The sequence below is a fragment of the Salmo trutta genome, chromosome 19 (genome assembly GCF_901001165.1).
Source record: "Salmo trutta chromosome 19, fSalTru1.1, whole genome shotgun sequence".
In the NCBI taxonomy this organism is placed as follows: Eukaryota; Metazoa; Chordata; class Actinopteri; order Salmoniformes; family Salmonidae; genus Salmo; species Salmo trutta.
This window is the reverse complement of record NC_042975.1, coordinates 48438787-48510875: the sequence shown is the minus strand read 5'-3', so window position 1 is coordinate 48510875 and position 72089 is coordinate 48438787. Positions and strand designations below refer to the sequence as shown.

The 72089-nt window shown below is 42.0% G+C and overlaps 2 protein-coding genes across 6 annotated transcripts; one reads left to right on the top strand and one right to left on the bottom strand.

The window, feature by feature from the left end:
• Positions 1-25885: 25885 nt before the first annotated feature.
• Positions 25886-34255, top strand: alg13 (ALG13 UDP-N-acetylglucosaminyltransferase subunit). Of its 4 annotated transcripts, none has more exons than XM_029701550.1 (24): positions 25886-26312; positions 26628-26711; positions 26914-26964; positions 27076-27122; positions 27279-27351; positions 27728-27809; positions 27983-28151; positions 28337-28406; positions 28525-28633; positions 28886-28950; positions 29058-29158; positions 29402-29517; positions 29650-29881; positions 30116-30199; positions 30310-30448; positions 30551-30695; positions 30789-30824; positions 31085-31140; positions 31376-31447; positions 31693-31870; positions 31943-32062; positions 32170-32210; positions 33329-33482; positions 33680-34255. In XM_029701550.1, exons 1-24 carry the CDS (start codon positions 26193-26195, stop codon positions 33943-33945), a joined length of 2610 nt encoding a protein of 869 aa, XP_029557410.1. In that variant the 5' UTR covers positions 25886-26192; the 3' UTR covers positions 33946-34255. The 4 variants fall into 4 exon arrangements, with proteins under 4 accessions (XP_029557410.1, XP_029557409.1, XP_029557408.1 ...); XM_029701549.1 differs by having other exon boundaries at positions 30301-30448; XM_029701548.1 differs by having other exon boundaries at positions 25887-26312; positions 30116-30205; positions 30301-30448.
• Positions 34256-36491: 2236 nt separating this feature from the next.
• trpc5b (transient receptor potential cation channel, subfamily C, member 5b) lies at positions 36492-68163 on the bottom strand. 2 transcript variants are annotated; one of them, XM_029701545.1, is made up of 13 exons: positions 67975-68163; positions 67712-67841; positions 56177-56611; positions 55639-55956; positions 55350-55553; positions 46950-47286; positions 46479-46618; positions 46002-46324; positions 45242-45437; positions 44303-44512; positions 42938-42979; positions 38797-38886; positions 36492-38651 (listed from the first exon to the last, which is right to left on the bottom strand). In XM_029701545.1, exons 3-13 carry the CDS (start codon positions 56564-56566, stop codon positions 37782-37784), a joined length of 3120 nt encoding a protein of 1039 aa, XP_029557405.1. In that variant the 5' UTR covers positions 56567-56611; positions 67712-67841; positions 67975-68163; the 3' UTR covers positions 36492-37781. The 2 variants fall into 2 exon arrangements, with proteins under 2 accessions (XP_029557405.1, XP_029557406.1); XM_029701546.1 differs by having other exon boundaries at positions 46950-47028; positions 67712-68163.
• Positions 68164-72089: the final 3926 nt, after the last annotated feature.

Here is a 72089-nt window from a genome sequence, read left to right as displayed (position 1 = left end):
AGGGGAATCAAACAAGGAGTTGCGACCTTGACTTGTGGGGCAGGTGCATTTTTTTTTCTTCCACGCTCACTCTTTTTCTTCGAGCGTAATCAATAACAGCAGATCCATGTCAATTAAGAATATTGGTCTCTGGGATGAAATATGAGCGGAATCCTGGATCGATGTCACTTAACCTCTCTGCAGAGGAATTGTTTGGACAGATCTTGCCACTGTAGCCCTGAACGATTGCCTGTCATCAATACACGGTGTTGGAACACAGCCTGGTTTCTACCTGCACAAGGCTCTCCTCGGGTTAGCGCTCTACTCCAGTATTGACAAGTAAACCAATGCTGTTTTCGCATGTTCCCCATCTCTCAGATATCTTCCTCAGGGTCACCGGCCCGTGTGTGAAGAGATGGCGATGATGCTGTGACGGAAACATAAACTGGGAGAAATACAAAGTCTGTTCCCACCTGACAGCTTCAAATCAATACAGTAGAAATCAATAATCAAATGCATTGAAATTAGCTGAGATACACGGTGTGCGCGCCAAAGTTGTCAGCAGCGGCGACTGACGATACGGGAATTGACAAGCACTCCCCACTTGGTACACCCAGTCATTTCAACATGGACATTTGGGTAATATTTTTGTTTGAGATTTTGATCAACGAGATTTCAACCTTTATTTACACACTCAAAAAGATAGCCAGAAGTTTTTGGGAATTCCCAATGTGTTATCACTGAGCTTTAAAACGATTTAATAGCACAACAAAGTTCAAATGGGAACACAATGTCAGATATTCTGCATTTTATACAACAGCTTAATGTGTTATCAGTTTGCTTCATCTAATAGCACATCCAAATGGCCTGGATTGTGGTTGAGATTACATTAAAAGTACAAAAATGCTGTTCATGATTCTGGCAATTGTGACGATCTCCACAGACCTTTGCATGCTATCTTGAACATCAACACTTTCTATAATTTCATAAGAAGACATACATAGTTACAGTACACTCAAAATGTGGCCATGGAAGTGTTTACAGTATTTATTCAACCTTAAAATGTGTAACATTAGTTAGTAAGATAGCCTTAACTGTATTGCAAAAGTGATGTTGAATTGTGTTTGGTTGTCAATGCAACCAAATATCCACATTTGAAGGAGATATATATTTTGTGCCACTGATTTAGGGGTCAGTAGCACAGAAAATCCACTTTATAGCACGATTGACAGTTACAGGCAATATTCCCGCAGTTGCGGAGACTGCATTCATGGTAAACGCTGCATATATATCGGCTAAATCGGAAATGACCTCTAAATTTGAACGTGTATCTTCCGCGATACGGATTTAAATGAAGTTTGATGTGATACATTTTTTTACTTCGATTTTTTGGTTGAGATGGAGACGTAACTAAAGTTTGAAACCTTATAGCCCTATATGTATTGTCTATTTTAAGTTGAACCCTGGATTGAATTGTTGATGACTTCACAAATGCTACATATACAGTTGAAGTCGGAAGTTTACATACACCTTAGCCAAATACATTTCAACTCAGTTTCTCACAATTCCTGACATTTAATCCTAGTAAAAATGCCCTGTCTTAGGTCAGTTAGGATCACCACTTTATTTTAAGAATGTGAAATGTCAGAATAATAGTAGAGAGAATGATTTATTTCAGCTTTTATTTCTTTCATCACATTCCCAGTGGGTCAGAAGTTTACATACACTCAATTAGTATTTGGTAGTATTGCCTTTAAATTGTTTAACTTGAGTCAAATGTTTAGGGTAGCCTTCCACAAGCTTCCCACAAAAGAAGTTGGGTGAATTTTGGCCCATTCCTCCTGACAGAGCTGGTGTAACTGAGTCAGATTTGTAGGCCTCCTTGCGCGCACACGCTTTTTCAGTTCTGCCCACAAATTTTCTATGGGATTGAGGTCAGGGGTTTGTGATGGCCACTCCAATACCTTGACTTTGTTGTCCTTAAGCCATTTTGCCACAACTTTGGAAGTATGCTTGGGGTCATTGTCCATTTGGAAGACCCATTTGCGACCAAGCTTTAACTTCCTGACTGATGTCTTGAGATGTTGCTTCAATATATCCACATTATTTTCCATTCTCATGATGCCATTTATTTTGTGAAGTGCACCAGTCCCTCCTGCAGCAAAGCATCCCTACAACATGATGCTGCCACCCCCGTGCTTCACAGTTGGGATGGTGTTCTTTGGCTTGCAAGCCTCCTCCTTTTTCCTCCAAACATAACGATGGTCATTATGGCCAAACAGTTCTATTTTTGTTTCATCAGACCAGAGGACATTTCTCCAAAAAGTAGGATCTTTGTCCCCATGTGCAGTTGCAAACCGTAGTCTGGCTTTTTTATGGCGGTTTTGGAGCAGGGGCTTCTTCCTTGTTGAGCGGTTATGTCGATATAGGACTCGTTTTACTGTGGATATAGATACTTTGGTACCTGTTTCCTCCAGCATCTTCACAAGGTCCTTTGCTGTTGTTTTGGGATTGATTTGCACTTTTCGCACCATGGTGTTTATACTTCTGTACTATTGTTTGTACAGATGAATGTGGTACCTTCAGGCGTTTGGAAAATGAACCATTTTTTTATGAGGTCTTGGCTGATTTCTTTTGATTTTCCCATGATGTCAAGCAAAGAGGCACTGAGTGTGAAGGTAGGCCTTGAAATACATCCAAAGGTACACCTCCAATTGACTCAAATGATGTCAATTAGCCTATCAGAAGCTTCTAAAGCCATGACATAATTTTCTGGAATTTTCAACTAAATGTATGTAAACTTCTGACCCACTGGAATTGTGATGGTGAATTATAAGTGAAATAATCTGTCTGTAAACAATTGCTGGAAAAATGACTTGTGTCATGCGCAAAGTAGATGTCCTAACCCACTTGCCAAAACTATAGTTTGTTAACAAGAAATTTGTGGAGTGGTTGAAAAACAAGTTTTAATGACTCCAACCTAAGTGTATGTAAACTTCTGACTTCAACTGTAGGCCTAAATAGTATCATTGATAATATAGGACTTATAAAGTATGGTTACATTTCATTTGCTCTGTTAAACCTACCCTTTGGAATGTCTTCGATGGCAACAGTGAATCTATTTAGTTATTAAGAGATCTCTCAATAATCGTTATCACATTGGTAGAAGTCAGTGGCAAATATCAAAGCTGGGCATGGTTAAAACCTTGGAAGGGAGACCAAATGGATAGTTGTGAATAGATCAACTCTCCAGTAGGAGGTGCTACCCAGCCTATAGTTTTTTTATGATAGTGGATATAATGTTGAAGATCTGATGTTGTTTCAAAAGGTATAAATCCAACATATTTTATACGAGGTTTGTGTATGTTGAAAATTGGTTACCATGATGACATAAACCTGTGGTTGAAATGTCACCCCCAAAACAACAGTTGATGACTTCTTGCAAATCCAATGTATTTTCCGCATAGATTCCACGTCACAATACCTTGACAAATTACACTGAATAAATATATAAACGCAACATGCAACAATTTCAAAGATTTTACTGAGTTACAGTTCATATAAGGGAATCAGTCAATTGAAATAAATGAATTAGGCCCTTATCTATGGATTTCACATGACTAGGAATACAGATTTCTCTGTTTGTCACAGATACCTTAAAAACAAGGTAGGGCGTGGATCAGAAAACCAGTCAGTATCTGGTGTGACCACCATATGCCTCATGCAGCGCAACACATCTCTTTCACATAGAGTTTATCAGGCTGTTGATCGTGGCCTGTGGAATGTTGTCCCGCTTCTCTTCAATAACTGTGCAAAGTTTCTGGATATTGGTGGGAACTGAAACACGCTGTCGTATACGACGATCCAGAGCATCCCAAACATGTTCAATGGGTGGCACGTCTGGTGAGTATGCAGGCCTTGGAAGAACTGGGACATGTTCAGCTTCCAGGAATTGTGTACAGACCCTGGAGACATGGGGCCGTGCACTATCATGCTGAAACATGAGGTGATGGCAGGGGATGAATGGTACGACAATGGGCCTCAGGATCTCGTCACGGTATCTCTGTGCATTCAAATTGCCATAGATAAAATGCAATTGTGTTCGTTGTCCGTAGCTTATGCCTGCCCATACCATAACCCCACCTCCACCATGGGGCACTCTGTTCACAACGTTGACATCAGCAAAATGCTCGCCCACACGACGCCATACACGCTGTCTGCCATCTGCCCGGTACAGCTGAAACCGGGATTCATCCGTGAAGGGCACACTTCTCCATCATGCCAGTGGCCAACGAAGGTGAGCATTTGCCCACTGAACTCAGTTACGAAGCCAAACTGCAGTCAGGTCAAGACCCTGGTGAGGACAACGAGCATGCAGATAAGCTTCCATTAGACGATTTCTGACAGAAATTCTTTGGTTGTGTAAATCCACAGTTTCTTCAGCTGTCTGGGTGGCTGGTCTCAGCCGATCCCGCAGGTGAAGTGGCCAGATGTGGAGGTCCTGGGCTGGTGTGGTTACACATGGTCTGCGATAGTGAGGCTGATTGGACGAACTGCCAAATACTCTAAAACAACATTGTAGGTGGCTTATGGTAGAGATAGGAACATAAAATTATCTGGCAACAGCTCTGGTGGACATTCCTGCAGTCAGCCCTGCCAATTGCACGATCCCTTAAAACTTGAGACATCTATGGCATTGTGTTGTGTGACAAAACTGCACATTTTAGAGTGCCGTTTTGTGGTCCGCAACACAAGGTGCATCTGTGTAATGATCATGCTGTTTAATCAGCTTCTTGATATGCCACACATGTCAGGTTGATGGATTATCTTAGCAAAGGAGAAATGCTCACTAACTGGCATGTAAAGAAATTTGTGCACAAAATTTGAGAGAAATAAGCTTTTGGTGTGTATGGAAAATTTCTGGGATCTTTTATTTCAGCTCATGAAACATGGGACCAACACTTTACATGTTGCGTTTATATTTTTGTTCAGTGTACATTGAAACAACGTTGATTCAACCAGTTTGTGCCCAGTGGGTCATATATACTTTATTGTTGACAAAAATCCCAGCCTTATTGACAAGTTCTGAAATTAGATTGGAATTATGGCAGAGGCAGCATTGGAATTTCAATTTAATTATATAACTTGTCAATCCGTCCTCAAAACAAGATAAAGCATGCGTAAATAATGATCAAGAACATGTTTTGCCTCACTAATTCTCCTCCCATTGGTGCCATGCCTACCCAGTCCCCACCATGAGATAATGGTTCATAGTGGAATGAGAGAGATGGACTTTGGCAAAGGGAAATGGTTTAATTGGATGCATTGGCACATGTTATATCCTCCAACCAGCCAGCGCCACACCACAGCTGTCTCAGCTGTCTCCCTGCTGGTCTGGTGTGGGGCTGGGGGACGGAGGAGGGATCAGATGGTCTTCAGTCATTGCTGGGGAGAAATAAGTCCCATGAGACTTCACCATTCAGAGACTGTACAACAATTCAGCACAAGTGTCCGTGGCTGGTTTGTGGTGCGAAATTTGCAGCGGGCGGATTGTTTTCCCACACCTACAATGTCATGTGTTCCTTGTATTTTTTGCTCACACACACACACACACACACACACACACACACACACACACACACACTATAGACATAAAGGTAAAACAATACCAAACCACCCATTTTTAGCACTAAATTGAGGCCATTTAACTTGAAATAAACACAAGCAGATAAAGCTTTGAAAAGCAGCCCACTGAAGGGCCTGTCTACAGGGTGTCTTTGGAACTGATGATTACCTTCAGGCACCATTAAAAAACAGCCAGTAAATTTCATTACTAGACGGAATAGTGAATAATAGGTGTGTGGGTTTTGAAGAGAAAGCAGTCTAGAAATGTTTCCTCTCCTAGTTACCCCCCCCCCCCCACCCCACCCTTCCCCCTCCCCCCCAAGAAGTGAGTAGATGAGGTAATGGAGGAACTGTTTACTGTAGTTTGTTTATCCATTTGGAGCAGACAAACATCCCCACGTTAATGATTTACAGATTAGATCTCAACTACAAAACGGGAGGGTGACTGCATTATAATAACGCTGTTGATAGAAATGTCTCTCCCACATTAGAGACTGTCAAAATGGTTGGATGGGAATTTGTAAAATAATGACATGTTCAGGTCATTCCTTAGTGTGTGTCTTTGCCTGTACATGTTGTGCGTTGAGAATGACTGAATTCAAGTTTCAGTTAGGAGAGGTGAGGTCGAGGATGGCAAAGGGCACCTGAAGTGTGCTAATGTTAACTTTTTTTCTCACTTGAACCAGTCCAGGCTATTTTTACTGGGTCGGCCCTCGTATGGGGAACGCCATGTAATGAAGCATGGAGCCAGAATTGGGCTACACCACAGCAGGAAAATGTCAAGTCGCGTCTCGCTGCTCTCAGAAGCATGAATCACACACTGCAGACCTACTATTTCCCAGAGAACACACACGCACACACACCTTTACACACCGAGTTGGAAAAGGGACAGGGGAGAAGAGTTTGACCTTTCTCGTTTCTTTTTTTTTACCTTTGCTTGCAAAAAAAAGAGATTACACTCCAGACATGGGCCTATGACAGTACATCTACAGTATGTATGATGTTGCCCTCTTGTTTTAGTCAGTGTGTGTGTGTGTGTGTGTGTGTGTGTGTGTGTGTGCGTGTGTGTGTGTGTGTGTGTGTGTGTGTGTGTGTGTGTGTGCGTGTGCGTGTGTGAAGTGTCCAAGTCAAATATTTCTCTTCGCAAGTTTATGTTGCACATTTTATTTGTGTTCTATAGTGTGTGTGCGTGCAGGTGTGTGTACGTGCGTGTAGGTCTCTGCACGCTGGAGCGATCTGGGAGCGTGAAGAACGACTTGGCCTGCACTTCTCTGTTATACATTCTCACAAAGAGCTGATATGGCGGGACAGTGGGGTGGAACGGCCCCTGGTTCCCAGTGCGTTGTATGCGGCTGTCACCCTGTGATAAATGACATCATCACCACGAAACCAAACAGCACCAACACTCTCCAACCAGCCTTCCCACCATATTAACACGTGTTTATGGGAATGGTTCGAACAAGCCTGCTGGCCCGGCGGAGACGTCTGCAGGCGATAACGCTCTGGTCAGCAGCTCTGGAGAAGAGAGGGCTTTCCTCTCTCCGCTCTGTTCACTCCTCTAAGGCCTGGCTGGATATCCTGCCTGGAGTGTTTTTACTGGGAGAGAGGCAGCGCTAGACCCTTGAGATTTAGCCAGTGAGGGACTCTTCTTCAGATGGCCAACTATTTAGCCGTCACACCTAAACGCCTTGGTTATGGACTACACTTGTTTTCTTGATATCATCAGCATATTGTAAACGTCCGAGCGGGTAACTGATGAGGATTCAACATTGGCCACCATGCTGTACGGTTCAGGTACATAGCTACTGTAAGTGTGTGTGTTCAAGATGATGTTAACCGGTTCACCACATTTTGACTATCTTTTGTCTCCGTGGACCTTTCCTGCTTCATCTAAACGTCTTTCCAGACATCCTGCAACTTTTTCTTCCAGGCGAGGTTTTTTTTTGGCAGGAAGTATGATCATTACGAGGAGAGAGCTGTCTGTCTTTCTGTCAGTCTGTCTGTCAGTCAGTCCAGCGGGAGACAGTGAATTTCGCCCTCCGACATGCACGAAAGCCCAAAGAGATATATTACAAATCGAAACTGATTTGCATGATCGCACCATCAGACGAAATCACAATCAACTGTGGAACATGAGACGTAGCGTCATTCGAAATATGGTGCCAAAGGGGACACTAATCCTGCCCAGTCCACACGTTTTTCCCAGAACTGATTCAGTCCTGACAATTGATGGATTGTCTTGGTTTGCATTCACTGTGGAGACGAACTGGTTGGCTCGAAGAGATTAAGCAGCGGACAATAAGGAGATAGCTGACACTTTCACGAGCAAAGCCCACATAGCCTTGCAGTGTTGCCTTCCTCTCCATGTCATGTAATAAACTCATCACCTATCCACATCGCAGCCATCAATTATTACTGTATCAATACTGATCAGCGTCCATACCTTTAGGGAGGCTGTGCGAGATCAATTAAAACACCGTTTTTCTTTAAGTTAGATTTATCGCACCAAAGAAAAGAAAATATATGGTTAAAAAAAAGTGTGCAGGTGTGGTTGGAAGCCAAAGGGCCTATATGAAAACCACACCACAGAAAAACGACATACAATACATAAGTGCACAAATTAAAAAAGGTTTGTTAAAACAGATAACAAAACCTACTAACTGTAAACGTATAAATTAATTGATCGGTAATCACAAAAAGATATATATTTGTTTTGTTTAAATGTGTGTGTGAGAGTTAGTCCATATGGAGGAGATTACTGAGTAGTTTGGTTCATCAGGCTATTGAGGGAGGATGATGAAATAGGACTACTTGGATCATGCATTGGAATACATTGGCTCCTATTTGATCAGTGGTGGAATTGCAGTCTGTCTCTACTTAGTGAGGGAGCTTCATGGGGAAGCAGCTTGACGGTGGGTCCCACTCTGGATGTGGAATGGGGGTTGGCGTCTGCACATCTGTCTCCCCGGCAACCCAGCATTGTGCTTTCCCCCCCATCTGCTGATGCTGTGTGTCTGGCAGACTTCATCTATTATTGATCAGCTCCTGAGGAGGCTGCTTGCCCAGTGGAACAGGCCTCAACTAGAATGGCCACAGAGGCCCATGTCCGCTTCTCCCCTGCTATTGGACCTCTCCCTCGCCTCCGCCTTACACATCGCTCATTGAGACTCCTCAGTTTGCAGGACCGAGAGAGAGCGGCCATCAACTACAACGTGTACAATACAGAGGAGACATCCCAATACGGACCACCTAACCACAACCTCCCTCTCTCTCCCTCTTCCTCCGTCCCCTCAGAGTCAAATGAAAGGAGGACAGGGGTATGAGCAAGGTTCTGATCTCATTGCTCTGTCCTGTGATCTCGGAGATGAAAACATGCGATGGCATGTCCACAGAACATACAGAAGTCAATGAGTGATGAGTAAACAGCATGTGGGGGTGGGAACCCCCATAATTAGCGGGTGGCATATGCCAGGGCTGTCAGGCAGTGTTTCAGCAGCGCATTAACGCCTATCTGCCATCTGTCCCTGAGGAGCGGTGGACAGCGTCTGCCCCGCCCGGCCGTAGCCCCCACCACAACTTGGCTGAGGGCCCCCCTCCATGTCCCTTAACTAATGCCTGTGACGAGCTGTACACTTCAAATATTGCTTGTTTAACGCCAAGGGACTTTAGAAACGGACAAAGATGGTCCCAAATCATTTCCCATAGTCTGCTTTTGCACCGTTGATCTGCCGTAAAGGTCTATCAGACCGGAAGGTGATGCTTTCTCTTACTTTCTCACCACAGTTCATCTACATTTGGGGTTTACGAAAAACAACAAAAGGATAAAAAACACAATATGGTTCCTTGATAATAGTTCGGGAGCCATGTATTTGGCTTGCTAATGACACAGACAACGCATTAGCCCACCGTTACATTTCCATGAACTCCACTCCACCTTCCCGATCGACTCCAACGCAGGACTGTTTCCAAAGACTTTCCCGCCCTCAAACTAATCATGGAAAATGCATTAAGAGCTCTCATGCAGCTTTCTCACGAGATGTATAAAAATACACGTATCAGAGACGGGGGAGGAGGACGATGCTGAGCGCACTGATTTGGCCCAAGAACACTTCCTCTCCGGAGGCACACGAGATGATTTCATGTGCAGCCATTCCAAATATATAAAAATATATTTGGAGAGGTTATTTGAAGGGGGGGAAAATCTTCAGTAAACAACGTGATGTCTGAGAGAAGGACATGTGACAGCTGTCCCTTGAGAGAACCAGCGGCAAAGTAGCAGGGGACAGTTTGTGTTCTGTCCAAGGTAACGGCATTACTACTAATATCCGCATCATCCTCTCACCTTTCTCATATGGGCCATGAGTATGGAAGGATGATGATGGTTGAACGGCACATCCGTCTCTATTTCTGATTCTTGGACGATATTACAACTTGGACGATATTACAACTCAGCCAGTCATCTTTGTGACCGGTGCTCAAGAAAACAGTGCAGGGCACCCTATGCAATGACATGTTATCTTTAGGGCCATTTGAGGAGGTGTACATATTCCAGGCTATTGTTCTTGGACGCTCAGTTTCTGCTTTGACTACGTCCACACCATCCGTTTGACTGGAGTATGGGAGGGGATGGGGTGGGGCTTTCCAAAACAAGCGTTTGATGACAAAGCGAGGAGCAGACGCTGTGCCTCCAATAAGTGCCTCTGTCTCCTTCTATTTTTCGCACGGTGCCAAACCCATGACAAAATATTATCCTTAGTTTATTCAGAGGACTTCCTTCTTCTAGATAACAGAAGAAGAAAGTGGATTTAAAAGGGCATGCCAGGAGTGACTCAGATGTTACAGTTTTAGCGTAATACATGATCATAAGTCAAAAAGCAGGGATTTTACATATTCTGTCCCAGTTGGAGAGTGGGAATCAAGGTGAGTCTATTTTCATCACAGGAGGTTGGTGGCACCTTAATTGGGGAGGACGGGCTCATAGTAATGGCTGGAATGGAATCAATGGAATGGTATCGAACTCATAAAACACCTGGTTTACATGTGTTTGATACCATTCTCTCGGTGGACCTGAGCCCTAGGACCATGCCTCAGGACTACCTGAGGCATGATGACTCCTTGTTGTCCCCAGTCCACCTGGCCGTGCTGCTGCTCCAGTTTCAACTGTTCTGCCTGCGGCTATGGAACCCTGACCTGTTCACTGTGATTACTATTATTTGACCATGCTGGTCATTTATGAACATTTGAACATCTTGGCAATGTTCTGTTATAATCTCCACCCGGCACAGCCAGAAGAGGACTGGCCACCCCACATAGCCTGGTTCCTCTCTAGGTTTCTTCCTGGGTTTTGGCCTTTCTAGGGAGTTTTTCCTAGCCACCGTGCTTCTACACCTGCATTGCTTGCTGTTTGGGGTTTTAGGCTGGGTTTCTGTACAGCACTTTGATATATCAGCTGATGTAAGAAGGGCTATATAAATAAATTTGATTCGATTTTTTGGATTTGATTCCATTGACTCCATTCCAGCCATTATTATGAGCCGTCCTCCCCTCAGCAGCCTCTACAGTAGAGCTGTACCACAGAAGTCCAAGTGTAGCCAGTAAGTAAAGGAATTGAGTGCTAAACTACACTGCATGAGCGTTTAACAGGGAACAATTTGGCAGGTTTCTTGACGAGACTGCCCCTTGTGATCTTGTTTAGCTTTTTCTTCTTTTTTTTATCATCAGACTAATTAAGATTTAGTGAGGTGCGCTGAGGATTAATAACCTACAACAGGGCAGTAAAACGCAAAACAATCCTGCCGCTTTCAAGACAGTCAGCAGTGGTGCCCCTTTGAAGTGCCATTTTACTGTACACATTCCCTTAACAAGACTCTGTAGTAAAACCACGTGGAGGGAATTTTTTTTGTTGTTCAGCCTTTTGAAGTGGATGTGAGCAAATGGTGTCTGGCCAGTTCTGGAGACAATCCGTAGCTATGAACAATTTGTTTATACAGCCAGAGTCATTTACTCTCCATAAACAACACAACAACATCAACAACAACAATAACAGAGGAGTCGCTAGGCAGGGCCAACGAACTGGAGTTTATTTTGCCATTGCCTTCACCTGTAGGCTACACTACTCTCCTATAGGACAGCGCCAGCACAAGTGGCAAATCTAGGAAGTAAAACAACACATTTAGTTCTACTTTTCTTTCCATTCGATAAAGGCTCTCGTAAAAAAAATGAATATTCCAACTTTATCAACCAGCTCAATTATTTTTGGGGAAATGACACCAACAAATGGAGATATTAATTTTGCTTGGCAACCACTAAATATCTGCAAAGGTCATCCATTAATAATGGGATAGGACTGTGGGGCACATGCCTGTCCCAGACCCAACAATATATTACACCATGTCTCACTGACCTGCTCCTTTGTTATCTCTGCTAATTACCCACGATGCCCTGCTCTCCACAGCCTACTCCACGGGCTCTGGCTTAGCTCTGGAAATGCTGACATCCTCACCATGCTGATCTTCCTCTTGAGTGGATATAGAACAAGTACATTTGTGTTTTCATTATATGTACAGTATATTACATGTATTTTCTGTGTAATAATGTCTTTCAACATTGTCAACACTGTCTGCTTGGATAGTGCAATGGTTATTTTATGTAGGGCAAGTGCAGCGTGTATTTGAAATGAAAATGAATGCAATGTAAAACACATGATGAAGTCCTTGTTTTCTTTTCATCTCAGAACAAATGTGAATGTATCTTTTTACGGTACTATTGAAGCTTGCGTCTCTATGTCTGTCTAGATTCACACTTCTTTCTCTAAAATCAAAGTGGCTTCAGAATGATGTTGAGACTCAGACTTTTCACTTTAAAATGTACATGTCAAACAAAAACCAATGATTGCGAAGTCAAACACAAGGACAACTTTTAACAATTTCCACTGAACATTTTACAAAAACACATTTACTTGAAGAACAGTGCGGATGCAAAGTTTGGTAACAGAATGACGGCAGCGACAGCACGAACCGTCATTCTCTTACCAAACTTTGCACTGCACTGTTCTTCAAGTAAATTTATCTTAGTAACATTTTACGTGGAAATTCTTAAAAGTAGTGCTTGTTTAACTTTGCAATCATTGGTTGTTGTTGGACATACATTTCAAGTGAAAAGTCTAAGAATCATTCTGTGGCTGTGTAAATGCCCACATACAATTCTGTCAAACCACGCGTTTGTAAAGGAGAATGCAACTGGTGTCTGTTAAAAAATTCACTAGCCAGAGAGGGAACGTGTCTGTTCAGCAAAGAGTTGGGGACAGGATAAAAGCAATATGAACACGTCACCAGTGTACATTGAAAGGCTGCTAAATTGTGTTGGCAATGATGAATTTGCCTTAAATAAGTTATTTGTACATTCTGTGAGAAAATGCCAAGCGAACAACATTTCCTGAAATGGACAAACATGGGTACTGCAAGTTAGAGCTATTACTGTAAAAAGAATGAACACATTGAGTGTGATATAAAATCAGAACACTCAGTGGGTATGTGTGTGAGAAGACAGAGAGAGGGAGGGGATAGCTGTGAGAATGTCAGCTCGGTGAACTGTGCCTGGGATTATAGTGTGTGTGTGTGTGTGTGTGTGTGTGTGTGTGTGTGTGTGTGTGTGTGTGTGTGCGTGTGTGTACGTGTGTGTGTGTGTGTGTGTGTGTGTGTGTGTGTGTGTGTGTGTGTGTGTGTGTGTGTGTGTGTGTGTGTGTGTGTGTGTGTGTGTGTGTGTGTGTGTGTGTGTACGTGTGTGTGTGTACGTGTGTACGTGTGTGTGTGTGCGCGTGCTTGTGGATGTGAATAATTCAAAAAAGCTAAAAACATCCTTTTGTTTTGTCAAGAATGTATTTTTAATATAGGTACAATTTATTCTCTTCACTGCCTGTGACACCATCTAAAACCAACAAACCGGCACACTCGGTGCCACCCCCAGAACTATGCATGCATGGGAAAACCTGTTAGAAAAAGTCTTTTTTAAACTTCCTGCCGTACTTCACCGAATGTGAATATTTCATGCTGATTAAAACTGCCCATCAAAAACCGAGTGTTCTTTTTATGCCATACTTTCTTTTCTTTCAGCAATATTCCTCTTTTCTTTTATGCAATGAAAACTATTTCAAATACAATACAACCCCTCACTGTCATTTTATTTACTTCTGAGGAGGAAATAAAGGTTTTCACTTTGGCTAAGAGATGTTTGTTCTCTAAATTATTAATTCCCCTCCATTGGAGAGCATGGAGTGGTTCTAGTGTGTCTGATGTCAAAAGGGGAAATAAACGCAGAGTGCTTGAAAGACCGCTGTCTAGAGTGATTCTGAGCAGAGAGAGCGTTGGATTGCCGGTCTGGCTACGCTCTCTCCACAGCACCCTTTAGGCTCAAGTCAACCAGCTTACAGCACAGTGGTTCAATTAGGCCTATCATATCCAATAGAATGATTTGTGTAACAATCTCACATATCACCTGTACAATTCACTCTAAGTTTCTTTAGGAACACGAGACCTCTGGACTGAGAATAGGAGCACTACAGAACGCGCATGCTCTGCCTACAGTATAAGTCAAAATATTGGCATTGTCAGTGATCAATGATCAGACACGGGGCCCCAATGATGCAGTGATTTTGAGGTGTTTCTTTTTCACTGTGGGAGATGCACTGCCTATATAGCCGAGAGACGTTCATTCCTTCAAATCAAGTGTGCTCAATTTTCTTTCCCCTTTTACAGGCGGTGTATCATAATGTTTAACAAGGTTGGAGTGTAGGCCTACCAGCCTAAAATGTATACTGTAATTAAAGACAAACTAGAAAAACGATATTGCGACTAAAGACAACTTAATGATGTATCTTCAAATACTCTCCTTCCTATTTTAAACAGTGTACTTTACTGTAGGCCTATTCAATAAAGGGAGCAGTTGACTGAGAGAAAAAGATGGGCGGTTGCCAAACATTTTTTAGATGGTTTGTTGTACGGAGGCAATCTGAAGATTAAAAACATCTCTTGAATTACAATGAAACGCCACAAAATAAAATTAATGCAGTATTTTCATTAAAAGAATTGAGTCTTGGAGTGTTTCACTATCCATTAGATAAGGGGGAAGGGGAACATGAGAAAGTACCATGATGCTTGTGTCGGGTATGGCTTTTAGGCAAATACACAGCATCACACCGCGGCCCCGTGCAATTCAATCACACTTCCCTCGCCGAGGGGATGGTGAAGCTGCATACCAATGTGGGGATCTGGGGAAAAGTGTTGGAGCTGCCGAAAGAATAATTTAGTTATCCAACTAATATGCTACAATTGACTTGAGTTCACAAATACAGTAAGATTAATGTAATCTGTAAATTTGCCACAGGAAAAAGAAACAACCGCATAATGTAGACATATTTTATGGAAGATTCTAGGGTAAGTTTTTATATAGGCTACAGTTCAGGATATCATTTGGAATATTGTAACCTCAATTTGGATTTTATTTTGTTGTCAAAGTGAGCTACTTTTCAAAGGGCACAGGTAGCAGATCAAATCAAATCAAATCGTATTTGTCACATGCGCCAAATACAACAGGTGTCACCTTACAGTGAAATGTTTACTTACAAGCCCTTAACCAACAATGCAGTTTTAAGAAAAATACCTAAAAACATTTTTTTTTAAAAAGCTACAAATAATTAAAGAGCAGCAGTAAAATAACAACAGCGAGGCGATATACCGGGGGTACTGGTACAGAGTCAATGTGCAGGGGCACCGGTTAGTCGAGGTAATTGAGTAAATATGTACATGTAGGTAGAGTTATTAAATTGACTATGCATAGATAATAACAGAGATAATAACAGAAAGGGGGGGGCAATGCAAATAGTCTGGGTAGCCATTTGATTAGATGTTCAGGAGTCTTATGGCTTGGGGGTAGCTGTTTAGAAGCCTCTTGGACCTAGACTTGGCGCTCCGGTACCGCTTGCCGTGCGGTAGCAGAGAGAACAGTCTATGACTAGGGTGGCTGGAGTCTTTGACACTTTTTAGGACCTTCCTCTGACACCGCCTGGTATAGAGGTCCTGGTTGGCAGGAAGCTTGGCTCCAGTGATGTACTGGGCCGTATCCCTCCCAACTTCTCCAAAACTAACAGTGCATTTCCACACAACTCAATGAGGGCGATGAAACAACGGAGCCCCATTCATTTCCAATGGATGAAAGTGAATTTCCACACAACTCAATGAGGGCGATGAAACAACGGAGCCCCATTCATTTCCAATGGATGAAAGTGAAGTGGAGAGACCATTGGGCGTTAAGAGCATGGACGAGGGAGGGTGGGACCAAAGGAACAGGGTGGGACCAAAGTTGGGGAAAGCGGAACTTTATTCAAATCCCCTATTTGCGACGCTATTGACCAATGGAAGCTCACTATAGCTTCCATCCCCTACTGGATTGGCTGTTGATACCTAGCACTACCTAGCCTGCTTGCTAGCACCCACATGAGGGTGAAGCTAGCGTGGCTATCCGAATGATCGTGTTACGTGGAAATGCACTGGAAGGCTGCTGTTCACCTAAAGTATATCAGAAACACAGTTGCATCTGAAAAGCTTTGATTTGAAACGTCTTCAATAGAGAACAGCCGGCTCCATTAACATAGTCTACGATGAAGTAGTTTTAATAAATACAGTCACAAGCACCTCTCATTGCAGTACCAGATAAAGGGCTGGAAAAAGCTTTAATTTGTGAATGGTTTTTAATCAACCTCTTTCAGATGGTAAAATATTTTCCAACAATTATTTTGCTCTTTATTATATTTAGTCTTTATTTTGCTCTTTATTATATTTAACAAGTGTGCATAAGGGAACCAAACCATCTTGATACTCCTACAATTGAATTCACAAACAAACCATTTAACCTCATAAGCAGACTGATTAAACCTTTTACCTCGACATCAAAGCATGAGTTTTAATTAAGCAAAATAATTATTTGATAAAAGGAAACGCACCGGTCTATACCACAGTTTAACTGTGCTTCATCATGAGATCCATTTTTTTTATTTGATGAATATGAAGCGCTATAGGCTATATTCAAATAGAACGGCTCAATATTAAAGTCATAAAAAATAAGGGGCATAAGTTTTATTGAGCTTTTTTTTCTTCCTCATTTTCTTTTCTCTTTCAATTTGAGCACCTTGTTGCCAGATGTTCATTATCATGGCACAGAAAAAAAGATTAGGCAATTCACTCTCAACAAGGCCTGTTTTTGGAATCGAGAGATGAGGAGAGACGGATGTATGCATAGACCAATGCCTAACCTAATGCTTAATAAGAGACCCCGTTTATGAAAGAAATACGTCGTAGAAGTACAGAAAACTACCATTAAGCGAACTTCTTGGACCACATGCTCCTTTGACCAGTAGGCCAGGCTACAAGATTTGTGTTATTAAGGTCCTCACAATTTTGGGGGGCAAATAGTCACCAATGACTGCTACATTTGAATATAAAGTATAGTACTAATAATATAGTTTTTCTAAAATGTAGGCTATACATTAATTTCCTCAACGATTTGTACAGCAGTAGGTCAAACAAATCAGTTATCTGGCAATAGGCCTACATTGTCTATAATTAGGGCTATAGACACAAATGCAATATATACCTACGTTGTACATTTAGATTTGGTTTTCATTGCATTTGAGTAACAATTGATTTCTGGGTTACATTTACGACTGCAAAATGTTGCACCTTTCTCAAAATGTCAGTTTTTTTAAAACCGTATGGCGTTCCCTTAGAAAAAAACGGACGAGCCCGCGAAAAGGATGCTGAACACTCACGAGACGCACTTCGAGGTTGTCTTGAGCTTTCCCGCCACCGTGTGGAAATTTCAAGCAACTACCACATTTTATTATTCTAATCTTCACGGTCTCTTTCGAATAAAATATTATTTAACACAAACTTACAAAAAGCGTTACTTCAACTCAAAATCAAACATATTGACAGTGATTCCAATGTTCTGTTAAATTAACATCAAACTATATTTACTGGCAACACAATCTTCACACAGCAATCCAATATGCTTTGGATGGACCTAATGAACCAGCAAAAACAAAACTGTCACAGACTGGCCACGGTAGACGTTATAACATTGTTTAAAAAGTGATTATTTTTTATGAAAGTTCAAACATAATGTATATCCAAAGTATTTTGGTTGTGATAAAAGGGAGCCATGTTCTAAAAAATCACTTGAGCAACACAGGATTTAAGCCTGAACATTTTTAAGCTGAATTTATGTGTATGGAGGCCACATAAAGTTTGTGAGGTATTCAGAAGTTGCAGTTCAAAGGACTGTACAAAACACAATATTTTGCCTTTCATTCTCATCAGCTTGTTGCCTTTAATTAGCTAGTAGTTGTTAATAAGCCAGACTTTGAGCCCTTTAACTCATGTAAAACAAATTCATGCAGCACAGTAAATTGGTCTGCAATGTAGGTCCCATAATAAACACAATAATTACAAACTATATTTTGTAAGAACCTTTAAAATAAAAATGTTTGATCTTTAATGAGCCTTCTCAGCTCCCTTTTAATATTGCTAAGTATGATGAAGCACACAAATTAGTACTTGATATATGGTACACAAACAAGTTTAATTAATGGCTCTGCTTTTAACTACAGGCACCAACCTAAATATTCTGCAGATCATCTTACCCTCTCATTCTCTTTGTGTGTATTCGTTCTCTGTTCTTATCTAATGCAGCTTCCGTCCCCTAAGGTAGCCCCTTGCAAAAACAAAAGCCTATGTTATAAGCTAATTCCAAAAACTTTTAGTAAGTCCCTTTTAGATGCATGGTGATGTTTGTTGGCTAAATTTATAGGCCTTAATTTGCCTTAATCGTCTCTAGACGGTGTTGTAAAGACACTGCTTTCTTTTCAATGTTCAATGATCTCCCATCTTAAGGTGAAGGAAATTCATGAAAACGAAAAAGGCATACAATTTGAGTTTAGTAACCATAGTACACTTGTTGTATCCTTATAATAATCCAAAATATGAGGTTGTATTACTCAATTGCTTGTTTTTATTGTCATTTCAGTCTTTGTAAACAATCAATGTATAGCTTCAAAATACCTGTACTGTCCGTCCTTGCACCCAGAGCACTGTGAAGAATTTCAGTAATTTGATTTGTCCAGTGATTTGTCCATGAATTTGAGTGACACCTTAACTCTTTTAGAATCTGAGAGTGAAATAATTACACATTAGTTTCTAACATATAGGCTCAGCATTCCAGAACATTCCCATTACAAGTCAGAATGTCGAACAAACTTAATTTCAACTTACTTTACCTGTTGTTCGCTGATTTTGTCCCTATGTCAGAGGTAATCTGATACAAAATATCCACAGGGAAGTGTTATCAACCCGACATTCAGTATGCTGGTTTGTATATCGGTTTGTATTTCCGTTTTTATTTTCAATACTGATGCAATTCGCACGTGACAAACACTTGCACAATATGGCCGAACCCAACCGAACCACAGACCGAATGTAACGCCCTGGCAATAGAGAGGGTTTTTTGTTCTCTATTTTTGGTTAGGCCAGGGTGTGACATGGGTGGGAGTTCTAGGTTTCTTTTTCTATGTTGGTGGTTTTCTTTGTTTCGGCCGTGTATGGCTCTCAATCAGGAACAGGTGTAGATCGTTGCTGCTGATTGAGAGTCATACATAGGCAGCCTGTTTTTCCTTTGGGGTTTGTGGGTGAATGTTTTCTGTCTAGGTTTGTTAATCCTGACAGAACTGTTTGGCTGTCATTCCTTGTCGTGTTTTCTTTTTGTATAGTGTTCATTCGTTTATTAAAATCCTTAATATGAACACATCCTCCGCTGCACCTTGGTCTCAATCTGACGATGGCCGTTACACCGAACAGCAAACACTTCCAGCTGATTGCTAGGAAACGTGCATCGGTCGACTACTTTTGGTTACATTCAGCTATTGTTAACATATTATGAATCCTATGCAATGCATTAAGACACTGAAAATACAGGCAACAGAACCTACCGGAGCCACAAAAATTTGGGTAAACAACACTTTCCTGTGGATAACCTACAGTGCCTTCAGTTGAGTTTTTCCCCCAAAAAATTGTGTTACAAAGTGGTATTAAAATGGATTTAATTGTAATTTTTGGTCAACAATCTACACAAAATACTCTGGAATGTAAAAGTGGGGGAAAAAATCAAACATTTAAAAAAGAAAATATGAAAAATGAAACACTAATACATCTTGATTAGGTAAGTATTCACTCCCCCGAGATAATACATGTTAGAAACACCTTTGGTGGCGATTACAGCTGTGAGTCTTTCTGGGTAAGTCTCTAAGAGCTTTGCACACCTGAATTGTATAATATGTGCACATTATTGTTTTTTAAATACTTCAAGCTCTGTCAAGTTGGTTGTTGATCATTGCTAGAAAGCCTTTTTCAAGTAAATTTAAGTCAAAACTGTAACTAGGCCACTCACGAACATTCAATGTCGTGTTGGTAAGTAACTCCAGTGTAGATTTGGCCTTGTGTTTTACATTTTTGTCCTGCTGAAAGGTGAATTTGTCTCCCAGTGACTGTTGTTAAGAAGACTGAACTTGGTTTTCCTCTATGATTGTGCCTGAGCTTAGCAAAATTTAGTAAATGTTTCTCCTAAAAAAATAATCTTTAGTCCTTGCTGATGACAAGCATACCAATAACATTATGCATGAGGCCAATTTGCCACATTTGTTCTTTGCAACAAATGTGGTAAAGAAATAACTTTATGTCCTGTACAAAGAGTTATGTTTGTGGCAAATCCAACACAACACATAACTGAGTACCACTCTTCATATTTTCAAGCATGGTGGTGACTGCATAGTGAAATCCCTGAGCGGTTTCCTTCAGTGCCTGTATCTTTGTAGTGACTGGGTGTATTGATACACTATCCAAAATGTAATTTCTAACTGCACCATGCTCAAAGGGATATTCAATGTCTGCTACTTTTTTTGCCCATCTACCAATGGGTGCCCTTCTTTGCGAACCATCATAAAACCTCCCTGGTCTTTGTGGTTGAATCTGTACTTGACATTCACTGCTGGACTGAGGGACCTTACAGATAAGTGTATGTGTGGGGCACAGAGATGAGGTAGTCATTTAAAAATCATGTTAAAGAATGTTATTGCACACAGAGTCCATGGAACAACATTTTTACTCCTTAACAGATTTAGGCTTGTCATAATAAAGCAGTTACATACTTATTGACTTTTCATTTTTAATTAATTCCACTTTGACATTATGGGTATTGTAATGTTCGTCGTATGTGGTAGTTGAAGTGGACCAAGGCACAGCGTGGTAAGTGTTCATGATTTCTTTATTCATAAACACACTCAAACAAAATAACAAAAGCCAAAACGCACAGTTCCGTCAGGTACAGACACTAAACAGAAAACAACCTCCCACGAACACAGGAAGAAAACAGGCTGCCTAAGTATGATTCCCAATCAGAGACAACGATAAACAGCTGCCTCTGACTGGGAACCACACTCGGTCCAAAAACATAGAAACAGAAAACATAGAGTTTCCCACCCGAGTCACACCCTGACCTAACCAAACATAGAGAATAAATAAGGATCTCTACGGACAGGGCGTGACAGGTATTGTGTGTAGATGAGTGAAACAAAATCTCAATTTAATCCATTTTAAATTAGGCTGTAACACAACAAAATGTGGAAAAAGTCAAGGGGTGTGAATACTTGCTGAAGACACCGTATCTCCACCTCCTACCGCCAAAAGGACCAACAGCATGTGCAACCGGTGAAGTAAGTGTAAATATCATTTTAGTCATTTTTTTTAGGGCGACTTCGGTCGGACTGAAAATCCATGGAATAACCATGGTAACAGTCTGATGTTTAGGCTAAGTGATACCCAGCCCCATCCCTCGGCTTTAGGTTACCAAATGAAGTGGTGGGGCTGCCATTGGGTTGACACACAAACTCAGGATTGTGGCTTTAACCCCGAGTTAAACACGCAATCTAAGGCCTACACACTGGTAGGCTACAATGAGCTGCTAATATTTTCTACATACAGTACATTCGTAAAGTACTCAGAACCCTTTACTTTTTCCACATTTTGTTATGTTACAGCCTTATTCCAAAATTGATTAAATAAAACATTTTCCTCATCAATCTACACACAATAACCCATAATGACAGAACAGAAATACCTTATTTACATACAGAAGTTTACATACACCTTAGCCAAATACATTTAAACTCAGTTTTTCACAATTCCTGACATTTAATCCTAGTAAAAAGTCCCTGTCTTAGGTCAGTTAGGATCACCACTTTATTTTAAGAATGTGAAATGTCAGAATAATAGTAGAGAGAATGATTTATTTCAGCTTTTATTTCTTTCATCGCATTCCCAGTGGGTCAGCAGTTTATATACACTCAATTAGTATTTGGTAGGATTGCCTTTAAATTGTTTAACTTAGGTCAAATGTTTCAGGTAGCCTTCCACAAGCTTCCCACAATAAGTTGGGTGAATTTTGGCCCATTCCTCCTGACAGAGTTGGTGTAACTGAGTCAGGTTTGTAGGCCTCCTTGCTCGCACACGCTTTTTCAGATCTGCTTCAAATTTTCTATGGGATTGAGGTCAGGGCTTTGTGATGGCCACTCCAATAGCTTGACTTTGTTGTCCTTAAGCCATTTTGCCACAACTTTGGAAGTATGCTTGGGGTCATTGTCTATTTTGAAGACCAATTTGCAACCAAGCTTTAACTTCCTGACTGATGTCTTGAGATGTTGCTTCAATATATCCACATAATTTTCCTGCCTCATGATGCCATCTATTTTGTGAAGTGCACCAGGCCCCTGCAGCAAAGCATCCCCACAACATGATGCTGCCACCCCCGTGCTTCACGGTTGGGATGGTGTTCTTCAACTTGCAAGACTCCCCCTTTATCCTCTAAACATAATGATGGTCATTATGGCCAAACAGTTCTATTTTTGTTTCATCAGACCAGAGGACATTTCTCCAAAAAGTACGATCTTTGTCCCCATGTGCAGTTGCAAACCATAGTCTGGCTTTTTTATGGCGGTTTTGGAGCAGGGGCTTCTTCCTTGCTGAGCGGTTATGTCGATATAGGACTCGTTTTACTGTGGATATAGATACTTTTGTACCTGTTTCCTCCAGCATCTTCACAAGGTTCTTTGCTGTTGTTCTGGGATTGATTTGCACTTTTCACACCAAAGTGCGTTCATCTCTAGGAGACAGAACGCGTCTCCTTCCTGAGGGGTATGATGGCTGCATGGTCCATGGTGTTTATACTTGCGTACTATTGTTTGGACAGATGAATGCGGTACCTTCAGGCGTTTGGAAATTGCTCCCAAGGATGAACCAGACTTGTGGAGGTCTACAATTTTTTTTTCTGAGGTCTTGGCTGATTTCTTTTGATTTTCCCATGATGTCAAGCAAAGAGGCACTGAGTTTGAAGGTAGGCCTTGAAATACATTCACAGGTACACCTCCAATTGACTCAAATGATGTCAATTATCCTATCAGAAGCTTCTAAAGCCATGACATCATTTTCTGGAATTTTCCAAGCTGTTTAAAGGCACAGTCATCTTAGTGTATGTAAACTTCTGACCCACTGGAATTGTGATACAGTGAATTATAAGTGAAATAATCTGTCTGCAAACAATTGTTGGAAAAATTACTTGTGTCATGCACAAAGTAGATGTCCTAACCGACTTGCCAAAACTATAGTTTGTTAACAAGAAATTTGTGGAGTGGTTGAAAACCAAGTTTTAATGACTCCAACCTAAGTGTATGTAAACTTCCGACTTCAACTGTAGAATGCTCAATCTTCTTCAAATTACTAAAATATTGCATTATTAGAATGCTATCTGAAAGCCGATTACCATTCACTTTGTTACTTTCACTAGTCTCCATAATCTGTTTCCTTCAACTAAGACCCTTCTACTCTTTCCAGTAGAAAAAAACATTCTCAATCACTACTCCTAATACACACGGATCACTCTCAAACAATGTTCTGCTTTACCCCTATTGCAAGGTTTAAAACAAAGCAAAACAAACATGATAACTTGTTCCATATTGGAAGGCATTGTTATAATGTTTGCCTACTCTAACAATGTCACTCGATATATTAATTTCAAATTTCTGTTTGATATTCACTTTCTGCTTCACACTTATTAAATGTAAAAAAAAAGATTCATATGTAACGTGCCAAATTTATAAAATTCATTGGTCAATTCAGAAGGGGAGAGATAAACAGTTATTATAACTGGGCTAGCACTGCCTATCAGTCCACTGTCACTGGAATGTTCTACCCATAATATTTCTGGCACCTGAGACAAAATAAACTGGGAGGCAGTGTCAGACCCCCACTCCTCCTGGGGGAGTAGTTCAACTTGCCTGCTTACTCATTGTTTTAATATCTCATCGTTTGGGATATCAATAAAAACTCCATCGGGAGTACAATAAATTGTAGCCTTAAGTTTAGTTAACAGACAACCATGTTCAACATTCATTGGTTCTATTTCTAGTTTTATTGGTTAGGGGTAAGTAAAGTCCCGTACAATACTTTAACCTTATCATACCTCAAATGATCCATAAAGGGACCACTCTGAACATTCCTCAGAATACTTTGTCACCACTCATGTGGTATTACTATTATTTTTCTATTCTTACTTCATCAGATCATCATAATAACACATTATACTCAATATTATGTTACTTTATCTCTAGTAACACATTATACACTTGTGTTACATCCCAAATTCCTCATCTACACCAGTGTTCTATTCATACAGGGGTTTGAATATTCACTCTAATGTTCTATTTAACAGCATATTCAGGAATAATACTCTCTTCTTTCATATCTCCATACAGAATCCCTTTCTAACATTATAAATCTTTAGGTTTTCACCTCCACACCGCAGCAACGATCACAGCGCAGCAGCCCGAGAGGTACACATATCATGCTCTTAAGGAAGTCTCAGTGTCCGGGGGCATCTCAGACCTTATCCATCTCAGCTGTTACCCTTTGAAACTTTTCAATGGCTTTTCCTGTCAGTGCTCACTACCTGTAGACCGATGGGCTGTGGTGGACAGAATCCTAGATAACGTAATAGATGGAAAAACTCAGCTCACAAAGAACTGGTTGGGTTATCCATTATTTTCCCTATATAACTATACCTAGTTATTCACACCCACACCACTCCATATGCATCTATGCACGACATGCATCTTCAACGATTCTAGTCTCCCAGAGACAGTGGTCCCAAACCACTTCCTGATATCACCTTCCAACAGGACAACGACCCTTAAGCACACAGCCAAGAACACGCAGTGGCAGCTTTGGGACAAGTCTCTGAATGTCCTTGAGTGGCCCAGCCAGAGCACGGACTTGAACCCGATCGAACGTCCCTGGAGAGACCTGAAAATAGCTGTGCAGCGACACTCCCCATCCAACCTGACAGAGCTTGAAAGGATCTGCAGAGATGAATGGGAGAAACTCCCCAAATACAGGTGTGAGATACCCAAGAAGACACTATGCTGTAATCGCTGCCAAAGGTGTTTCAACAAAGTACTGAGTAAAGGGTCTGAATACTTATGTAAATGTGATATTTCCGGGGGGGGGGTTTGTATACGTTTGAAAAAATGTCTAAACACCTGTTTTTGCTTTGTCATTATGGGGTGTTGTGTGTAGATTGATGAAGGAAAAAACAATTCAATCCATTTTAGAATAAGGCTGTAACATAACAAAATGTGGAAAAAGTCAAGGGGTCTGAATACTTTCCGAATGCACTGTATTATTAACAGTAGGCAACAACATTTTAACTCACAATATTGACTAGCCTATAATCTGTCTCCACTCCAGATGAGTGCTGTAGATTACAATCCAATGTGGGTAAAAAAAAATAGGAATTAGAGAGGGGGGAGAAGGAAGGAAAATACATTTGAGGCAAGACACTGTCTAATGTGACAGCCTATTGTTTTCGGACTGTAAACTGTTGTTCTTCAAATTTACCTTGACTAGTGATTAAATCAAGAAAACGTTGCTTTACTATGTCATACCGCAGCCACATGTTACCAATTTGACAACACGTAGAAATAGCATATTTATCAGGATGTAGTCTGTTGGATTTAGGCCATCGTTTACAATTGTTGTTCCTCAAATGACTAAAATGTAAATGTAAATGTTAATCAGATTCATAATTCTCTTCCTACTTGTGGAGTAGCCTTTTTTTTTTACTCATGGGAGACTACAAGTATAGACACAATGGGCAATCATAATTGAATGTAGGGTACTATTTCGAGGATAAAGTATATAAATAAAAAACAATTTTTTTAGTGTAACCAATCAAATACAAGAATTGCCAATACATTTTTTCAACGGTTTGACCGAGTGACGGCGAAATGAACTCGGCAATCAGTGCTCATTTGTAGCAGCTGTTTCCTTATTGCAATTCGAAAGGAAACTTTCCGACCTTCGCGTTCTTGATCGTCTACGCGTGAAGTTATGAAGCCTTGCATATTTGTCGTTTTTTATTTGCAATTTCTTTAAAATATGCAGAAAGCTTTGAAGAAGTATTTTGTAAACATGGACGAGTATCTAGCCAGCATCGGTCTCTACCGGAAAATGATGGCACGAGACGCGTCCTGTCTATTTCGAGCTGTCTCCGAGCAGGTAGGCTAAAGCCAATTTAGCAAACGTTACTGTACAGTTAAAAAAAAAAATATTACAAAAAAGGCATTTGCAAAATAAAGACAAAATATTACAGTTCGCAGTAACTAGGACTGAATTCATGGTGTGAAAATAGGAATTTGTCTTTTTTTGTTGTTGTTGAATGTGTTCATTTGGTTGACTGCTAAATTATTGATACTAATGAAGTGGCCAGAGTTGAAACATGGAATGCACACAATTATGCTTCACAGGCCGCGAAGTGGCCGAATACAAAACATGTGGGAATAATGTACCGGTATTTCTTTCCTTTTTCTCAAGCTTTATTACTCACAGAACTTCCAACAAAAGATAAGGAAAGATTGTGTCACCTTCATGAGGGCAAACCGATGCGATTTTGAACCTGTAAGTTGCAAGCACAATGTAATCACAGTACAGAGCAAGTCTAGTTAAAAAAAATCAGTCTATAATTACATTATCGTGACATGCTTTATCAGTAGGTCTGGTGTGGCTTAGTTGGTAGAGCATAGCACTTGCGAAGCTAGGGTTGTATGCACTCACTATGCTGGAAAAGGGCGTCTGCTAAATGACATGCTCTCTCTCATAGTTTGTTGAAGGGTCATTTGAGAAGTATCTGGAACGTCTGGAGGACCCCACGGTATGTTTTAAAACTACATGGTTATACAAGTTCATTGCACAACACATGGGTCAGATTCAGACCATGGACTGTATGAAAAGGGACATACCCTTTAAATCTATTTTTCTAAAGGAAACCGCTGGACAAGTTGAGATAAAGGCATTGTCGTTGCTATACAGGTACGTGCTCCACAGTGTGTTCAGTTATACACCCCCACGTTGTACTACCTTTGTTGGCTGACAGGACATTGTCAAATGAGGTTTATGTGAATTGCATTTTTTTGCTTTTAATGGAACCTGAAATGAGTGTGTTCTCACATTTTCGCTGTGTGGAAGGCGGTGCTTCCTCATATACAGGTACCCTGGGAAGCCACCAACTGAGATAACTGAGAAAGAGTACGTGGAGAAGGTAAGAATGTGGTTCAGCACAGCCCACATGAACCCAGGCCCTGACGCATCTCAAATGCCTGACTAGTGAAGTAATTACCAGGAGAAATTGAATCACATTGCTAATTAAAGCAGGTGTGTGGAAAGGTGAGATGACGTGTGAGACTTTGGTTTGTCCGCTAGAGGGTGCTGCTCTCATTTTATCCTTTGAGAAGACTACCGCTTTTTCAAAAAGTCAAATATTTCTACATTTTCAGTTTACCAGCTTCTATCTTTCTTGCTTCCATCTCTATGTAGACAATGTGATGTCTATCATTTTCACCATTGAATGGTTAAACGAGTGATGGGGATAAAATGCATTACACTCCTGGATTCTGCTCTTCTTGACTGTATTGCAGATTTTGCTGTGTTGCTCCAACAATGGCCACTACGACATTGTGTACCCCAGGAACTACCCGATCGATGCAGCGCTGTGTCAGGGTCAGTACTCTCAGTCCATCAGAATTCTGAGGAACCAGGGGATGTCTTCACTCTTTAAGTCTTATAACTCGCTACTCATTGATTGTAGTTAGTCAATATTGTAATGAGCAATGGTTCCATGTGTGGTCTAAAGGAAATGTACTTATTTAATTTTTTTCTTCAATTGAATCCAGCTCTGTTGTATGAACTGCTGTACACACAAGTCCTTGGTGTTGAGGAGGTGGAGTTGCAGGGCGCTTTGGAGGGGTTCCGTGGAGGAGGTCGGCGCTATAGGAACAGCCTATCGGTGTGCAGTGAGGATGCAGGCTATGACACCCCCGAGGACAGGGGTCAGACTCAGAGGTGAAGTCTTGTTCTGCACAGTCCTTTTGAATTACAGAAAGTCCTCCTGACTAAACCTGCCTTATGGTCTTCCAGTTACCTACAGTATGCATAAATTGCCCCTGCATCTATATATTGGAATAGTCATTGTGAATTATTTTTTTTTCTTGCATGTTTTTGTCAAGTATAATTGTTTACTCTTGTAGGGACGATTGGGAACTCAATGGGTACAATCGCACAGAGGACAAAGCCAGACCTGGAGCAGAGGAAGCGAAGGTGACAATCTTTTCTGTTTTAGAAAGTGGTCTGGTTACCAGCTGAGGTGTTGTAGTTTATAACATTACTGAGAGAGAATAGATTCTTGGAGCACAGACAGTCTCTTTCTCTTCCCAAGACTCCAGATGGACCAACAAAACTCTCTCTCCCGTACAAGGTGCTCAAAGCACTGGATTCTGAGATGTACAGAAATGTAGAGTTTGACGTATGGCATGACAGTCGCAAAGGTATGCCATGTTGCCCCTTCTTTTGGGAAAACTTGAGTTGGATTTCTTGTGGTAAAATGGGACTGTTAAGGTGACCGTGAAACCTTTAGTAATAAAGAACATGTTTCAAAATCCACGCAATGCAGAACTTATCTGTGCTGAATATTCACATGGGGTTGATATGCTCATACCACACAGATTTTCTTTTTCACGTATAATAGTTGTATAATTGGGCATTCTGGAATGGCATATAATGTCTTGTCTCTGAAACAGAAATGCAGAAGACTGATTACATGGTGTTTGCTGGAAGACAGTACTTCTTGGGAGACAAGTGTCAGGTAATCCAATGTATCCACTCATTTAAGATTCTTAGTGAGTTTCTTTGTGCAAACCGTACTCCGAACATACTCCGTGACCGTAAGGTTAGCCCATGTCTCCTATGCAGGTTCGTCTCGACCCCAAAGGGAAGTATTACAATGCCTTCATTCAGGAGGTGGGCACTCACCCCAGCGCTGTGACAGTGTTCATCGAAGAGCTTGGAGAAAAGTGAGATACCTGTCTATTTTAAAACACCCCAGTTTAATTGACTTACAAAAAGGCACTACTGCACAGCACCCATCAATGTGTGCTTATTTTAGTGTTCTGGTACATGAATGATTGCACCTGGCCTTGCATCATCCTATTGTCAGTCATACAGTATAGTGTGTGTATATATGGTGAATTACTTTCTACACAGTGCTGTTTTTAATATTAGATGTGAGACTTTTCTCTCTACCCCAACACTTTCAGACATCTTGTGTCTCTGACTAACTTGAAGCCTGTGAACCCTGTCCCTGCCTGGAACATCACCCCAAGCCGCAAGGGACCGTCATACAGCAGGCCTGAGCAGTATCCTGGAGAGATGGGTCTGTATACCCTTTAACCTTTTTTAGATGGTCTTAGCTAGTAAGCTTCTAATAGCAGTGACATGTATTGGCTTCAGACTATTAAAGATGACTTGTACAACTTTGTCTGTTACCTCTTCTCCCCTCCCCCAGACTCTGAGGTGAGAGGCCGGCGGCGCTTCTTTAAGAAGCCCAGAGGGAAGGAGATGCTGATGGTGTCTTACAATCGATCTCAGCCTCCCCGCTTCCGGCCAGGCCCTGGCGGCATACCCCCTGGGCGCGCCCCTGGCATGTATGCCCCCGCACCACCACCAGGGACACTGCCCTATGAACATTATCACCCACATCCTCCACCTAGGCCCCCACGAGGATATGGCCCACCCAGGTCTGTGTGGTTGCTACTTAAATAGTCAAACGGCAGGTTTGAGAACTCATTCACACGGCTGCTGTTATTCACAATTGAAAGTTCCTGTGGTGCACCATTACTGATTTTGATTCTATTTACGCTTTTTGGGAAATAAGGCCATGTTCCTTACCATTGATTATATTACTTTAGTATCTACTGAATGATGTTGCCAATCTGGGTTCTGTTCAAAAGTTCAGCCCGTTTCCTGAACAGGCATCACCTTATTGGGCCAGAGCCGGCATACTACCCTCACCCAGGAAAACGCTGCTACCAGAGCTTCGACAACTACTCATTCAGGTCACGGTAATATACGTCTTTTAATCATCTCCTAAGCAATGTTGAGCAGTGACTGAGTGTTGTGGTTATAAATGTATGTGTATTCACTTGAGCTCTTGCAGCCGAAGCAGGCGCCAGATGCATGCTGTCAACAAAGAGTGCCAGTTTAGCTATGTCCCCGAGGCTGGGGAAGAGGCGCAGGACATGGAAGGAACAATCACCTTCTACGAGATTGAGGAGGGAGATGAGGCCCCTTTCCCTCCCTTGCCGGTAACGAAGTAGCACATGAACCCTCAGAGTTCAGACTTTGATAGTTGGGATCATGAGTATTCCACAGTCAACCTGCTGTCTGCTTTTTAACCTTCTCTTTAGGGACAGGCTGTAGCAAACCCCATGGTTCCAGCACCCCCTACCTACTGGATGCAGCGGGGGCCGAGCCCTATCCCCACATCTGGCAAACAGGCCATGACCTCATCAGAGGAGGACGCTGACGAGAGGAGCAATGGTGGCGACCAGGGTAGGCCTGTCCAGTGACGCTGTCTTGATCAAATGTATTTGTTCAACTTGAGCCAGGATTTGAATGTAAATGGAGAAAATGTATCTGTCTCAGGTGAATATTCGGAGGAGTACATCTATACTGCTCAAGGTGAGTGACTTCACCTGCTGTGGAGATTTCCATGAAGTACATGGAGAGCCCTTAGGAAGAACTGGTAGGACAGTCCTTGTTCACCATTTTCATTATGTTCTGTAGATGCATTATTTTAACTGGTTATGTAGAGACAGATTAGGCTTTTCCATTTCTCAACTGATGGCATTTGGCAGCAATAAAGGCTCACGATATGGAGACCCCTCGTACAATGTGGATAAAAGTGCACAATTATCTTTTGAAGTCTCTTCATCTTGCAGACCCAGGGTTCCAGAGCCCGTCTATGTATGCTGCGGCAGAGTCCACTGCCAACCTGGTACTCAAAATATCCGTTGTACTCAATATGCCCTCTCAAACATTGCCCTTTTTATTTATTTATTTTTATATGCCTTCTGAAATTGCCCTTCACTTTTTTTTGTGGGGGTCGAAAATAAGGGTAATAAAAGTTAATTACACATGTGGGATGATTATATGTATTGTATAATTTCCAATTAACGTGCTTATTGGGGCTGATCTGTTTTGACTGCGTTCCTTTCTGCCTGCCTTTGTAGACCATTGAAGAGGGAGGATCTCGTGCCGGCTCGCCACAAGAGGGCGTAGCTACCTACAGCTACTCACAGCAGGTACTGACTGGATCCCTCACCATCCGCTTTACAGAACTGTTGTCACATTTTGGCGGGAGAACAGGTGTTTAATTTATACGCAGCTGCTTTAAACATTTTTAATAACTGTAGAATGTACCTCTTTGGATTAGGTAAAACTATTTCAAAAAATAAATATATACTTTTTTTTAGGCATGTCATTGAATTTAAGCATGAATTATCTGTATGTTGTAGTCTGAGGGTTATTTAATGTATTGTTTCCTCAGGTGGTGGTGAAGTCTGCAGTTATCACCTCTTCACAGGCTGTAAGCACAGCCCCAGCAGCTATCTTCACCTCCAACTCCTCTTCCGCTAGCAGCTCTCAGATCCCCCCAGCACCAATGGATCCACCCTCAAGCCATCCAGAGGGGGCTCCCATGCCCCCACACACTATGGGCAGACCAGGTACCCACTCTATAGGAGTTATGGTTGGACGTAATGAGTTGTCTAACGAATGTCTATTTCTCTTGTTTTTAGTTTTATCCATGCAGTTTCCTCCTTCCTCTCCCTGGTTTGTGAATGAGATGGGGGAAGCAGTCAGCGCCTCACCCCCTCCACCATACTCCTATGACCCCAACGGCAATGACCTTCCACGAGGTCAGAGAAACGCTGCCCCATGGCTTTTGTGTTCAAGTTGTAAACTTCTAATGGTTGAATTTTGAAAATGTGACAGTCATTGTAACTAAATGTATTTCTTTTTATAGATTGCAAGGTCATCCAATATTACTTTAATTTAGGAGTCCAAGTAAGTAAAGGGGATCAAATTAATATTTATTTAACTAAGCAAGTCGGTTAACAAATTCTTATTCACAATGACGGCCTAATATATAGCAGGGTTCTCCAACCCTGGTCCTGTATTTTTATTTTTTTATTTTTTCTCCAACCCTAATCTAGCACACCTGATTCTAATAATTATCTGGTTAGTAAACTATCAGGTTGGTTACAATGGGTTGGAGTGAACCTACAGGAGGGTAGCTCTCCAGGAACAGGGTTAGAGAGCCCTGTGTCATTTACTGAACAAAAATATAAACTCAACATGCAACAATTTCATTGATTTTTACTGAGTTGGTTCATTTGAGGAACTTGGTCAATTGAAATAAACTCATTATGCCCTAATCTATGATTTTCACATGACTGGGAATACTGTTATGTGTATGTTGGTCACACATACCTTAAATAAAATGGGTCTCAGGTTCTCGTCATGGTATTTCTGTGCATTGAAATTGCCATCGATAAAATGCAATTGGGTTTGTTGTCTGTAGCTTATGCCTACCCATACCATAACCCCACCGCCACCATGGAGCACTTTTTTTCACAATGTTGACATCAGAAAACCGCTCGCCCACTTTACACCATACACGTGGTCTGCTATTGTGAGGCTGGTTGGATGTACTGCCAAATACTCTAAAATGATAGCGGTGGCTTATGGTAGAGAAATAAACATTAAATTCTCTGGCAACAGTTCTGGTGGACATTCCTGCAGTCAGCATGCCAATTGCATGCTCCCTCAACTTGAGACATCTGTGGAATTGTGTTGTGACAACTGCACATTTTAGTGGCCTTTTGTCCCCAGCACAAGGTGCACCTGTGTAATGATCATGCTGTTTAATCAGCTTCCTGACAGGTGTGGCATATCTTGGATAAATTATCACTGACCGGCATGAAAACAAATTTGAGTAAAATAAGCTTTTTGTGTGTATGGAACATTTCTGGGATCTTTTATTTCAGGTCATGAAACATGGTACCAACACTTTGTTGCGTTTTTATATTTTTCAGTGTAGTATGGGTGAACAGTAACTGGTCATGAGACAAGACATGTCTTTTGAATGAAAACAATGTGTGCCTATTTCTGTGTTGAAACAGTGGTACCAGCAGAGCTACTGGCACTCCATGGTGCAGATGCAGCAGGTGTATCAGCAGCCCGCTGCCTCCCCTCCCTCTGATCACACAGTCCCCCAGTCCTACCCAGAGCCTGGGAGAACTGGGCCTGATGGCCAGGGAGACATTCCTGCCAATGGTCAGCGCCACCCCTCTGCCTCAAACCTCTACATTATGAAGTGGCACATCTGCATTGAATAAGATCTGACTTCAGTGTCAGATTTTGTCACGAGGATGTTAAGACCTCAAGTATCAAACGTGACTCTGTGATCCATAAATTATTTAAATTCTTAATCTCATGTTTGTCCTCACCCCCAACCTTTTCCTCCCTACCAGGCACCCCCCTGGTCATGGACCCTCCCTCAGCAGGAGCCCCAGGCATAGTGTTCTACCCCTTGGTTCAGGACCAGTGCAGCCAACCCCCCCTCCACACCTACGAGCCTTATGTTCCAATGCTTTCTGCCACCTACCACTACCTCACACCCTGGAACTCAGGCCCTGCCCAACCCCGTGTGCTCGCATCCTACTGCCCCTCCAATCACCCAGTCAACTATGTCACTGCACCCACACACCCAGGGCACTTTATCCCTCCCAGCATGTAACCAAGCACTGGGGACGCGGGGAGGGAGGCAGGCTCCCTCTACTATTCACCCACTCACATTCACCCTATGCTTGTAAATGTTAATTTATGTCAAGTTTATTCCACTGTTCCTCTGTTGCACTTTGCTAGTCAGTGGCTGTGTCTGAAATGGCATCCATAGGGCTGGTCAAAAGTAGTGCACTACGTTGGGAATGTGGTGCAATTTCAGACACAGCTGCGGTTCCATCCCCACAGTGTTCAGGGATGTTTATGTTAATATTAAATGTGTTTTATTTTTTTTGCTTAATTAAAAAAAGTTATGTTTCCCAGAAGTTGTAACAATTTGTCATTTGAACTGTACTTTTTTAGAGCAGGGCTCTCCAACTTGTTCCTGGAGAGCTACACTCGTGTAGGTTTTCACTCCAACCCCTGTTGTAACTAACCTGATTAATCTCATCTACGAGCTGGTTATTAGAATCATGTGTGCTAGATTAGGGTTGGAGAGCCCTGCTTTAGAGAAGTCATTTGGTATGATGGTGGTATCTGAGGTTCCAGAACCCTGGCCAGCACAAGGCTGATGATGTTGCTACCCTTCGTCATGATCAGCACCATGGAAAGCGCTCACTGGTACTCGGGCAGTGTTAAAATATATGCAGTTACTAAGTGTAGTTTATCTCAGTTTCGGGAGGAGAGCTGGTGGAGGCTGAACTGAGTGCTTTGTCATTAAAGGCCCAGCGCAGTCAGGGATCTTCCTATGTGTTATATTTTCACACTGAGGTTGGAATACTGTGAACATTATAATGTACTTTTAGTGTAAGAGCTGTAGGAAAAGACCATGAAATTTCAGCCTGTTTTGGTGGGATGGAGTTTTGGCCTGCCTGGTGACATCCCTAGGGGGTAAATTCGTCAATTAACCAATGAGTTCCAAACCTCTGCCAATAACAGCTAGTTTTCAGTTTCCCCCTTCTGACTCAGACCACTCCCAGGCAGTGCTAGCAAAATTCTTCATTGAGAAGTTGCACTTGCTAAAACGCTATTTGTTTGTTGACCATTTTGATTGAAGAACTGCTGAATTAGGCCTTTAAGAAATGCAGCTTTTTTTTTAGGCGGGTGATTTTAATTGGGTGTCTCGTGTGTGTTTTTACGTGTGGTAAGCGTTTGTACATTCTTCCTGCAAAAACAGTACACCACGTGTCAAACTCATTCCACAGTGGGCCGTGTGTGTGGGAGGGTTTCGCTCCACTCTTGCATTTGATCGAATAATGTTCAGGAAGTAGAAATTAACTTCCCTCACTTGGTTGCCTGGGTCTTAATTGAAAGGGAAAAATGTAAACCCTGCAGACACTCGGCCTTCTGTGGATTGAGTTGGACACCCCTGCAGTATAGTGTCACCTACTGTACCCTTCTAGATAATTTAACAGTCTAACCAGGTGTCTTGAAGTTTCCCAGACTAGCCAATTTATTTTGCCAATGAGCTTCACTTGGCTGGTGTGCAACCCTGGCAGATTTGGTTTGGCATAGGCTATCCAATCGGTGGTGCTAGTTAGGGACAGTCAGTACATTACACAATGTAAATGGGACTATTTTTATATATTTCTACAATTTATAGCTGGTTTGAGGCTTAAGTCTTAAGTCATTGAACTGTGGAGGTTTGACTTCTTAAAATATTTTCCTGTGTAATTTACTGATTGTCCCTAACTAGCCCAATAGGGATGTCCAATATCAAATTGACCATGGGCATTACGATTGGGTCTTGTGCAGCTGCACGTCGAATTGATGATTACTTGGGTGCTGTGGGCAGGCTTGAAATCGACCCAACCCAAGGAAAACTGTTACGGTACACTTAATTCCGTTACAATCTTTTCCTATCATCTCGCAAAGCTCAATTTTGGGACGAGACTGACTTTATCCTATTTACACTTTGTAATGGCAGTCACTCTTTAAGCTTCAAAGGACAAGTCTAATCCACAGCAGGAACTTCATTTATACTGTATAGGCATTGTCTTTCTGCATTGGAATGCAGCCTTGGAATAGGAACTTCATATTGGCGCTGGAGTTGGACCACAATGTATGGGCCCAGACACACATATTGTAATGCGGCCTATTAGCAAGGAACTAGAGCTGTATATGGACTTAGCACTGTTACCCACCTGAAGTCCCTTGGTTAATCAACCACCCTCAAAGCGTAGGAGCAGGTTAATAACGTTATTTTACGCTCCAGGCATTTTTATTTTCCACTCCCATAAAAAAACGGAACAAAACCGTTCCAAGCTGTTCTTGACTTTATTTTGCTGGTCAGAACAGTGAAAACGGAACGAAAATAATTATGGTTCTGTTCAGAACGAACCGATTGGAAAATATACTGGATAAAAATATAAACGCAACATTAAACAATTTCAAAGATTTTACAGAGTTACAGTTCATATAAGGAAATCAGTCAGTTGGAAAGAAATTCATTAGGCCCTGATCTATAGATTCCACATGACTGGGAATACAGATATGCATCTGTTGGTCACAGATAGATCCCTTTTTTAAAGGTAGGGGCGTGGATCAGAAAACCAGTTAGTATCTGGTGTGACCCCCATTTGCCTCATGCAGTGGGACACATCTCCGTCGCATAGAGTTGATCAGGTCCGGATCCATGACCGGGGGCTGGCTTCCCCGACCACCATCCACGCCAAAATACCAAACTTTTATCAACAACTACTTCCTCAGATGACGAGAATCTGAACTCGTAAAAGTGTTCATTTTTAATTGATGAGACGGCACATTAAGGTAAACCATGAATACTGCAACTAGCGAATGCATTGCGCTGTCACAATTGCCCAGAGTATAGCTATTTTTGGACATTTCAGTGCTGTTTTGTGTGACCACAGAGGCCATCATATTACATGGCTCAGTCTTGGAATCCTAGTTCTAAAGAATCAGTCAAAAATAATGTAATGTATTTTAGTAGATCATTCTCATTATCAAATAAATGTATTTGTATACAAGCTTGTTTTTGACAGCAATTAAACATTGTTTGCGTCGGTTTCCTCTTCTAAATTGATCTTGAGTATTATAATTCACAGCCATCTTGACAAAATAAATTAGATTAAGAGTAAACATAAGACATTGATAAATGTTACTCTGCTAATATCGTGCATTACCTGTCTCAATAGCCAAAAACTGGTAGTGTCTTATTTCCAAGAAAATATAGAAAAATACAGCTTTCATAGAAAAACAGAACAGTATTATTAGTTAGTTGTCCAAAAACAACTTGTAAAGATTCAACCTGCAAGCCTGAAATAAATGTAGGTCACACGACCTTGTCTACCATGATAATAACCATTCATGTTTAGGTTATATGACATACCAAACAGAACACACTGTAGGGGAAATGTGGCACATGAGGAAAACATGTGCATATGGAACAACACTGCAAAACAGTCTGGTAAAAGACAAAAAAAACTTGCAACGAGATTAAACATATTCGTAAGAGAGAAGTTTGGACAATGGTGATACCTCAGCTGTGTATATGAACCCTTTTAATCTCAGTGATATTTTGATGAGTAAAATAGAAATAACTGGCTCTCAACTGTATGAAAACAAGTGTTAAGAGAGGATGGTGAGCTTACAGACCCAATGATCTAAGGATCACAGGTAGGTGGCAGTATGCAAAGATGTAGTTATATTGCAATAGATAAAGCTTCTTCTTTTTTCATTCTATGTTTAGAATCTTCCTACTTTGCTATGATATCTTTGTGAAAATGAGTCCTGGGTTTTGTATACTTGGGTCAGCCACTTATTCATTCTGTCCTTTCAGCAGAGTGACCTGAACACACAGTAGTATTTTGTCAATATTCCGGGGGGGGATCTCTAAAGCTGTGTTGTGATGGAGTCCTCCTGCTCAGCCCCCCACTCAGAGGAGTCCAGCTCGTCACAAGGTCCTATCCAGCCCTCAAACATGTCCTCACTAGAGCCCAGGAGGACAGCCCGGGAGCTGGAGGCCGTGATGCTGGTAGCACAGTGCAGGGGTGGCAGGGAGTGGCCTGGCGGCGGTAAGGAGTGGCCCGTGGGTAGCAGGAGCAGACTGTCACTTCTGTTAGCCTGCTGGGGTGACCCCAATGGCAGGGCCTGGGGAGGGGCATGTGGTAGCTCCTTCAGGTTCCTCCCCAGGTGGAACAGGCTGCGTGTAACCGGGGGATTGGGGGGGATCTGGATGTCCGGCCAGGTTGTGGGCTGCCGAAGCAGACCGTCTGAGATGCTGTAGGTGGGCTGGTGCATCCTGGGAGGAGGGGACCTGGCCTCTGGGACGTGTCCGTTCATGCGGGAGAAGAGTAGGCCCAGCCGCCTGATGGAGTCTCTCTTGGACTTGGAGAAGCGTTGCAGCCGGCCACTACTGCGGGTTAACGCAGCGGAGGACGGGGGGGAGGAGGAGAACCTGAGCCCGTTGCTCTTTGGTCTGTTGTCCACTGCCCCCTCTGCCCCTGACATGGACTTAAAGAGGGCGGAGACGCTGAACCCAGAGTCCTTGCTCTTCCTCTCAGTGATTGACGTGCTGAAGGATACCCCCTTGGCCCCTTGGTCCCTGGACTGACCCTGGGCCTGTCCAGCCCCTTCTTCCTCGTTGGCCTCGTCCTGCTGGGTAGCCTCACTGCTGGATGAGTAGGTCCTCCGCGGAGGCTTCCTGTCCCCCAACAGGTCCAACACCTCGTAGCGGAAACTGGAGATGTCCTGCTTGAGCTCCTATGGATCAGTTAAGAGGGGGATAGAGGCGAAGGATAGATCCACAATGAGGGACAGTTAGATATTGCTCAATGACTATGATATATATATATACAGGAACATTTTGGGGATGAAAGCTTACGTACACAACTTCTGAGATACCTACCTTAAAATTCTCCTCTGTCAGACCCTCGTCTGTCTTAGCACTGCGGATCATGGCTGCTACATACCTCTTCACCAGGTTCCTGATCACCTCCTATACACAAAGACACACAGCAGAGAAACAATCACATTAGACACACTACTACAGTATGAAATGAGTGGTGAAGTCATGGGCACATTCTAGAAACAAGCATATTTTTCTTGGTAAGCTATTTTTGTAGACTTGTACCTCCCTAAGTAGGAAATAATCTGAGATTTGGGGAAAAAGGCTCTTCCTTCCTTGCATGCACACATTTGCATGTTGTGTTTAATAAGGAAAAACTGTTTAGGCATATTCATGACATTTGTATTAGCTTGAGATGAAAATCTGGACGTACATAACTTTGCATTAATTTGCATGTTTAGGACAATGGACCAATGGTTGAAATCAAACCAGACTTTTTCTTTTACAGAACAATAATTTGGTGTAAAAACAACAATTTAATGAATTGTGGAAGAGGATATTTGTGGAGGTGTTTGTAGATTGCATCTAATAGTGTGCACTGGAAGGGTAAGAGATACACTATACAAAAGTATGTGGACACCCCTTCAGATTAGTGGGTTCGGCTACTTCGCCCACACCCGTTGCTGACAGGTGTATAAAATCGAGAACACAGCCAGTGCAATCTCCAAAGACAAACATAGGCAGTAGAATGGTCTTACTGAAGCGCTCAGTGACTTTCAACGTGGCACCGTCATAGGACGCCACCTTTCCAACAAATCAGTTTGTCAAATTTCTGCCCTGCTAGAGCTACCCCGGTCAACTGTAAGTGCTGTTATTGTAAAGTGGAAACATCTAGAAACAACAATGGCTCAGCTGCGAAGTGGTAGGCCATACAAGCTCACAGAACGGGACCGCCGAGTGCTGAAGCACGTAAAAAATGGTATGTCCTTGGTTGCAACCCTTACTACCAATTTCCAAACTGTCTCTGGAAGCAACATCAGCACAATAACTGTTCGCCGGGAGCTTCATGAAATGGTTTTCCATGGCCGAGCAGCCGCACACAAGCCTAAGATCACCATGTGCAATGCCAAGCGTCGGCCGAAGTGGTGTAAAGCTTGCCGCCATTGAACTCAGTGGAAACGCATTCTCTGGAGGGATGAATCATGCTTCATCATTTGGGTTTAGCGGATGCCAGAGGAAACCTACCTGCCCCAATGCATAGTGCCAACTGTAAAGTTTGGTGGAGGAGGAATAATGGTCTGGGACTATTGTTCATGGTTCGGGCTAGGCCCCTTAGTTCCAGTGAAGGGAAATCTTAACGCTACAGGATACAATGACATTGTAGACGATTCTGTGCTTCCAACTTTGTGGCAACATATTGGGGAAGGCCCTTTCCTGTTTCAGCATGACAATGCCTCTGTGCACAAAGCGAGGTCCATACAGAAATGGTTTGTCGAGATTGGTGTGGAACAACTTGACTGGGCTGCACAGAGCCCTGACCTCAACCCCATCAAACACATTTAGGATGAATTGGAACGCCGACTGCGTGCCAGGCCTAATCGCCCAACATCGGTGCCCGACCTCACTAATACTCTTGTGGCTGAATGGAAGCTAGTCCCTGCAGCAATGTTCCAACATCTAGTGGAAAGCCTTCCTGGAAGAGTGGAGGCTGTTATAACAGCAAATGGGGGACCAACTCCACATTAATGCCCATGATTTTGGAATAAGATGTTTGATGAGCAGGTGTCCACATACTTTTGATCATGTAATGTATGTAGGCATACCACTCACCTCACCACATGCACTAAGAGTTGCCTCAGTGCATCCCTTTCTCTGATAGGTTCTGCCCTATTCCCCAAACTCCTTCATTTGGAGCAGCAGCTGTATTCTTTGATACAGCAGTTTCATTAGACAGCGCAGGCTCCAGTCAATGCATTCGGTTTTACAAGTCAGCTGAGGAGCCCCAGCAGCACAAGGCCTTAACTGGGGGAAATGAAGGGGAGGGGGGGGAGAGGAGGGCCGCCAAAGGTTGAGCTAATTGCAATTACTGTGGTGAGCACCGACTAATAAACAAATGAACATCCCACTAGGCACACACTGGTTGAATCAACATCATCTGTCAACCTACTGTAACGTGGAATCTTCATCTTAAATACGATGACTTAACCTGACTAACAAGTTGTTACGTCAATCTTATTTCAACATAATCATCAGAACTGTGTAAAACGTTGAAATTGTGTTAAATTCCGCATAGAAACTTTTCAAATCTTTTTCATCCTATCATCATTGCCTAGTTAAATAAAGGTAAAAAAAAAAAAAAAGATATTTAAAAAAACATTCAATATATATATTGTTGGGTGGTTGAAATTGTTGAATTTCATATTTGATTAGACATATTTATTTTGACCGTATTTCAATGTCGATAGTAAAATGGTACGTTCGATTCGACGTCATCGTTTCAACAAAACGCTGTATGTGAAAGTAAATTCAGAGTGAGGTTGGGTTTCTGTAGGCTACTCTGACATCTGATTTGCCCAAAGGACACCATCATTTCAACGTGAAGCTAGGAATATTATCATTCGTCCATTGCTGATTGGACCTTTGGAAGTTTAGAAGTAGTGAACATTAGCCTTTTAAATGTTACGCTTAAGGCACGATATTAATAATTTCACTTTTACCTTTGGATATTGTCTTTTTATGTGTTATTCATAATATCTACTGTATATACTATCCAAACAGAAGATACCTCTCCTTCAAATGTTGATTTTTCGGTTGCATTCACGGTTAAATATCCAGTTTGTCTACAAATTAGTTATTAATATGCTGGATTCACGTCTCAACCAACAATCTAAGTAAAAAAATAGCACAAAATTGAATCAAACTTTAAATGCACTTCAAATAAAGTTTGATTTGATTTAGTCCTATTCTTCAACTTAGATGTTTGGCTGAGACGGAGACGTGAATCCAACATATTAATTATTAACTTAGAAATTTGAAATCAACCAATCCTCCTTCATATAAAAGACAATATCCAAAGGTAAAAGTGTATTATTAATATAATGAATTTGGCATCCTTTTTATAGGCCTAATGATACTTCCAAAGATCCAATTTAACCATGTTTGAATACCATATATAGTATAACGTACATGTTGAAATGATGGTGTCCTTTGGGCAAATCAGATGTCAATGTAGCTTACATAAACCCAGCCTCACTCCAAATGTACACTCACATACAGCATGTGTTTAAAAAAGGGATTTACTTTCAACTATTATGTTATTGAGGGTGTCTACGCAAATGAGTATGGAAGCTGATCAGTGGTTAAATGTGTTGACGTAATAGCTCAGCTGTTTCTGAAACTAAGCAGGGTACAAAGCGATAGGTGTCTGGATGATAGACTTGTTTTCACTGACATGCCTTACTCCTCATAAACCAGCAGGAGTCACTGTTCAGGCAGGAATCGTTGGACTGTGGCGTTGTGTTTTATTTCAAGATACCTCTTTATTTAGGTTGAAGGCGTGCCATCGAAACAATGACGTTGATTCAAACATACCATTTACTATCAACATTGAAACAAGATCTAATGAAATATGAAATACAACAATTTCAACCACCCAATACACTGTATATTGAATATGGGATGAAAAAGATTTGAAACATTTCTGTGGAATTTTAATTTAAACATATACTGTACATAGTTCTGTGATTATGTTGAAATTTGATTGATGTCACAACCTGTTAGTCACGCTAAGATATTGTGTTGAAGTTTGACCCTAATTTCAATGTTTAAACGAGATGAAAACAGTACCGGTTGATGACTTTATTTTCAAATCCAAATGTGTTTTTCCATGTAGATTCCACATCACAATAGGTTGAGAAATGATGTTAAAACAACATTGATTGCGTGTGCCAAATTGGGACATGCCTGGGATCAAAATGAAACCTACCGCCAAGCTCACCACCACCATAACGACGACACGTCCAGTAACTGGCACCTGTTCCCCACTTTGCTCAAATGTCAACGGCGTAATAATACATTCTAATACATAGTGTGCTGTGCAAATGTCCTTCATGCAGCTCAACAATGAGGCGTCAAGGGGGTGTGTGTGTGCGCGCGCATGCATACACTCTGGTCCATAGTTATTATGATAGCAGCTTTTTACCTGATAATGCTGGTTCTGAATCAGGTTGTCAGCATGCCGCTCCTAGAACAAAATGAAAAAGCAGAAGAATGAAACTACTTTTGTTCGTGCGCAGCATTTATATTAACCGCACAAATGTATTGGTATCACTCTAGTGGCGTCTCTGCTGAAGCATGTTACATGTGTGCTGTGAGAGTGACGCAATGCACATGTTCTAAACAGTGGCTAAAGAGCTAAGGAATTTAAAGGTCCAGAAGTATTTGGACAGTAACGTTTTGTTTTGGAACTGTGCTCCAGCACTTTGGATTTGAAATTATACAATAACTCTGGAGTTGAAGTGCAGACTGTTAGCTTTCATTTGAGGATATTTTCATCCATTATGAGTGAACCGTTGAGACATTGCTGCACTTTTTGTATATAGTCCCCCTCGTTTCAGGGAACCAAAAGCATTTGGACAAATTCACTTGTGTATTAAAGTAGTCAAAAGTATAGTATTTGGTCCCATATTCCTAGCGCGCAATGACTACATCAAGTTTGTGACTCTACGAACTTGTTGGATGCATTTGCAGTTTGTTTTGGTTGTGTTTCAGATTATTTTGTGACCAACTGAAATGAATGTTAAATAATGTATTGTGTCATTCTGCAGTCACTTTTATTGTAAATAAGAATAGAATATGTTTCTAAACACTTCTACATTGATGTGGATGCTACCATGATCACGGACAGTCATGAATGAATCTTGAATAATGATGAGTGAGAAAGTTAGGAGGCAAAAATATCGCACCCATGTGACGATCATTTCAGACTTTGTTCCATTACATTTTCTCCTCTTCAAACCAAACTTCTGATTCAAGAGGGTGCATATCCATTATTATCCAACGTTATACCCCCAAAAACATGTGTCTGTTGTGTTTGGTGAAGGTAACGCGAACGCCTCTGCGTAAGCAGGGGTGTGGAGGAGTAGAACAGTGGAACGGTAGAACAGGCGGTTGCTGCTGGTAGAGGAGAGACGTTCAGCTGACTGGGAGACATCCAGTGAATTTGGAGCCTGAGGAAGGGTTGCTTGGCAACATGTGCCTGCCCACTGCAGCTGGACGCTGGATAACCAGGATATACAGACCCTTGTCAGTGACTTCACAGCTGGGGGAAACTGATAGCCCTAACACTATTCTCAAGCTCTCCATAACATTTACAGGCAAGGATCCCATAAAACGTATACGGTTGTGTTATGGTATAGAAATAGAGGAGCAAGGCGATGATTGTAGTAAAGCAATCGCATGTCTTCCACTGATATGACACAGCGAAAAGGAAACTGCCAGGTGAGAATTTAGTGAGTGTGTGTACACTGTATACTAAATTGACTGTACAGGTTTGTAAATGTTGTACCGTGAACTCCTTTAAGTTCTCGTGTTTCCTCGGGTCGTCAGGACTGGGATGGTCCCGTCCACACAGGCGGTTGTGCGTCCACACACACAGGTACCACACTGACTTGGGGCTGGGGACGATGTTGAAGGGCGGAGGGAGAGTTCCTCCCTCGTCAAAATAACTCATCCACAGCTTGGTGCGGGCAAACTTCCATTCAATGTCCGCATGGTCCTGTACAAGGGTATTTAGATATTAAAGGAGGGCGGCACCATCAGAATTAAATCTCTCTTACATCCTATGCGATCACATTTACTATCACTGAGTGTGATGAAAAACCCACTTAATAGCAGGGCTAAAATAACATTTGATCTGCTTGAAATAAAATGGTTTCCTTAACATGTAGTTACATCCTGTCTTCCCTTTCCCTAGATGTGCCTTAGGCAATGCACTGTTCTCTGATGGGAGGGACGGGGGTTGATTGGTGGATTGTAGGATCTGTGTGGGTGTGTGGTGTGTGTGTGTGTGTGTGTTTTGTCCCTGGGAGCTGTGCATTTTCACACAGCTCCCAGGGAGAGTGATACATGGGCAGGAGGCCCTCTACCATCGGTGCTTACATAAGCTCTCGCAGAAAGGTTAGTTGGAGGAAAATAAACAGATATAAATACGTCTCTGTGTGATGCCTGCAGACCCATAACTACAAACTCTCTAAGATGTTTGACCTGCCTTTCATGATCTACAATATATTTTATCGCAATGACTCATTCTGGTTCTTATTCCTGCTGAGATTGAGAGACACTTTGCATAACTTCTTGAGATCAACTGCAAGCGCCGCTTGATCATTAAGCACCAGCAAGAGCTCCACGAAAAAGATGGGAAGGGCCATGTGACTTCCCCTGACAAAGGAGCTAGCAGACCGCTGAGAGAGAGCTGGACAGAGAGAAACGGCGCAACGGGACTCACAGCGATGAGCTGATAGGAGTTGTTCATCATGGCGATGAGCATGTTGAGCAGCACCACCAGAGAGATGACGTTGTAGGTACCGAACATGGTGGCTCCCACAAACTCTGTGAACTCATGGCGCGCCTTCACGTTGGTCACGTACAGGTTGAGCAGGCCGAATATTGACCAGAACAGGGACTGCAACGTCTCGAATAGCCTGGGAAAGAACAAGATATACAGATATTATCTTTTTTAAAGCCAAACAGCAGAAGCCTTTGAATCCTAAACAGATGTTTTGCATTACAGTTACTCAATGTAATATTAAAACCTAGAAAACAGGCGAGCGATGCAAACTGCTCAATCTCCAAAATGACTCAGGGGCTGGAGGAAGCAGATGAGATGTAGTACACTGCAGTATCTTTTATTCATTACGGGACAGGGAGAGGATTATGTGCATACTGCCGGTTTCTGTGTGAAACCTCGGGGAACACATGAAAAAGTGCTTTTCAATTACAATAGGCATTGGAGTATAAGACCCTATGTGGAACCTGTCACCCTCTTCCCGAACAATTCGCATCTCTTCATGTTCCGTCTCTGCTCCCCTCCCAATATCTTTCAAGCTCCTTCCTTAACCCTGCCCTCTACCTCTTCACTCCCCTCCTTGTCTCAGAAAGTACTTGTCTCATTCATCTCTCCATATGCTCTTCTTTCTCTGTCTATCCAAACCCCTCCTTTTGTCATGACACACTCTTTCTAGGACAAGGGCCCTCAGATGACTCACGTAGAGAAGGCATTGTTCTGTTTCTCGCAGCGGATGCCCTTGCAGTTGTTGGGCTCGTCCGAGGCCTTGGTCTCGTAGTAGAAGTACAGTTGGTTGAGCCCGTTGGCGAAGGCCAGCAGCACCAGGCAGTAGATGAAGAGGAACTTGAGGATGTCCAGCAGCATGCGTCCCAGGGAGATCTGCAGAGGCCCCAGGTGGGAGTTGGCTGTGAACAGGGAGATGAGGCGCAGGGAGCTGAAGATGTTGGCGATAGCAAACAGGCCCTCGGCGATCAGCGTCGGGTGCCACATCTCCCACTCCTCCCGCGGCCGAGAGCTGTTGTACTGTTGTTGAAACGGAGAGAGGCTGTTAGCTACCTGCCAGAAGGCCATGGTTATCATATTGCAATGTGTAAAGCGGGCAAAAAGAAATAGACAGGAATTTCTTAGCCCTCAAAATATCATCAACTCATCTTGAAAAGATAAACGTGTGACTTACCTTGAAGTAAGCAACTATTTTGAGTGAGATAGTGGCCAAGTAGAGAGAGTTCATGGCAAAGTCCATCAGGTTCCACCAGTCATGGACGTACTCAGTGAAGCCTCCGTCCCACATCTCCTTTATCTCAGCCCAGATGAAGCCTGAAGGGGAAACGTGTCAAGTCAGTAAGACACATGGCATTGCACACTACAATTAATGTCACCTGTCATGATATTTTTTTTCTATCAGCACAACTAGTCCAAATCAGAAACAGATTCATGGCAGCAAATACAGCATTGTATTTCTCAATATCCACCCAGTTACCGGTTAGATCCTGTTAGAGATGGATTATAATGATAAGGCCTGTGCATGATCATGTAAAAAGGTACGACACTGACCGATAAGGATATCTCTCTATCCCTACTCCTCTTTACAGTGCTGGACGCTATAAAACCTCCCCCATCACTGCCTGCCACCCCACCCCCTGCTCACCCAGCACCCAGGGAAGGATCATCCACTCCACCACGGTGGGTGGCGGGCCCTGGACGTGCAGGTCTGTTCTCACGATGTGCTGGGAGGCCAGGAGGAGGAGGAAAAGAAAAGTCAGGTAGGAGGCTGTGTGGCAGATGAACTTGATGAAGGGCTTCTTGATGAAGAGGCCCAGGGCGCTCTTGGGGGCCAGCAGGTAGACCAGGGAGAAGATGGGGAAGAGCAGGCCGATGGTGAAGCAGGTGACCAGCTTGACCGCCCAGTGGCGTCTACGCCACCCGGGGAAACCGTCGTACCACAGGGTGGCCAGGAGCTGCTGGCAGTTTGGCTGGGATACAAACTGGAGAGGAAGAAAGTATCAGAGATGGAGGGAAAAACATCGGTAAGGCAAATCGAAACGGCAGTATCACCCTTGGTAAGCGCTATACAGGGTGATACTCAACCTATGTCACAACTCTCCTTCATTGGCAATAGATAACAGTTCAACTCCAGCCAACACGGGTCAAATTATTAGATCAACAAATAGAATAGAAGTGCCTGGGGAAAGAATACCACGATGGATATTGTACACATCTCAAATAGGCTTCTTCCAGTGCTTCGGATATAAAGTTGATGTGTGCTACAGATCATAAAGTTCCTGGCTCTTGCCAGCTTCCGTGCAGTAAAACTAACTTCCCAGTGTTAGTCCCCAGCGCTATCCTCCCACTGATGACCCCTGAGGTTGGCACTGCAGCTTACATCCCCCAGAATACCCAAACAAACAACCCTGCCAGCTGCACATGGAATACAACTGAACAATACCCAAACAAACATCCCTGCCAGCTGCACATGGAATACAACTGAACAATACCCAAACAAACATCCCTGCCAGCTGCACATGGAATACAACTGAACAATACCCAAACAAACATCCCTGCCAGCTGCACATGGAATACAACTGAACAATACCCAAACAAACAGCCCTGCCAGTTGCACATGGAATAAAAATGAACAATACCCAAACAAACAGCCCTGCCAGTTGCACATGGAATAAAAATGAACAATACCCAAACAAACAGCCCTCCCAGTTGCACATGGAATACAGCCGTGTGCAGAACTACTTGCTGTAGTTCGTATTTCTGATATCTGATATGTTATAAGCAGCATTGGCTTGCTCATTCAGTAGTACTGGAAACAGGCTTGTTTTGGATAGTTTACTGTATCACAAATTCATCAGGACAAGATGAATCTATAACCCATCTATAAACTAATCTATAACCCATCTACATCAACTCATCTGTAACCATCTATAACCATCTATAAACTCATCTATAACCCATCTACATGAACTCATCTGTAACCATCTATAAACTCATATATAACCCATCTATAACTTATCTATAACTCATCTATAACCCATCTATAAACTCAAATAACCCATCTACATTAACTCATCTAAAACCCATCTATAAACCCATCTATAACCCATCTATAACCCATCTATAAACTCATATATAGCCCATCTATAAACTCATCTATAACCCATCTACATTAACTCATCTATAACCCATCTACATTAACTAATCTATAACCCATCTACATTAACTCATCTGTAACCATCTATAACATCTATAACCCATCTACATTAACTCATCTGTAACCATCCATAACCATCTATAAACTCATATATAACCCATCTATAACTTATCTATAACTCCTCTATAACCCATCTATAAACTCATATAACCCATCTACATAAACCCATCTATAACCCATCTATAAACTCATATATAGCCCATCTATTAACTCATCCATAACCCATCTATAAACTCATCTATAACCCATCTATAAACTCATAGAACCCATCTACATTAACTCATCTATAACCCCATCTATAAACTCATCTATAACCCATCTATAACTAATCTATAAACTCATCCATAACCCATCTATAAACTCATCTATAACCCATCTATACCTCATCTATAACCCATCTATAACCCATCTATACCTCATCTATAAACTCCTCCATAACCCATCTATAACCCATCTATAAACTCATCTATAACCCATCTATACCTAATCTATAACCCATCTATACCTCATCTATTACCCATCTATACATCATCTATAACCCATCTATACCTCATCTATAACCCATCTATAAACTAATCTATAACCCATCTACATTAACTCATCTATAACCCATCTACATTAACTCATCTATAACCCATCTACATTAACTCATCTGTAACCATCTATAAACTCATATATAACCCATCTATAACTTATCTATAACCCATCTATAAACTCATATATAGCCCATCTATAAACTCATCTATAACCCATCTATACCTCATCTATAACCCATCTATAACCCATCTATACCTCATCTATAACCCATCTATAACTCATCCATCACTCATCTATAAACTCATCCATAAACCATCTATAAACTCATCCATAAACTCATCCATAAACTCATCTATAACCCATCTATACCTCATCTATAACCCATCTATACCTCATCTACAACTCATCCATAACTCATCTATAAACTCATCCATAACCCATCTATAAACTCATCTATAACCCATCTATACCTCATCTATAACCCATCTACATTAACTCATCTATAACCAATCTACATTAACTCATCTATAACCCATCTACATTAACTCATCTATAACCCATCTACATTAACTCATCTGTAACCATCTATAAACTCATAAATAACCCATCTATAACTTATCTATAACTCATCTATAACCCATCTATAAACTAATATAACCCATCTATAAACTCATCTATAACCCATCTATACCTCATCTATAACCCATCTATACCTCATCTATAACCCATCTATAAACTCATCCATAACCCATCTATAAACTCATCTATAACCCAGCTATACCTCATCTATAACCCAACTATAAACTCATCCATAACCCATCTATAACCCATCTATAAACTCATCTATAACCCATCTATAAACTCATCTATAACCCATCTATACCTCATCTATAACCCATCTATACCTCATCTATTACCCATCTATAAACTCATATAACCCATCTACATTAACTCATCTATAACCCATCTACATTAACTCATCTATAACCCATCTACATTAACTCATCTATAACCCATCTACATTAACTCAACTGTAACCATCTATAAACTCATAAATAACCCATCTATAACTTATCTATAACTCATCTATAACCCATCTATAAACTAATATAACCCATCTACATTAACTCATCTATAACCCATCTACATTAACTCATCTGTAGCCATCTATAACTACCTATAAACTCATCTATAACCCATCTACATTAACTCATCTGTAACCATCCATAACCATCTATAAACTCATATATAACCCATCTATAAGTTATCTATAACTCATCTATAACCCATCTATAAACTCATATAACCCATCTACATAAACCCATCTATAACCCATCTATAAACTCATCTATAACGCATCTATTAACTCATATAACCCATTTACATTAACTCATCTATAACCCCATCTATAAACTCATCTACAACCCATCTATACCTCATCTATAACCCATCTATACCTCATCTATAACCCATCTATACCTCATCTATAACCCATCTATACCTCATCTATAACCCATCTATACCTCATCTATTACCCATCTATACCTCATCTATAACCCATCTATACCTCATCTATTACCCATCTATACCTCATCTATTACCCATCTATACCTCATCTATAACCCATCTATACCTCATCTATTACCCATCTATACCTCATCTATTACCCATCTACACCTCATCTATAACCGATCTGTACCTCATCTATAACCCATCTATACCTCATCTATAACCCATCTATAAACTAATCTATAACCCATCTACATTAACTCATCTGTATCCATCTATAAACTCATATATAACCCATCTATAACTTATCTATAACTCATCTATAACCCATCTATAAACACATATAAACCATCTACATTAACTTATCTAAAACCAATCTATAAACATATCTATAACCCATCTATACCTCATCTATAACCCATCTATAACCCATATATACCCCATCTATAACCCATCTATAACCCATCTATAACTCATCCATAACTCATCCATAACACATCTATAAACTCATCTATAATCCATCTATACCTCATCTATAACCCATCTATACCTCATCTATAACCCATCTATCCCTCAACAATAACCCATCTATACCTCATCTATAACCCATCTATAACCCATATATAAACTAATCTATAACCCATCTACATTAACTCATCTATAACCATCTATAAACTCATCTATAAACCATCTGTAACATCTATAAACTCATATATAACCCATCTATAACTATCTATAATCCATCTATAACCTATCTACATTAACTCATCTATAACCCATGTACATTAACTCATCTATAACCCATCTACATTAACTCATCTATAACATCTATAAACCCATCTATAACCATCTATAAACTCATTTATAACCATCTATAAACATCTATAAACCCTCTATAAACTCATATATAACCCATCTATAAACTCATATTTACCCCATTTATAACAATCTATAAACTCATCTATAACCATCCATAAAGCATCTATAACATCTATAAACTCATCTATAACCATCTATAAACTAATTTATAACATCTATAAACATCTATAACCCCTCTATAAACTCATCTATAACCCATCTATAAACTCATATATAACCCATCTATAACCATCTATAAATTCTTATAGAACCCATCTATAACCATCTATAAATGCATATATAAACCATCTATACCCATCTATAAACCATCTATACACCATATATAAACTCATCTTTAACCCATCTACATTAACTCACATTAAACATCTATAAATTAATTTATAAACCATCTATATTAACTCATATAACCATATATAACTCATGGATAACCATCTATAAACTCATCTTTAACCATCTATAAACTCATCTATAACCATCTACATTAACTCATCTATAACCCATCTACATTAACTCATCTATAACCATCTATAAACTCATCTATAACCATCTATGAACTCATTAATAACCATCTATAAACTCATCTATAACCATCTATAACCATCTATAAACTCATCTATAACCATCTATGAACTCATTAATAACCATCTATGAACTCATATATAATCCATCTATAACCATCTATAAATGCATATATAACCCATCTATAACCCATCTATAAACTCATCTATAACCCATATATAACCCATCTATAAACTCATCCATAACCCATCTATAAACTCATCTATAACCCATCTATAACCCATCTATAACCCATCTATAAACTCATCTATAGCCATCTATAAACTCATCTATAACATATATAAACTCACCTATAACCCATTTATAACATCTATAAACTCATCTATAACATCTATAAACTAATTTATAACCATCTATAAACATCTATAACCCCTCTATAAATTCATATATAACCCATCTATAAACTTATATATACCCATCTATAACCATCTATAAACTCATCTATAACATCTGTAAACTCATCTATAACCATCTATAAACTCATTTATAACCATCTATAAACATCTATAACCCCTCTATAAACTCATCTATAACCCTTCTATAAACTCATATATAACCAATCTATAACCATCTATAAATTCTTATAGAACCCATCTATAACCATCTATAAATTCTTATAGAACCCATCTATAACCATATATAAATGCATATATTAACCATCTATACCCATCTATAAACCATCTATAAACCATATATAAATTCATCTATAACCCATCTACATTAACTCATATTAAACATCTATAAATTAATTTATAAGCCATCTACATTAACTCATATAACCATATATTACTCATGTATAACCCATCTACATTAACTCATATATAACCATCTATGAACTCATCTATAACCATCTATGAACTCATCTATAACCATCTATGAACTCATCTATAACCATCTATGAACTAATCTATAACCATCTATGAACTCATATATAACCCATCTATAACCATCTATAAATGCATATATAACCCATCTATAACCCATCTATAAACCATCTATAACCCATATATAAACTCATCTATAACCCATCTACATTAACTCATCTATAACACATCTATAAACTAAAATATTACCCATCTACATAAACCATCTATTAACTCATTCATAACCCATCTATGACCTATAACCCCTCTGTCAGATTTAAGAATGAAGAACCTCCACTTTCTTCGAAAGTATGAAAATATCCCTATTTCTTTGACAAAATAAAAATCATGTTTTTTTTAACTCCTCCTATTGTTCCATTGTTCTGTGTTCCATCTTTCTATCTTGATATATTCTTGAAAGTCACCTGGGATGAAATAATCGAATATTACCATGGAGTCTCCCGTCAGACCACCAAAAAAAAAAAAGGTTTGACATAGACATTGAAATCCCTGGAGGGGATCCTGAGGGACCACTGAAAAGATAACACAGGAACTCTTTGTGAAGAGCGCTTCCCCCCTGCCATTTCTGAAGGTAAAGGGTATGAATAAATTACATGAGCCCTATTCTTACTTTCCGGAAAATAAATAAATGAAAGGTGGTTCTATGCATAAATGCCTGTGCGATTGTGGATGCATACGGATGAGGGACCAAGAACAGGCTTTTAATTACTTTACCTACTGTAGCATGCAATTAGGTAATCAGTCCCAGTAGAAAAGCTGATTATATCAAGCCCAAACAGTAGTTCCCCCTCCTTCCTGATTTGTGAATATTTAATGCATGTGCTGAATTAGACTAGTTTAAACCTACTGTCCTCCGCCGCCATGTCCCCGGACCCCATGTCCCCCGCTCGCTCTCTGACAACCAGGCCGTCAACTCCCACGTGACTGTGCTGTCCTGTTCTGCACAGAATCTCTATGCATCTCTACAAACCTACTATCTCTGGAACGATTGCTGTTTTGAGCAAGGGAACTTAAGCCAATCATAAAATGTCAGAAGGCTGACTGAACTGATTGTTGACTGTAGTGGTCTGAGGATGAAGGATGAAAGGTCTGTACTTGCTGACCGAGCCATGAGTATTCCACCTGGCCTTTCCCCCAGTTCGGTTGGTTAGGTTCTCTGAACAGCCCCGAAGAGCTGAAGAAGACTGAGTTAATTACAGTGCAGGAAAATATGGAGTTTTCAGCTCACAACAAAGGAGCAGCCGAATGCCAGTATTCAAATCAAGACGAAGATGAAAGGTGTGTGTGTGCTATTGTGCGTGAGCACGCGTATGGAGTATGTGTTTGTGAGAGTGTGCATGCATGCGTCAGACCTCTCCAGAGGGAGAACAAGGAGAGAAAAAAGAAAGACAGCAAGAAACATGCCAACTGTATTTTATATGAGTGAAAAGGAGCAATGGACTGGAAGAATTCTCAGTAGGACAGTAGACTGTGAATTAACCCCTTTTAGGTGGCAATGAGAGAGAACACAAGCCACCTGATCACCCAAGCCTTTGACCTGCCTGTCTCTCACACTTCATTGACACTAAATGAAATGCTGCCCTCAGTTCACCTCTAACCCTGTCAGAAAAATCTCAACACCACAAAGACCAGTTGTGACTCACTTCTGGACTGGGAGACAAGGGGTTAATTTGAGTCTTGACTTGTGACGTTTCTATTGGTTTTGTTTGACCAAGAGACGAAAGAGGAAGCGAGGCATCCTAATCCCTAATTTCTTCTGGTTCAATGGAAGTCAATTAACTAAGCAGACCAGACCAAGCTGCTATCTCATTGGTGTCTATGGCAGACCCACCCCGTTAAGAAGACTGGAACTGACCATTTTTTTCAACCATAAACGGCCTGAATTAACTATCTTCATTTATCCACCATTTTTGGCTTAAACTGCGACTGCTGTTGCTAATTGTCTATTGCTTTGATTGGTTTCAGGTGTGCCTCTACCTGGGGTTTAAAAGAGCTGTGTATTTCCTGCTCTGGAAAATGGAGGGAAAGACGGGGGGGCCTTTTCTCAATTGGTTTGCTCAAATCCTGCGTCCTCTCTCCTCCAACCTCTCCCGCCTCCTTTTGAAAAAGCTCAAAGGAAATCGAGAAGAGGCGGCGAGGACAGGCAAATTACGTTTACAGGGATGGGATCCCAAAATAAATGTGTAAAGTGATAAAAACAAATTAAGTTAGTTGTGCAAGACATTTTGCAAATAAAACTATAAGTAACCTTTAAGCCATGGCTTACTCCGTGTTCATATGCTATCTGGGGAATGGGGGGAATGACAGGTTATTAGCTGTAAAATATTATTTTTCATTTTTGGAGACCCGTGGGCCCACCTGCCTAGGGGGGTCTGGGGGTGGGGGGGGTCTACCAGTGTTCACTATACTAGACCCCTTCTGCTCGGCCCTCTCAGCTCACCTCTTTCTGGTGGTACTTGATAGCTAGTTTGAGCTTGGCCAGGTCACGGCAGTCCTGTGGGTCTAGCTCCTCACTGAGGTCATCGCGGTGGTTGAGGATGGTCTCCAGCTCTCTAGAGCTCCTGGCCTGGTCCAGCAGGTCCTTGGCAAACAGCTTACACTGCTGGGACAGCTCCTCGTACTCCTGACGGAACTCATTCTCCACCTGGAAGAGCAATAAACTTGTTATAAACCCTTCATAAACCCTGCTGGGACAGCTCCTGGTAATCCTGACGGAACTCGTTCTCCACCTTGCTTAGCTCCTTCAGCTCCCAGCCCAGGCGGAAGGCAGTCAGGATGGGGTCTTCGCTGGACAGGGCGATGAGGGACGGGCTGGCCAGGGTCTTGTAGACGTTGAGGCGGGAGCGTGAGTGACGCAGGCTGTCCACCTCGGAGCTGGACACGCAGGCCACGCAGTCGCAGCGGATCTGGTGTGGCCGGGGGATGGTCACCTTGCGCTGGACCAGCAGCTTGATGATCTCATAGTTGTTGGTGTGAGCTGCCAGCATGATGGGTGTGATGTCAGGGGTAAACTCTGAGAACTGGGTATCCATCATCAGGTTGGGCACCTGGAGAAGAGAACAGGGGGGTTGGGGAGGAGAGGGATTACTGAGTGGGCCCAGGGAAGAGCATAACCTGTACAACTTACAACACATGTACATAACCGGTCTAACATATACATAACATGTACATAGCCTGTCTGTCAAATCATGCTTATTGAGCTACAATAAAGACCTTGTAGGCCTACTAGCTAAAATATGCCTGTGCTATACCTAATGTCCTACATACCTGTTTCTCTCTGCTAGACCTGCGATGGGACAGCAGCAGCTCCACGGCGCCCACCACCTCCTTGCGGATGGCGTAGAGCAGCGCGTCGCCCACGTGCACGCCGTGGTTGAGCAGCAGCTCCATCACCTCCAGGTTCTCGTTCTCGATGGCGATGAGCAGCGCGCTGCGCCCCAGCGGGTCCAGGCAGTTGACGTTGATGTTGTAGTAGATCTCCGCCTCCTGCAGGGCCAGCTTCACCCCGGCGTAGTCGCCCTTCTCCACCGCCGTCAGGTACGCCCGCTCCTCCGCTGACAGCTCCGCTTCCGCCCGCACGATCTGCAGCGGGATGCGGTCGCGGTACGGCGAGTAGCTCGCCTTCTTGTAGTACAGCTGGGCCATGGGATTCATCATGTGTACTCGGTCAGTGTCACTCACGACCTACTGGGGAATTGGAATCTGGGGCGAAAGAAAAACAGCATGGGTTATAGTTTAGTTCTCCACAAATTACACCTGAATCTAGTGTTGATAGCCTAATGGTGTTGAATTGCCAAATTAACAGCACAGTGAGCAATGTTTTTATTCCTGTCTTGGACTTCTATTTTATTCACATGACAATAGAGGGTTCCACTCCTTTTCCAAGCATGCTATTGGACCCACAGTAATTCTGTCATTTCTTCAGCCTCCTCCTTTGATGTCACTCCACACAGCTGATTGTATTAGTAGGATAAACGTTGTACGGGGATCTCTGTTTGATCATTGCAAGCAGAGGTTGTTTTTTTTCCTTCAGGAAACTGACAGCAGAGGGGAAGAAGCCCATAGGTGGCAGATCTAGTTTAGTCCCTCTGCCACCCCCTCATCACCCTGGTTCTCATTAACCACCCACCCAGCCAGAGCCATTGCTGTGGCCCCACACAGCCCTGCAGGGCCTGCCGTTTCTGAGACACATCCATATTCATGGCACCATGGGGAGGAAGTGGTGGCACTGCGCTGAAACACCATGGATGGAAGTTAGAGCACATGAGGACTGTGCTTTGAGCACATGAGGACTGTGCTTTGAGCACATGAGGACTGTGCTTGCTTTTCCCTCAGCCTGGTCTTGCATGAGTGAGCCCCCTGCTTCAGGGGCTCTGCAGGAGATATGGGTCCACTCCAAGCTGAGTCACGGGTGATAAAACACTATCCCACTGTATTTTCTGCAGTGTGTGGATGGCTGGGTTTAAGTGCTGCTGGTGGGAGCTTAATCTCCTGGGGATGGCCTTGGCAAGATGGTCACTACCTCTGATACCTGGGGACCTGCTCAAATCACTTCGATTTGACAAACGCAGTAAAGGGATTGGTCAGCCAGAGAGGGTGGATATGTCCACACAGAAGCCAAGCTTGTAAGCCCCTGAAAACTTCAAGTGGTAATCGAACCAACCATTGACTTAATCAATACAACTGTGTTTGACCTGCTGGTGTTGACTCTGTCCTTGTTACACCAGTATTACATTCCCTGCATATTGGACTGGACCATTCCAAATAGACAGAGACATTCTTGGCAAGGCATCTTGAGGAGGCATGCAAGAGTTCGATCTTGTTCGCGAACAAATTGTCACCTTGGAAATGCGTTCCTGTGTCACCTGTCAATGAGAAGGGACATGTATGGTATCACCTAGCAAGACAAGCCGCAGAATACCAACATCAACCTCCATTTACACAAACTGGAGATTGTAATAAACACAGCTATCAAATCTAATGCTAAAGCACTGATCTTTAATGATAAGAATTGATATCACCATTCCAGCATGGCTGTTTACTGTCCTGAAACGCCCATGCTGTTCTCTATCTCCTCATCAGACCAAGCTGGCAGCTGCAGTGCACAGACCGCACAGTTTTTCAATGTGAGTACTAATTGGCATTAAATGCGAGTAAACCAAGCCAAAGACAACCTTCTGCCCATCTTTAGCACATATCCCCAATCTGTCCAAACGGAGAGGACTTAAGCCTCTCAAAACAATTACATCAATCACCCCCTTTACAATGTCAGTTAACATCCCATATAAAATATGAACCGAGTAGTCCATGATGTCTATTGCCCCCCCCCATCCCCATCCCCATTGACAGATAGTTACTCCAGAGCTTGCTGTTACAAATAAACAACAGTTATGCCTCTGAAGGGACTTCTGGGTTCACAGGTCCATGATGTATCCAACATAATTTGTTTACTTGAATGAGACAGGGCTTTTGGGGGGGTGGGGCTTGGCTTCCACAGTGATTTTGCCCACACACCGCTACCGTGATAGAGAGGGAAGGAGTTGGAAAGAGACTACACACATACACGTGCGCACGCACACACACACACTCATGCACACACTCAAACACAGATACAGTGCCTTCATAAGGTATTCACACCCCTTGACTTTTTCCACATTTTGTTGTGTTACAAGGTGGGATTAAAAAAATGTTACTTCAAAAAAAAATCTGAACGATCTACACAAAGTACTCTGTAATGTCAAAGTGAAAGAAAAATTCTAACGTGTACATTTTTCTTTATAAATATCTTGATTAGATACTGTAAGTATTCAACTCCCTGAGCTGTGACTCTTTCTGGGTAAGTCTCTAGAAGCTTTGTACAATTTGTTCTTCAAAAAAATATTATAGCTCGGTTAAGTTGGTTGTTGATTATTGCTAGACAGCCATTTTCAAGTCTTGTAACTAGGCCACTCAGGAACATTCAATGTCGTCTTGGTAAGTGTATATTTGGCCTTGTGTTTTAAGTTATTATCATGCTGAAAGGTGAATTTGTCTCCCAGTGTCTGTTGGAAAGCAGACTGAACCAGGTTTTCCTCTATGATTTTGCCTGTGCTTAGCTATATTCCTTTTCTTTTTATCCTAAAAAACTTCTTAGTCCTTACCGATGACAAGTATACACATAACATGATGCAGCCACCACGCCACCTTTTTTGCAGTTTTACTTTAGTGCCTTATTGCAAACAGAATGCATGTTTTGGAATATTTTTATTCTGTACATGCTTCATTCTTTCCACTCTGTCATTTAGGTTAGTATTGTGGAGTAACTACAATGCTGTTGATCCATCCTCATCTTTTTCCTATCACAGCCATTATCGTGAAATCCCTAAGCGGTTTCCTTCCTCTCTGGCAGCTGAGTTGGGAAGGACACCTATATCTTTGTAGTGACTGGGTGTATTGAAACACCATCCAAAGTGTAATATATAACTTCACCATGCTCAAAGGGATATTCAATGTCTGCTTTTTTTGTTTGTACCCACCTACCAATAGGTGTCCTTCTTTTCAAGACAACTTCCCTGGGATTTGTGGTTGAATCTATGTTTGAAATTCACTGATCGGCTGAGGGACCTTACAGGTAATTGTATGTGTGGGGTACAGACATTACATTTACATTTTAGTCATTTAGCAGACACTCTTATCCAGAGCGACTTACAGTAGTGAATGCATACATTTCATAATTTTTTTTCTCCGTACTGGTCCCCCGTGGGAATTGAACCCACAACCCTGGCGTTGCAAACACCATGCTCTACCAACTGAGCCATCATTCGACAATCATGTTAAACACTTTATTGCACATCGAGTGCACATTTAAGAACATTTTTACTCCTGATCTTATTTAATAAACTTGACATAACAAAGGCGTTGAATACTTACTGTCTCAAGACATTTCAGCTTTTCATTTTTTATTCATTTGTAAATATTTCAAAAACATAATTCCACTTGGAGATGATTGTGTGTAGGCCAGTGACACACACATCTACATTTAAACCATTTAAGATTCAGGCTGTAACACAACAAAATGTGCAAAAAGTCAAGGGGTGTGAATAATTTCTGAAGGCACTGTACACTCGAGACCAACCAGGAGCGACCAAACCGTACTCTGTGTTAATATGCTGACAAAACACAAACGATTTGGACCTTTTCAAGTTGCCCATACAGGTATTGTCTTTGGTTTAGAGCCTCTTGAGCATCGCTGTGAGCATCCTTGCGGTTAGCCCATGATGCTTTCGTCCCTGGGAAGAATCTAGATGATGTCTGCATTATATAATCTATCCTCTACTTCAATTATAGTGTTGAAGGCAAAAGAAAATTGTTAGTCATCGTAAAAACGAAACTAAATGACTCCTCGTTATCTATTGTGTGTCATCTTATAGCATAGTGGTCCTTGCATAACTATGCCACATTAAACTTGAAGGATGATTGTGTCCACAGTAAATGTTCAACTCTGCAGTTAGTGTTGTGACCAGGGTGGTAAAGTAATGTGTGCTATTAGGCTACAGACTGTGAGGTATGTTATTGAACCTCCCTGTCCATTTGCACCAGTGAAATGCAAGTCAGGGTTGGCAGGGTATGCAGTGCTTACCCAGCAATAATCAGATTTATTTTTTAAAGCTGTTACAAAAAGCCAAATAAAAAATGTTATTATATAGAAAAGGTTCTGTTATCAAATTTTTTTTCTCCAAGGATTCTTGCGCTTTTCATGTTTAAAATCTCAAATATTTCTATATTTAGTACTTCGTTTCAGATGTGATGGCCTATGGAGTCCCTTGGGAAACCCAACCACCGAACCGATCCAACGATGGGATTTAAAAATAAATGCTCTCCCGGAAGGACTGAGCTCTATAATATATACACAACCTTTGGAAAGCTCATATCCTGAGCTAGCCATTAAAAAAGTATGCTCAAATGATCTAAGTGAATATATGACCTTGGCATCCTGTAATCCGAGCCATCAATTTATCCATTTTAAGTTTGTTCACAGACTGTATTTAACACAAAGTAAAAATGTTATGATGAAATCGTTGGCTCTTTGATGGCCCCACTCTCTCCCAATTCGCCAGGGGATACAGTTACTATTAGAAGTTGTAACATTCAAATTATCGACGGCGAGAATGAATGGTGCTAATCAAGGAACAAGGGGATAGGGGAGAAGTGGTGAGGGGTTGGGAAAGGTGGTGTGGGCAGATATGGGGGCGTGGGGATTGACAACCAACCTGTGTTGCTAGGCGGGGTAGGGTGGAGTTGGGGTGTAGGCCTACCTCTTTTTCTTTATTTTTCTTTACATATCAGGTTTACTATTACAAAATCATTTTGATCAGTATGATCAGCTTTCCGTATGTATTTCTTATACACTGCGTGCACAATTATTAGGCAAGTGAGTATGCGACACTCTTTAAATAGCTAAACTATTGAGGTGTGACCACCGGACATTCAAACGTTTTGTTGCGAATAGTCAACTGGGGCGCAAAAAACGCATGGGGAAGAAAAGGGGCAAATTAACTGCAAAAGACTTGAGAAGAATTAAACGTCAAACTACCAGGAACCCATTATCCTCCAGTGTCACCGTATTCCAGAACTGCAACCTACCTGGAGTGTTCAGAAGTACAAGGTGTCAAGTGCTCAGAGACATGGCCAAGGTCAAGAAGACTGAAACAAGACCACCACTGAATAAGATTCACAAGTTGAAGCGTCAAGATTGGGCAAAGAAATACCTGAAGACAGATTTTCAAAGGTTTTATGGACAGATGAAATGAAAGTGACTCTTGATGGACCAAATGGATGGGCCCGTGGCTGGATCAGTAATGGACACAGGGCACCACTTTGAGTCAGGTGCCAGCAAGGTGAAGGAGGGGTACTGGTATGGGCTGTTATCATTGAGGATGAGGTAGTTGGACCTTTTCGGGTTGAAGAGGGACTGAAACTCAACTCCCAAACCTACTGCCAGTTTCTGGAAGATTCTTTCGTCAAACAGTGGTACAGGAATAAGTCCTCAGCATTCTAGAAGGCCATGATCTTTATGCAGGACAATGCTCCATCACATGCATCCAAGTACTCTACTGCTTGGCTAACCAGCAAGGGCCTCAAAGATGCCTGAATAATGACCTGGCCCCCTTCCTCACCTGACTTAAATCCTATTGAGAACGTGTGGGCCCTTCTCAAACATGAGATTTACAGTGATGGAAGACAATACACCTTTTTGAACAGCATTTGGGAGGCTGTGGTTGATGCTTCAGCAAAAATTGATCGTGAACAGATCAAGAAACTGACAGACTCCATGGATGGAAGGCTCATGGCAGTTATTGAAAATAAGGGTGGCTATATAGGTCACTGACTATTTTTGAAAGGCCAAAAATGTTATATAATTGTCATTTTGTGTTACTTATCTGTTACACTTACTCTAAAAATTGAGAATCAACAAGTGAGTTGAGAGAAATTATTTTTGTAATTTAGTTGCCTAATAATTGTGCACACTAATAGTTGCCTAATAATTGTGCACACTTATATATTTCCCTGAGAAAGACAAAACTCACTTTTCCTTTGTTAAACATTCAGGTTTGAGGTTCAATAACATTTTGGATTGACTGAGAGCATTGTGTTTGTTCAACAATAAAATGAATCCCGAGGAATACAATTAGCCTAATAATTGTGCACGCAGTGTATTTCTTTTTCTTTTTGAAGTGGCAGCCCATGTGTACATGTTATATAAACTGCATATTTGAATTGAAATTAATATTGGACCTGTAACAAACAAAAAAATGAAATAAAAAGGGTATTCATTCCTTTCTTTCCATCCATTCGAATGCATTAAAATCCTTGACGCATGCAGCCTTTCCTAACTCCGGTCACTGTTAATGGCAGGGTCAGTATAGGCGTCGCTGCTTTGCCTATCTTGAAGTAGCCTGAGCCGATTTCATATTTTGTGCATGCGCATTGACCAAACATGTTGTGTGGCTACCGCCCGGGGGAAAGTCCCCATGATTAAGGCGTATCCTCATAATTTGGGGCTCGCATCCCTTGGACCGAACAAAGCCAGCTAGCCAGCAAAAACAACCCGACAAATGGACACCACTATACTGCACCTCAAACAATTCTCCAAGTTGGAACTATCATGCACAGGAGCTGTTTGGAGGGCTCGAAGAATGGAAGGTCAACCACAATGAAAGTCAAGACCAGACAGAGGCATCACACAGCATACAAGATGTGACTTTATTCATGACAGGCAAGGCAACCACCATCTCCCTCACTGCCAGCCGTCAGGCAGGCAAACAACCAGCACTGGACTGTCCACCCGTCCAAAATGTCACCACCAATCAACACTCTCTACTCAGACTTGGGGCACAAGTCTATTTTTGATTTACATTTGGTTGAGTTGTCAACTAACACGAATGCAACGTGAAATCAACAAAAGATGTCACCATGACATTGGATTTAGGTTCAAAGTTGGGTGAAAAAAAGACGAAATTCTGTAACGTGAACATTTTGTTAGAACCATATTATATATGTGTGTGTTTGCGCACCATGCATTGGAATAATTGTAAATCCGTTGTGAAAGGCTATGGCGTTTGCGTTGCGAATTATTTGGATTAAATTAGTGCCACATCAGTTCTAACTATGGATGCTACATTGGTCTATGGCTGAGCTGAGATGAGCAGTGTGTCATTTTGTCAGATGGTATGAAATATGCCGCCATCAGAGGTTATCGCTTGTTTACCTTGGCTACATTGGTGTTTACATTTGGTGAACGTTTATTCGTGAGCTTTGATAATAGCCCGTGCTTATCCAGTCAACGACCTCACCTCATGTCACCGATTTGCACAGCTTCTCATTACTCTGCTGACTGTTGCACACATCTGCACCACCACAAATTCTATTCACCACAAGACAAATAGCCTACAATGTATTGGCTTTTCAGGGAGGTTTTTTTTGTCCTCTCTCGTGCGTTTCAACCAACAACAAGACTGAGGGGAGCGCTGCTTCAAACATGCCAACTATATATTTAATCACTAAGAGCTCTATATACCTATACACCGCAGATTCATATGAAAATGACTTGATTGTTTAAAAAAAAAAAAAAGAAAAAAAAAAGGATATTCTATTAGCTGTGCAGGATGTGTGAAGCAGGGGGAGATGAAAGAGATGATGGAGTGTAATGGAACAAGCTGTGGGCGTCCAAACCTGTGGGTGCTCTGTAATGTAATGGTTAACACCACGGATTCAGTGTACTTCTGAAGTCTTGTGAGCTGCTAGAGTGGCCCTGCCTGCCCGTACACTCACTGCTCGGGCTCTGTATGTGGGTAGTGCACTAGTGTTATTGATATAAGAACTAAACATGGAGTCATTTGAAGATGGAGGATCGATGAAACTTCGATGAAAATGTGCAGCGTGGTCTGATGATGTGCAAGGCCTGAGGCGGTACCTGTGGACCATCCACGGCTATGAGGGGGGGGGGGGGGGGGGATTAGGGGTGAAGGGAACCCATGGAGAGGACATGGATATTTCGTGCCGATGCTTCATTGCTATGCCCAGCGATAAAAGAAGCATCGCGCTCATTGATTAGCTTGCATAAGAGCCTTCTCCTGACATGCAAACTAACATCCATACTTAAGATCAACACTTGGCCCCCGCGGTAGTCCTTTATTTCTGTCTCCTCTTGGTCTTCCTCTGCGAGGCAAGGTGAGGAGGAGCAGGGAGGGAGGGAGCCGCTGGCCATGCACACACAGGATGAATAATGCAGAGATACACCGGTTCAGCTCGTTCCGTCGGGGGCTGAATACCTGGCGCTTCATAAACCAGTTGCCATAGAGCAAACTCATTGAGCTGCTGAAGGCTGGAGCATCCTCCACTGCACCAGTACAGTAGAGCTGTAGGGAGGCTCAGGCTGATTGAAATCCAGCAGAGTGTGACATAATCAGGGAGGTTTCGTTTTCTGCTCAAATAAAGCAGTTGCAACTCTATTTGCATATAAGGGTTTCTTCACAAGCTGTCATTTTAAATGGTGACCTAAGCCTGAAGAGGAGAGGGTGGTGAGAAAAGAGAGTCCACGGGGGTGTGGACAGGTCTGGTACGGCAACACAAACCTGAGAACTAGAAATACAATTCAGGATATGTCACAGGAGCCTAGCCAATCAAAGATGTGAACATCAAGTTAAAGAATGTTAAAAACAGTAAAAAAAAAATATTTAAATTAAAATGTAAACCTGTTTTCCAGGTACTGCCTTCGATTGTGTTCAAGTTTGTCAATCGATGGTCAGCTGGACAGTTGGAGAGTGAGACTTCTGGCTCTATCACCATGGTGAGAACTACACATCTGGGAGTGAAGTAGAAGTGTTAAATTCAGCCAGTCAACATGATGATAATATCCTCATGGTGTTAGCCTAATGACATTCATACTATGATCAAATCAGTAATAACATGAGAAAAAACACTAGTGGTATAGGGACCTATCATATACATCAGAATGTGCAGCTTCAAAGGCCGTTGGTTGGAAAGCTGAACAAAAGACAGACGTGTTTGTACTTTGACTCGGAGTCTGAGAGAGCAAATCATAGGCAACAACATGTTAACCTCCACAATAGGGAGCCAGTGCAGAATTCTAGCAATCTGTTCTCTGTGTGTGTGTGTGTGTGTGTGTGTGTGTGTGTGTGTGTGTGTGTGTGTGTGTGTGTGTGTGTGTGTGTGTGTGTGTGTGTGTGTGTGTGTGTGTCGCAGGCAGATGTGCACCAACACTGACTGTGCTTTTAACACTGAAGCAGACACAGAAAACACATCCACTTAGAGGAAATGCTAATTGGAGGGAAGGTGCTTGTTTACTACAGCCCAGACGTGATGAGAGAGAGAGAGAGAGATGGACTCCACCAGCAGCACTGTGAGAAATTGTAATCTCCCACTTGACTACGTGTGACTCGTCCACACTCCCTACACCTGGGATGTTGTGTCTCCCAGCCCATCAACTGTGTGAGAGACACAAAGCTGGTATTTAGCAAGATTATATCCTCTGTGCTGTCAACAATGGCTCGAATTATTATTACCACAATAATAATAACACTCCTCCTCAGACAGACGTGAGTTATTCTAAACACTCCTTTCTCTAATCGTCACCCACCGTTGGGTTCATTTGCCATCCACAAACCCAGAACTCTGTGTGGTGCATCCAACCCCGACAGCGAATTGTGACAGAGGACTGTTTCTTAGAAACACTAAAGCCTGAAGATTTGATTCCTCCTGCACCACCTACCGTATTCACAATGAGGAACTAATTACAGTACGCGGCATAATCATTGGTTTTTAACACCCGTCTTGTTTCGAGGGTAGGATTCAAAGTGGGTCTCAGGTGTGGAACCACAGGTGTGACTTCACAGCACACAGATGGATGGAGTGAGACTGCAGCATTGGATCGTACAATTTGCGTAATACGACCCTGAAGCACATTGCTGTTATGTCTCTTTTGACGGGTAACAGACGTGGATATTTTAGCCTGCTCCTCTTTCTGACCTGTTCTCCATGCTGGGTGTGAGGGCGTGTGTGCAGGACTACATTTCCTGTGGAATCATCCAGGAGATACCGTGGCATACGTGCATTGCGATCATTCAAGCTGAATTTCGACATGGTCCTAACAATACACAGGAAGGAATTGGGTAGACAAAAATCGGAGAGAAAAAAACAAAAACATATGAAGATATATATTATATTTTGCACATAGTGATGAATTCTGTTTTATTGTCACATCAGCTAGGTACTATCAAATGTGTTGTTTTACCTGGTCAGCCATAGTAGTACAGCACCCCTGGAGAAAATGAGAGTTAAGTGCCTTGCTCAAGGGCACATCGACAGATTTGTCACTTTGTTTCCTCAGGTATTCAAACCAGCAACCATTCGGTGACTGGCCCAACGCTCTGATTGCTAGGCTACCAGCCGCCCTAAAATAAACACCTTTCGTCAGCGGTAATTCACATATTCACAATTCTATATCTGTTCTGAGAACTTTGAATATCCTGCACTGAAGGAAGAGGAGATTAGGGGAAGAAAAAGGATATGATGTGTGCTTGGTTTTTTCAGTGCTGCGCAGCGATATTAGATTAGGGCTTGCTAAGGGCACACTACCACACCTCCTAGTTTGATTATGTGCATTACAAATTAGGAATGCAGCTCTTCGGTCTGTCCCTCTTCCATCTGTCCATAAATCTCTGCGGTGTCTCGGTGGCCTTTAACAAATCATAACATGCAGGTCGTATCGCTGTGTCACAGGCCAGCACTGTGTTTAATTGTGTTTCTGACCACTTAAAAGGTGGAGGACAAGCCATGTTAAAGTTCTAGGTAGGGACCGTGTCCCTGTTGAAATAAGCACAATGTGCCAAAGCCTGGCTTGTGGTGTTTTTACAGTGTGTGGGATTCTTGTCTGTGGTAGGAAAGGCTTACTGGTAAATGAGTATAGATGACGCCCCTTTACTGTATATCTCAGCAGTTATGCGATGTATCAATAAAACAGGGCTGAGGATTTCCACAGGGATACACACTCCATTTCAACTAGAATTGCATCCAATTTTTCCCCGTTGCAGATCAGTCTTTTCCGCATGAACTGTGCATTTAGTTAAAACCCAGCTGATTGATCTCCTGCAGACTAAATATGTACAACTGTGCCATCGTCTCCAGTGTGTCAGAGAGAGAACGGCACACACAAATCCCACCGTCCACCCTGGAGTCTGGCTCATACTTAGTTTGACTATGGAGATGCAATGTTTACGTTGAAAAGATAAATGGCAAACTTACCTGATGCAGATTTTCTACATTGTCTTTTTCTTTGCGTTTTTTTCCCCCACCAGTCTGGTAACTACTAGGTTGTAATAGTGATTGGGTGGTCCTGTTAGAATCAGCATCTCCATCCTTACACTCCTCCCCACTGTGGGGGAAAAGAACAAGAGCAAAGCTGATTATCCAAGAGGTTTTCTCTGGCATCCAGTGTTCAGGTAAGAGGCAGAGAAAGGACTGGGTATCTTCTCTCTGTGTAAGTAGGGGGGTCTGGGGTGTTCTACCTCTGTTCTGCTATCCTGTGCTGCGTCTCTCCCCTCACAGCTTGCCGCGCGCCACTCACTCCCCCCTGATTGGTGGGGCGGCAGGGCCGGGGGCTCGCCGTGCATTTGCTACGGTTGTCATGGTGTCGAACGGAGTGTAGTCACGGTGGCGGCGGCGGCGGGTGCCCTTCTCCAACCCCTCTCTGTCTCGTTGCGTTGTCAACACTGCCAGCTCCTCTGCTCTTCACATCAGACTCTCCTCTTTGGCTCTTTGCATTCTCTCGCTCTCTCTCTCTCCTTTCTGCACCCTCCCTCTCTCCCTCCCTCCTCCCAATCTCCCCTCATTTATCTCCAGCACCAGCCTCCTCTCTCCATGCACCCATTCTTCTCAAGTATTTGCCTGTTTCGTTGCTGTTGATGTCAGCTCTTCCTTCCCTGCTCCCCAAATTGCAGGTGCAATTTGTCATCCGAGGCTAATCAAGGATCAAGGGATTTGACATGGCTTGCCCTCCCCACCCGTCATCACCAATCCTGCAGAGTTATACTGCTGCAGTTCCCCCATTCTCATGCATAATCAATACGCAAACCTGTCTGGGGTGTAGTGCACCTTGAGTTGCAACTAACCACACCGTCATTCTGCTACCCGAATCATGTTAATTGAAAGGAGGCCCCACGTGTTCTGGTGACTCTCCACATGGATCCGGTCCCATTGTGGGGGTGAATGGAGCACCCTTGGAATGACAACAGGAGAGAGGATAGGTGCCAGCGATGTGCTCAGCCTCATGGGAAACGAGACTGACGTGCGGGGGAGCGGGGGGTTAAGCATTGATTCACTGTGGTGTTCATTTTCCCCAGTCAGATGACGTTACCTGTACAGGGATGGCTGGCTTGTGGCACTGCAGATGAAGCACACAGGAGACAAGGGGCTCTAGAAATGCTTTGGCATGCACACTCAAGCACACACACACACTTGCTAGAAACAATAACAGGCCAATTTAGATTCAGTATGTCACTGACATACCATTATCAGTCTCCGCTGTTTAAATACATTATCTGTCTTTAATAAGAATGCAAATGTGCTGCCAGCGGGGATTCTTCAACATGAAAAGATCGCATTGCTTCCATTCAACAAAAAGTAATTATTTTGTCGTTCTTTGAAGGACTCCCTCCTAAACCCCTGATTGATTACCCATATTAACAATTATCATCGAATATCCATAACACTTGGGGATTATTCAATAGCATAAATAAATATCTCTAGGTTCATCTGCAATCCAGCCAACCACACCCAGTCAATAGAGTGATGACTTTAATTACTTGATGAATTAGACAATCCTGTAATTAGAAAAGGGTAGATGTGGGTTAGTCATCAAAACAAGATTCAGCCTGGCCTGTGGCTAAGTTGTCTTCCCCGTGGTGCCGTTTCCTCATTAATATCTCTGCGTCTTGATGGCTTGTGGGTCTGGACATTCATAATGTATGGGTCTGTTCTCTAATTTATTCCTGTAGAAATAAATCCCGCATGATGTGGCTTTCCATGGCTCTCTGTTTGTCTGACGCAGGAAAGACTTGTTTCGGTAAACAAAGAGATTTAACGACAGACGCATTAACATTAATAAGCGTTGTACCTCTTGCTCCTTCCACGCTGTCAACTCCGACTTATTATTAGATTATCGGTTTGACTGTTATTTTTTATTTTTTTTAAAGACAGGGATCTAGGGAGGAGGACAAAAAGAGTGAAGAGAGAAAAAGGAAAAGAGACAGAGCTCTTCTCAATTGTAAGAGGGTGGAGACACGAGATGCTAACACAGTGTGGCATACTGCGACAAATGGCTATGCTGTCATGGGTGCACAGAAGCTCTCCTGCATTCTCTCTAGTCTACGCTGGTTTAGAGTGGTTTGGATAGGAGTATCTGAAAATGTTAAGCAGCTTCTGGCAGAGAGCAAAGCGCAACACACACAGATTTTAGGAGGATGAGAGCTCTATTTTGATTGATCAATTATCTTCTTATGCCGGACAAATGTCTATGGTGATTGTGAGCTATCATGGCTCAGTCTGATTAGAAAGCATTAGGTTTGTGTGCTGTATCCATGTGTGAGCATGCAATGACAGACTTTTAGATAACCATTCCAAACCATTGTACAATGAACTATACCACAAGAGAGAATAGCATATATTTGACATCAGCAGTGTGATGTAACTACAGTGGCTTGCGAAAGTATTCACCCCCCCCCCCTTGGCATTTTTCCTATTTTGTTGCCTTACAACCTGGAATTAAAATTGATTTTTTTGGGGGGGGTGGTAAGACAAAAACACAGAAAATTGGAGCGTGCATAACTATTCACCCCCCCAAAGTCAATACTTTGTAGAGACACCTTTTGCAGCAATTACAGCTGCAAGTCTCTTGGGGTTTGTCTCTATAAGCTTGGCACATCTAGACACTGGGATTTTTGGCCATTCTTCAAGGCAAAACCGCTCAAGCCCCTTCAAGCTGGTGTACAGCAATCTTTAAGTCATACCATATATTCTCAATTGGATTGAGGTCTGGACCTTGACTAGGCCATTCCAAGACATTCAAATGTTTCCCCCTTAAACCACCCGACTGTTGCTTTAGCAGTATGCTTAGGGTCATTGTCCTGCTGGAAGGTGAACCGCCGTCCCTGTCTCAAATCTCTGGAAGACTTAAACAGGTTTCCCTCAAGAATTTCCCTGTATTTAGCGCTATCCATCATTCCTTCAATTCTGACCAGTTTCCCAGTCCCTGCAGATGAAAAAAATCCCCACAGCATGCCACCACCATGCTTCACTGTGAGGATGGTGTTCTCGGGGTGATGAGAGGGGTTGGGTTTGCGCCAGACATAGCGTTTTCCTTGATGGCCAAAAAGCTCAATTTTAGTTTCATCTGACCAGAGTACCTTCTTCCATATGTTTGGGGAGTCTCCCACATGCCTTTTGGTGAACACCAATTGTTTTCTTTAAGCAATGGCTTTTTCTGGCCACTCTTCCATAAAGCCCAGCTTTGTGGAGTGTACGGCTTAAGGTGGTCCTATACTCCAATCTCCGCTGTGGAACTTTGCAACTCGTTCAGGGTTATCTTTGGTCTCTTTGTTGCCTCTCTGATTAATGCCCTCCTTGCCTGGTCCGTGAGTCTTTCCATTTTCTAATAATGGATTTATGGTGCTCTATTGGATGTTAAAATGCTCTGTGGGGCTGAATACATATGCACACACCACTTTTCCGTTTTTTTTTTTTTTTTGAAACAAGTAATTTTTTTCATTTCACTTCACCAATTTTGACTATGTCCATTACATGAAAATCCCCCAAAAATCTATTTCAATTACAGGTTGTAATGCAACAAAATAGGAAAAACACCAAGGGGGATGAATACTTTTGCAAGGCACTGTATATAAACCTGCTAGGTAGGTCACAACGCTGCCCCTGGCTCAATATATGTGAGAAAATTCCACCAAACCCTCCATCTTGTTGATTTATAATCAACAGATTACATGCCTCTTTGAGAGCCTGCTGATATTACAAAGGAAATTGAGGAGTGATGGAGCATTTGGGTGTTGGGGGACAGGGTGAGTGTAATGGAGAGAATAAATCTAAACCGAACGGTGGCAATGATGTAAACGTAATTGTGCTCTGCACCACCTAATGGCCATGATAACGTGTCGAGCAAATGGACAACGATGGTGCTATTCAGTAACACCTTTCTCTCCGCTGTAGCACTTTCAGTGCCATGATACAGTACTTCCTATCATTTATTCAACATGATGTCACTAGTACTCTCTATTATATCGCCACGTAAATGACCCGGCAACAACATGAAATACCATAGTGCTGCTTCTGGTTCGACTTCAAGTCAAATTCAATAGACTTTTATGAGATTTATACAATCAACGCCAATGTGGGAAGTGTCTTAAAATGGCATTTGACCTGGAACGTGCACTGGTTATTACACAAGGTTTCACACACAATTACAGCGCAAATACAACCCAAATGGCTGCAACTTCCGTGCAGCCTATACAGTAGCAGCATTAGTCCGGTGGTGTATTAAAGAAATTAAAGAAAGTGATGCATGGTGTGTGTGTGCTGCGCGACTCGGTAGATGCGTGAGTGTGCACTGATCAGA

Excerpts from the sequence above, each read along its gene's own strand:
- alg13 (XM_029701547.1), top strand. The coding sequence starts at position 26,193 with ATGCAGAAAGCTTTGAAGAAGTATTTTGTAAACATGGACGAGTATCTA. Across the intron at positions 26,313-26,627 it reads TTCGAGCTGTCTCCGAGCAG|CTTTATTACTCACAGAACTT; the intron begins GTAGGCTAAAGC and ends CTTTTTCTCAAG. Across the intron at positions 28,951-29,057 it reads TCTTGGGAGACAAGTGTCAG|GTTCGTCTCGACCCCAAAGG; the intron begins GTAATCCAATGT and ends TCTCCTATGCAG.
- trpc5b (XM_029701545.1), bottom strand. The coding sequence starts at position 56,566 with ATGATGAATCCCATGGCCCAGCTGTACTACAAGAAGGCGAGCTACTCG. Across the intron at positions 44,513-45,241 it reads ACTCCTATCAGCTCATCGCT|GACCATGCGGACATTGAATG; the intron begins GTGAGTCCCGTT and ends ACCCTTGTACAG. Across the intron at positions 38,887-42,937 it reads TTCAGAACCAGCATTATCAG|GAGGTGATCAGGAACCTGGT; the intron begins GTAAAAAGCTGC and ends CTTTGTGTATAG.